This window comes from Triturus cristatus, chromosome 10, assembly GCF_964204655.1.
Source record: "Triturus cristatus chromosome 10, aTriCri1.1, whole genome shotgun sequence".
NCBI classification, from domain to species: Eukaryota; Metazoa; Chordata; class Amphibia; order Caudata; family Salamandridae; genus Triturus; species Triturus cristatus.
In genome coordinates, this window is record NC_140593.1 from 1047102132 (window position 1) to 1047174220 (window position 72089).

General features: G+C 44.5%; 1 protein-coding gene and 1 long non-coding RNA gene across 2 annotated transcripts; one reads left to right on the forward strand and one right to left on the reverse strand.

The window, feature by feature from the left end:
- Nucleotides 1-14482: 14482 nt before the first annotated feature.
- On the reverse strand, nt 14483-47929 carry LOC146796523 (uncharacterized). The gene is made up of 3 exons (XR_014969625.1): nt 47192-47929; nt 29666-29764; nt 14483-18157 (listed from the first exon to the last, which is right to left on the reverse strand). It is a non-coding gene; the product is annotated as an uncharacterized LOC146796523 (long non-coding RNA).
- LOC146796524 (E3 ubiquitin-protein ligase RNF113A-like) lies at nt 47791-52755 on the forward strand. Its single transcript, XM_085629143.1, has 2 exons — nt 47791-47847; nt 48279-52755. Exon 2 carries the CDS (start codon nt 48431-48433, stop codon nt 49409-49411), a length of 981 nt encoding a protein of 326 aa, XP_085485269.1. The 5' UTR covers nt 47791-47847; nt 48279-48430; the 3' UTR covers nt 49412-52755.
- Nucleotides 52756-72089: the final 19334 nt, after the last annotated feature.

Below are 72089 nucleotides of genomic sequence, written 5' to 3' on the forward strand. Positions count from 1 at the left end.
CCCCGGCCTCCACTCCACGAGTGCTCTGTGAGCTGGTGCTTTGTGAATCCGCTCGAGGTCTCCTCGCGATCCCTGGTCCGTTGGCCTGTGGGTCCTGGCGAGGGTCACTTTGATTTTCCTTGGGCTTCCTTATTGCTCCAGATGTGCCCTGACTCCCCATTGCTTGGAGAGTCTCCTGGGCCTTGCTGGTCCATACCTTCACCTGTTTCCTCTGCCCGTGTGGGTTGCCTTGGCCAAGGCTTGTTGGTGTTCAATCCGGACACTGACCCCTCAGCATTCGACATCCTTCGTGGGACAGCACACCTCTAGACTTTGGTCATCGCCGATGTCTCCTGGTCCCCTTGGCTGCAGAGTCAAGCGTCCTATCTTCACACCTGAAGCACCCGACATTGGTGGGCATTCTTCTACCGAGCCCCTGGTCACCCTGAAGTGACCCAGACTCTGTCCCCTCTGCTTTCAGGTTCTTCTCACCTCGGATCCAGGTGTTGATGCCACTGGACACTTTTCATCTTTCCGGCAGCAGCACTTCTTCGCATCACGCCATTGAAAACGACGAGGGTTTCCAACACCATTTGACCCCTATGCACCCGGCTCCTCTGGGATAGGTAACACAGGTACCTCAGTACTCACAAGGGTGCTGGCCTTAGAACCTTCTATGTTCCAAAGGGTTTGCTTGAAGTCCTCTCCAAAGTGTCCTTAAACTGTAATTTTCCAACCGTGACTTTCCCATAGAGTTGCACGGAGCACGCGCCTGTGTTCCCACACTGCACCCGTCCTCCGTGGGCTCCCTGAGTCACTCATTTGGGTGGTTCCTTGGGGTCCCAGCGATTCTAGGTGCTCTAGGCACTGTGTCTATTGAAGTCGTTGTTGTTATACCATTTTTTTAGAATATGGTGCGGTCTCCCCCTGAAGCCCACTGTGTATTGTGCTAATTACTGAAGTTCTATTGATTAAAGTATTGTGTGCTTTATGTTCTAATCGCGTATAGAGATTAGTAGAGAGTGTTTAGTAATAAATGCATATTTTTTATATAACACTTGTGTGGTTCTCCTTTCATTCGATCACTCAGGAGGTTCTGTTCTGGTAAAAGTAGCTGCTTTACATTCCTTCAAGACTTAGCCTGAAGGCTGCTCTCCATAGCTACCACTAGGATAGCTTTCTATAAAGGTTATCTTTGACCTAATCACCATAAGGGTCATTTGGACTGGTTCAAGGTGCCCACTTTAACCAGTGGACAGCATATACCAGGCCAGCGTCTCACACCAACACAATCACTTAGGTCTTGCAAGTGGTGCTTGCTCTCAGTATGACACACAAGATGATGGACGGAATGTTGCACATTGGCAAAACATTCACCCCCAGTCACAGATCTGGGTTTAATCCATCGTTATTTTGCTCACCACGCCACCCCAGTTCAGACATGGCCATATGCAAATCAGTCTTGACCCTGTACCTCATGGGAACAGTCCAGCCCGAACTGCCAAGCCATGTCTTCCCTGGACCGAAATCAAGCATCCTAGGACCGGTTTCGGGGTTTCACCCCTCTTCAGCCAGGATAGCTTGACTCCAGTGGCGTAGTGAGCACAGGACCCATGTCTGGGCATACCCTTCCCACATAGGGCGAACAGCAAAACACACAAGATGATGGACGGAATATTGCACATTGGCAAAACATTCACCTCCAGTCACAGGCTGGCTTGGCAGTTCGGGCTGGACTGTTCCCACGAGGCACAGGGTCAAGACTGATTTGCATAAGGCCATGTCTGAACTGGGGTGGCGTGGTGAGCAAAATAACGATGGATTAAACCCAGATCTGTGACTGGGGGGGGTGAATGTTTTGCCAATGTGCAACATTCCGTCCATCATCTTGTGTGTTTTGCTGTTCGCCCTATGTGGGTCCCGTGCTCACTACGCCACTGGAGTCAAGCTATCCTGGCTGAAGAGGGGTGAAATGACAGAGTTGCAATGTTTATATACTGTACAAAACTCACTGTGTCCACTCCTCAGAACCATATTTAAAGAACTTGGTAGATTATTAACTTCATTTGTATGGGCGGGAAAAAGGAGCAGAGTGCAGCTGGTACATTTGAAGAACGATAATTTGGAGGTACGGCTGGGCCTCCCTGATATGGAGTTATATTATGTATCCAGGCTGCTTCAACATGCCGCTTATTGGTGTATTGAAGACGGGAATTGGAAGGAAGACCTCCTATGTGGCACCATAGAAGCAGATTTGCTCCTGTGCTACCTGATGAAGGGGACAAACCAAACCATATACTCACCTGTGATTGCCATGTGGCAGCAGCAAGGGACGTCACAGTTAAGAGAGTATCTAAACGACCCCCATTATCGAGATTAATGGTGATCTAGTGGCTTAAGCCATTTTGAAAAATTGCCAGAGATATGTCTATGTCACAATGGAAGGAGGGTGATGGGAGGTGTCCGGCTGATACCTTCATAACGTTTGAAGATGTATGTGAAATATTTGCAGTTGGCCTGGGGCAATTCCTGGAATTTGCTAAACTAACAGACACTATCAGGGAAATATGAACAGTAGCGGCTGGCATCAGGGAACTGTGGTGAGGCAGCGCAGGGGGCCTGTAACAAAACAAACAATAAAAAAACATGCCTGCCGGCCGTTCTTTTGCTCGATGCTCCTCTGGGCACAGGCTGAAACTCCCAGGCTCCCCTACGGCCAATCCAGATGCTGCTCTTATACCCATGAGAGCAGTGTCGGGATTGGGTGGAGCTGACTTGTTTTGTGCTCCATCTGGAGCTAGGAGCCTCTGCCTGCTGGTCTCTCCACCCAGCAATGCAGCTGGGTTGGAGAGATGTCACTATGCATGATGGTTTGGCCATCCTAAGACGGACGGTCAAACCGTCATGCCACTGACAGCAGTGCCCACCACTCCTCTTCCCCCTGCTGCAGTGCTGTGGCCCCGCCCCCTAAGACTTGGCAACAGGGCAAAAAATAAAATGATCATCATTTTATTTTTCGTGTGCCTCTGTGGGCAGGGGGGCGATGCTCCTCTGCCATAGCAGAGGGGCAGCCACTGGATATGGACCGAGTTTCCTCTGTGCCAACAGTGTAGACATTGGAGGTGCTGTTAGAGAGTGGAACTGGCCGTGAACCGATTTCTTAAATATACAAAGCCCTTAAGAGGGATGAAGTGAAAGTCCCCATGAATGATAGGCAAAAATGGGAGAACGATTTACAGGAGCCCCTCTCACTTATCTTACCCCATTGCGACTTCATAGAATATTTATAGATAGATCCTCCATTTGTCCCAGATGTGGAGATAATAATGCTATGTTTCTCCATGTGCTCTGGGACTTTGATCCTGTCAGGAAATACTAGGCACAGGTAATTACGATTCTGAAAAGAGTGACATTAACTAAAATAACATACACATTGAAGCATTCTGGGTGTACACATAAAATATCGAGAAAAAAAATGTAGTGTGGACAAAATAGTGTGTCAAGAATATTGACACAAATATCATTAAAGTAAGTTTCTATAGATAAGCAAAGTTTTACTTTTTATTTTATTTTTATAGTTTTTTTTATATACATACAAACATTTGTCTATCAGGTTTGCCGCCTTTGGGCTACAAGGTATAGGAGATAGTATAAAAGTACCTTTGGTCGGGTCCCCCATTGCTGGCTATATTCTTATGAAGAAAAGAAAGGTCTTAAAGTGGGAATGTAAAGGACAGATTGGAATAAGTCGAGGAGGAGGATAGGACAGAAGCACAACTGTATATACTCTCCTGGGCAGGTCGTCGTTTTGTTCTAGTTCTTGACAGGACTCTTGATCGGAGCTGTTTCTTATGGTGGCATATAACGGACTAGCACCTTGTCCAGAGCTTCCCATAGGCCCCTGGATGTCGCCTTCCACGGGGAGTATTGCATTGCCAGGTTATCTGCTCACCTAAGGTGGATGTCCCAGTTGAGCCAGCTCTTGTAGGATGTTTTCGAGGAATCTTTCCAGTTCGTTAGCACCAGTTTGATTGCTGCTGTCAGAAGTAGGTCCACAAGGACATCTCTCCCTCTGTGGGGAGGTCAGTTCGAATGAACGCTGTGGTGAGTGAGGCAAAGTTCCTTGTAATCTTGCACTTAAAAACATTGTCTATGAAGTCCATCACCCTATCCCAAAAGATCTTAAGCGCTGGGCATTGGAAGACCAGGTGTTCCAGCTCCCCCCTCCCCATGTTGCAGTTCCAGCAGAGTGGGCTATCCCTGAGGCCTATTGTGTGTAGACGGGCTGGGGTCCAGAATGTTTTGTGTAACAGCCATAGTTTGGTTTGGGCAAGAACTGGGGTGATTTTATTTCGGGTGGCTGAGGCCCATATCTTTTCCCACTCCTGTTCATTTAGCGGGGGTTGTATAAGTGTGTCCCAGTATCCCTTTGTTTTATTGCTGAGTTTGGGCTTGATGGGTCGTAGTATTTTGTATAATTTCAATGCTTGGTGGCCTAGTTTATTTATGTTTGCGATGTATTGGAAGATCGAGGGAAGGTGTCTGCTATTTTTGATTTTGTTATGGCTGTCTTTATCTTTATAAAACTGTACAGATCTAGGTCTTCTAGTTGGTAGGTTGTCTTCAGTTCAGAGAATGTGATTGGTCTCCCTTTCCTTTCTAGTTGGTGCGGATGCGAGATGCCCTTCTCTATCCATGTGTCAAATCTAAGGGGTTTCCCCTTGTATTTGAAATTGTTATTCCACCATAATGCTTCTGATTTTGAGCCTTTGATACTGACCTCCATTTTTATGTCAAGTTTTAAAAGTGCTATTTTGGTATTTCTCAGTATAGGGTAGTTCGCGTGTGGGTATGCGTTTGTTGTTAGTAGGGCTAGTGGGTTCAGGTTGTTCAGAATGGCCTTTTCTACCTGAAACCACACCGGAGTATATTCTTGTGTCTGGTCTACCCACTGTGTGCCCTGTTTAGCGAGGAAAGCAAGTTGGAAGAGCTTGAAATCCGCTAGGTTTACCCCCCTTGCATTTTTGGTAATCTTAATTTTTTTATACTAATCCTCGCCTTCTTATCTCTCCAAAGAAATTTGGTGCACATTTTACCTATCTTTGGTTGAAATACTCTGTTAGGAAGATGGGGAGCTTCTCAGATAGATAATTTACCAGGGGTGTGATCATCATTTTTAGTGTTTCGGTTCGTCCCCACCATGTCATAAATTTTGGTGACCAGTCTTCCAGTTGTTTCTTTATCTTTATCAAAAGAAGTTTCTCATTGTGCCGTATTGTAATTATTAGGTCGCTGCCGAATAGTATACCCAAGTATTTGATGTGATTTGTCTGCCACTCCAGTCCTGAGTCTCCAAGCACTTCTCTAGAACAGTAAATATTTAATGGCTTGCACTCAGACTTTTCATTATTAAGCTTGTATCCTGAGAGTTCTGAGTATTCTTTTATCGTGGACATTAGCGCTTTCATTGATGCCTTGGGCTGTTCTGTCAGTATCAGGATGTCGGCTGCGTAGGCTGCCAGTTTTATGGTCACTCCCTTAAAGTTAATCCCCTTTATGTTTTCATTTAATTTTATGTCTCTAATTAGAGGTTCCAGAGCCAGTAGGAAGAGTGACGGTGAGAGTTGGCAACCTTGTCTGGTCCCTTGTTGGAGCACGACCGTGTCAGAAAGTGAACCATTTATCGTGATGCGGGCCGTGGGGGTCTGGAATAGGGCCATTGTCATTCTGACGAAGTCATCTCCTAAGTTAAAGCTGTACATGCATTGTTCAACGGAAAGCCCACGACACATTATCAAAGGCCTTCTCTGAAATTTGCTCTAGTACATGACAGAATAACCGTGTGTTGTCGCTCGCCAGTCGGTTCTGCATGAAGCCGACTTGGGTGTTGCTTACTATTTTGGGTAGGAACTTGTTCAGTCTGGCTGCTAGGATTTTGGCGTATATTTTACAGTCCACATTGATAAGTGATATGGGTCTATAGCTCCCCGGATGTTGGTGGTCTTTACCTTCTTTTAGTATAACTATTATTGTCGCCTCTGTCATAGACAGTGAGACAACCCCTGACGTTGCTGTTTGGTTAAATACCTTTTTCAAGGTAGATGTTAGCTGGGGTAGGAAGGCTTTGTAGAAGATGGCTGTGAAGCCATCCTGGCCTGGGTCCTTGTTTTTTTAAAGTGATTTAACTGCCAATTCTAGCTTTGTGCGGTTGATTTCTTGTCCTAGTTTTGCAGTTTTTAAGGAAAGTGCGACGACAAGATCGCCTTTACGCCTCCCGGAGCTAATTGTCTCTTATATTCCATTGCTATACTCTTTTTGTTTGAGCACTTCATTGTCCTTAGTGTTACCCAGACCTCCAGCCAGAGGAAAGGATACTTGTAGATCCAAAGTTTTCCAGTTTTCCAATTTCCTGGTTCCTTGTTCTTTGTTCCCCCGACTCCTTTCCTGGGGACATGAGGTAGCAGTTGGTGGTTATTTGAGGTAGTTGTGTTGCGCATATTCTTTGTTTTCTAGCTTTTCTTTTTTTTTTTACCCAGTACCTCCTTCATTATTGAGCTCTGGCGACGGGCCTCTTTTTGTTGTACCATGGAGCGTGGTGTCCAAGGGTTGTGACAGTGGTCCCTCTAGAAATATGTGCACTTCTCGAGGGTCTGTGAAGAAGTGATTTTCCCCTTTATCTATTATTTTGAATCTCGTGGGGGCCACAAACGAGAATTGTATGTTCCTGTGTTTGAGTTTCTGGCGCAGAGCGAGGAATCCTTTCCTTGTGTCCACGGTGGGCTTCGAGTAGTCTTGAGTTAAAATAATTTTGTGTCCCTTCCAGTTGATCTGGTGGTTCCTCATAGCCTAGTTAAAAATCTCTTCCGCGTGTTGTGATCTCAAGGGTTTGCATATGATGGGTCGTGCATATTGGGAAGTCGATAACTTGACAGCCGGCACTCTGAACGCCTTATCTAGTTCAAATTGTCGGTTGAATTTTAGATTGGTGAGTTTTGGTATTAGGTCCTCAAGGAATGCGGAGCAAGACCCCGCTGCATCCTCTGCCCCTTCTGGGATCCCGAGTATTCTTATGTTACCACTTCGGTTCTTATCTTCCATCTCCGCTGCTTGTTTTTGTAGGGCGTTCGTGATTTCTGTTAGTGACTTTACTTCTTTTCTCACGCCTTGACCAACGTCCTCTGTGTCACTGATCCTCTGTTCTGCCGCTGTTAGCCTGTTATTCACAGAGTTCAAATCCGCTCTAACCGCAGCAATCTCTAGTTCAGTTGTTTCTGTGGTGAGCTTTGTTGATTTTGACAAATCATGCACCTCTGCTAGTTTCTTTAGAATCGTTTCTAGCGTACTATTTATGTCCGGCCTCTGTTTGATTGGCTAATCATATGTCAGTGGCTCTCCCTTACTTTTCTTTTGCTGCTGGTGCAGCCTGTTCTCCCTGTCGGTCATATTCCCTGACGTTTGCTCTCCATGTTACCCCCAAGCGTTGCTTTTTGAGTCCTTGTCTCGTGTCTTGGTTTCCTTAGTTCTTTGGTTCTGCCCTTTTCCTTTTCAAATCGTTTTTTTACCTCTGCTTGGAGCACCTGTCTCACTATCTTGTCTTGTTCTTGTTCATCTGCCCGTGATCATCTCCTTTGCTCTACCTGCTGTCTATCTCGCTCTGTCTCAAGTCTCCTTCATTTGTTCCCCCATCTAGCGTTGTTCTTTGTTGTCACGTCCTGTGTTGGTCCCACAGATTCTGTATAGCTTTCTTTTTATTTTGAGCGGTGGTTTGCCCTTGGTAGTTTTAGCTTGTGCGCTGTGTCCCCCTTTCCTGTGTATTTCTGTGGCTGTTTGTCCTCAGGGCAATCGTGTGAGGGAACAGGGGTCTCGGGGACACGCTAGTTATGCTCCTTTCCTGGTGCACATACAAGCTTATGAGCTTTGTTAGTTGTTTGTTTTGCTTGTTTTACTTGTTGTTTTCCTTTCCTCCTCTTTATCTCTTTTCTTATTATCCTCCTTTTTTCTCGTCCCTCTCTTCACGTGTTGTGTCTTTAATTCTGCCCTACCCCCGCTCTCTGCGCTGATTTATTCTTCGTGCATGCTGTTATGGCATTATGAGCTCCGCCCCCCCGTTTTCTGTGCTTACGGTTCTTCTTTCGTCTTATTTTCTTTGTAGTGGTTTGTTACCGTTACCCTCAGCTCTGCTGGCCTTGGGTCTCCCGTATTCACTGTTTACTCTCCGTTTATTCACTGTTTGCGGTAAGTCCTGGGTTTTTCTCCCCTGTCTCCTCCTTTGTTTGCTATCGCTTGCATTCGTTTCGCTTTCCTTTCCTCTTGTTGTTTCCACCCGCTGCCATTTTGTCTCTCCCTCCGCCTCGCCGTTCACCGTTCACCCCCCCCCTTGATTTTGCTGTACTCGGCTTTGTCCTGCCGTCTTGCCTTCTCAGGGCAGTGTACGTTAGGAGGGGGTAGGCCCGGTATGCGCGCTCCTTGTGGACAGGGGGGGCTTTCAGATCCGTACCGCTCACACTGTGTTTTTAACCGTGCGTTTGCTCCCCCCGCTTGCCCCCGCTCACCTCCGATATTGCGAGCAGTCTTGTTTCTATCTGCTGAAGATGCCGTCCTCTCCTGAGGTGTTTTGGCAGGTTCCGCTCCTCGTTGTCGCGTTGAGTGCGTTGCTAGGATCAGTTTCTTCCATTGCTTCCCATGGGTGCCATCTTGGTCGTCTCAGTCTTACGCAAAGAGGTTCCGCATTCTTATCTTTCCTCGTCTTCGCGAGCTCTCATGCCTCTCAGCGGTGGTATCATTCTTCGGCGTAGACGTTCCGACGGCCCAGGATGTATTCTTTTTCTTGTGTGCCTTGCTATTACCGAAGTATTCTCCCCCCGCTAGCTCCGTTACGGTGCATTGGCAAGACCAGGCAGCCATTAGCTCTGCCGTCCAAGCCACGCCCCAACGTCCCAGCCACGCTATAACTCCACATATATGTACCTTGATTGTTTTTATATCTTCAAGATACGTGGATTTAAGAATAGGAAATCTATACTTATTTATTTGCACTTACCTTCTCGATATTTTGGTCCTCAATATTTTTGACACGATATTCTGTCCACACGATATTTGTGTTTCCGATATTCTGTCAATGATCTAGCTTTGTATTTTAGGGCTTATCCCAAAGCCTACCCAGTGTAAAATACCATATAAATCTGATGTGCTGGGCTCGGTATTGGGTAAACGGCATATAGCAATACATTGAGGGGCATATGAGTGAAAATAGTGGCGCAGGGCAGCGCAACAAGTCACCTTGCTGCGCTGCCCTGCGTCCATGAGAAAGGGCAGGAATGGACAGTTTTCAAGTAAAAAGGTGCATTCCTGTCCTTTTCCCCCTGTGCTAGCGCCATTTTGGCAGCCTAGCACCAACACATGCACCCTTGCACCATGGTGCAAGGGTGTCTGTGTTGTAGGCAGGATTGTTTTTGTACAGGAAGGGGCATCTTCCTGCACAAAAACAAACTATACAGGTGTTTTCCTCTTTCTATGTGTGCTGCAGAATGTAACACACATAGAAGGGGTAAAGAAACAAGGAGAAATAAAGATATTTCTCCTTGTTGTGCCTCACCTAGGGAGGCGTATCTTTTTGGCGCATTCCCTGGTTTACCAGCTTTGGTAAATCTGGAAATGCGCCTGAAACCATGGGACTTGCATGGGAACACCCACTGCAATGCCCAGGGAACGCCTGCCTTGCGCAGAGTAAGGCAACGTATCGATTTGCACTGCGTTGCCTTACTCCAGATTTATCAAGCCATCAAAGCCAAACAAAGTGGCTGTGCATGGCTTCATAAATCTGACTTAGAGGCTTATATCATGCATGTACCACTTTGAGTGGTGCAAACGTGACGCAAGCTTCTCATAAATATGCCCCTGAATCTCACAGAGAGCACTCACAACATCTGCATAGTTAAAAGATATGTCTGATGAGGAAAGGAGAGTAAAAGAGGTCAGGTCGGATGGAAAAGTGTTTGAAGATACCAGAAATTAGATATTCACTCTCCACGTCGACAGATTCAGATGAAAGCGGTGAGGAAGAGGACTCTGATAACTCCTGAGGATCGTTGGGTCACATAAGAGCATCTTAAATTTCCATTGCAGGATTGAACTGATGAGCCATGTTTTGAATACCACCAAAGCAATATGTGTGTCTGATCAGTATCAGATAGCAATAGAAGTACCAGAGGGGACAAACAGCAAGCAGTTGCTGCTTTTTCCTGGCTTTTTAGGTCTGGCATTAGCCAAGACCTTTTGATTTTACTAAAATTAGATGTATGATGTACTTATACTGACTTTCAGCTTGCCCTCTTCCTCGATTGGTCTGTTATTGTGTCATTCATGTGTTTCTTTCAGCAACTACTGCATTCATTGTGGGACAGTGGGTCAACCCCCTTCAGCCATTGGCTAACATCACTGTGCGTGAGGTCCTTCTGCCCTTTCACAAGGAGCACATCCACACAAAGATGTTCCAGTATATACCAGGAGCTGCAATGATAATGTGTGCTTTTTGAGACAAAAATGCTTGCTTTTAGTCAATGTTATTTAGGTTGGTGAGGGCCCAGCAGCTTCACCAACAATACATTTTTGGAAATACCATGACAAAACAAAAGAAGCATTGACAAATGGCAAAAGGCTGCTGGGCACTGCATGACTTATTGGCTACCCCAATGCTTGTTCTTATTGATGTTCATGCATCCAATAGCTTTCAGTCCTCCAAGGATCTCCCAAGCTTCTCACACTGGATCCTGCTTTAATTCTTTCCAAGTGACCTTCCACCATTCCACAACAACACCAAAGACAACAATAGAATGGCACCACTCAACAGTCAAGTTATCAAAGCTAGCTGTGCCCATACCCAGCCGTGCCCACGCTGTAGCCCACACTTCAAGCACTGGAAGGAAAGATGACCCCGTTGTTTGACTACTATTCCACAAATCTGCGGTGAAAGGGAATTTCCTCCGCTCCCGAAAGCTGAATGTAGGTGAACGTAGGTGCAGGAAGTATGATTGATGTCACTTTTTCGACCTAGATACAATAGATTTGCTTGTAATGGATGATTTGTGATGCAGTTCATGCTTTATCGTGAATACGAAATGGGTATAGCACTCCTGAACCTGTCTTAGATACACTCGGTCTGGGGACTTCATGACTAGAATAATGAATTGCTTAAAGAAGGTCTCGTACACCATCTGGCAACGTATCTGCAACAGCTATTTTGGTTGCCTTGAAGTTCTTACACGCTTGTTCTTTAGCAAAGGTGGCTCCAAATATTATCTGTTGCTCGGTATCATGTTTTATGTGCTATTTCTCAGATTGTTCAATTGCTTCTGAGAACCTTAGGTGGCCCATTAGTGCACTGACCATGTGCCTATTGCTAGTCAAATCTGTGCTTTTAGACCTGAATTTTGTTTGACCCCCGGGACTTCCTAGAATTCATGAATGGCCACTGACCAGTTGTAGTAGCTACGTCACAGGAGCTGCTGTAGTTGTTTTTTCTAACCCTCCTCAATGTGTGACTTGATATTGACTATCAGAAATGAGGTACACATGATCGCCCCAGACTTCTCATTGCCTGCACATTGAATGAACACAGTACCGGTGGTGAAATGCTTCTCCCGACAACCCTATGAGTGGAAATTTCACACAAAAGATTTGATTTGAGGAGTTTTATTCACCACTTTCACTGGGCAGGCAGGTGAGAAGCTTGCATCCATTATCATTGTGCACAAGTTACAATAGCGTACTTTGATCATAGTGATGGGTGGTGGCTTCGGTTGTGGTGTTAATACCAAATGTTTCCCGTATTAACATTATTGGCCGGTGACAAAATGTATACACAAGCACTGTGCAGCAGTTAGGTCTTTAACTTAAATTTCCTCGTCCATTACTTCTTGCTTGCTTTCTCCAGGGCTCAAATTATTGTTGTCAGAACAGTCGATGGAGACTTGCAGGTGGTTCCAAGGTGAGGAGTAGGCTGTACATTTCATAGGCATAATCCGTGTCATCCAACATCCTTTTGCTGGATCTGGGGGTATGAAATAAAGTTTTTGGCATGTGAATCATTGAGATAATCTGCTCCTTTTCACTATATGGCGACTAACCATGATCTACTAGTAGGTCGTCCTTCGATGCCGCAAGGACCTCCACTGATGCCTAAAATCTAATCACATGATTCTACACTTTCGCTTCTTTAGACATTAACATTTGAGCATGTGCTGTTACAGGACCAAGCACAGACTAGTGGCCTAAATATGTATGTGTGCCATGATGTAATGACCTTGTGATTGGTGGGCTTTGAGCTGTCTGAAATCAAATGGCTGTCAGTTTCAGTGTCCTAGCCTCTCAGTGTAGAAGCGGCCACAAGCTGCATCACTGCTCGATGTTGTTTACGGATATCCAACTTACGTCTTGGGGCCACTCGTCGCGGAGTACCTCTCAAAATATTGCAAAGCTCAGCACAATTCTGGCTTCGTCACATCATGCAGGAGTCTAAATGGGCACTCTAAACCACCCACCAGTTCCATTCTGCCCCCTTACCCCTGCCCTTTTGGCTAATTTAGGTAACATTATAGTCTTGAAGTCACTGTTTTGAGTATTGCAGATATACAATTGTCACCCCACGCTGGTCTGCCTGTTATGCAAACACCTCATTCTTGTTTTGAATTGAATTGGAGTTTCAAATCTCCCATACGTAATGCTTCGCTTTTGTTACCTGGAACTGAAGTTTCAAATGGATCTTTCATCTTCACACAGCCCCACCCTTCCTATCTAGCAAACGTAGCATTATTTTTTATTAATCAAATGAACTGTATTATGTTATGCAGATTTGTATAGCGCACTATCACACGGGAGGGTATCCCGGTGCTGAGCATGTGCGAGCCTAGCCACACCTAGGGCCTTATGGTACTACTCAGACAGCCAGGTTTTCAGCTTCTTGCGAAACTCAAGAAGTGAAGAGGATGTCCTGATGTGTATCGGCATGGCATTCAATGACAGATCTGGTTTTCTGTATGTGTGGGATCTGTGCAAGTAGGAGACCAGCTGAGCAGAGGTCTCTGGACGGTTTGCGAAAGCAGATGCGATTGTTGGAGTATGCTGGGCCTGGGTTATGCAGTACCTTGAAAGTGTGGGTGAGGAGTTTGAATTGTGCTCATTTGAGAATGGGGAGCCAGTGGAGCTCCTTCAGGTGTGGTGTGATGTGAGTGCGGCGTGGGAGGTTGAGAGTAATTCTGACTGCAGAGTTTTGAATGGTCTGCAGACATCTGGTGAGTTTTTTTTTGTTGATCCCGACATATAGGACATTCCTATTGTCTAGCTTGCTTGTGACCAGGGCGTGCATGATGGTTTTCAGGGTACTGATTAGGAGCCATTTGAAAATCTTACTCAGCATCTTCAAGGTACGGTGGCATGATGCGGTGATGGCATTTACTTGGGCGGACATGTCAAGTTTGCTGTTGATGATGATACAAAGGTTCTTGGAGTGGGTAGTGGGGTTGGGTGTTGGCCCTAGTTCTGTTGTCCCCCTGTGGAGCCCCAGGGTGATGTGCTCCTCCCGAAGATCATGATTTCGGTCTTGTAGGTGTTTACCTTTAGAAAGTGGGTCTTCATCCAGTGTGTGATTTCAGTCATGCAGGCATTAAACTTAATCCTGGTACAGGGTGTCTTGTTTGTGAGGGAGAGAATGAGTTGTGTCTCATTGGCGTAGGAGAGGACGTTGATATTGTGAGAGCAAATGATGCTGGCTAGAGGGATCAAGAATGCTTTTTTTTATTTTTATTTTTTATTTTGTAGTTGGTCAAGATACATAGCAGTCGCAAGGATCACCTTTCCACATTCCTCGCAGGAGACCCACTATACAATACAAAATCAATTAGTGGCAAGTTCAACCCTTATAAAAGCAGGGATAAAATCAGCTTCCCCTCCCTTTTACCTCCCTCCCAGAGTTCCAGTCTCCCCTCCCACCCCCATCTCTAGTGGATTAATTATTCCCCGGTATTGCATCCAGTGGCCCCATATTTTCTCAAACTTCTGCACTGCCCCCTGGCCTTATAAATTTTCTGCTCAGCCTGCTGGCACCAGTCCAGATCTTTCTTCCAATCCTTTATCTTTGGGGGCCTATTTGCTCCCCACATTCTCGCTAGGTTAAGCTTTGCCACCACTGCCGCCACCCCCAGCCAGGTGCCTATTTTCCCTGTCCATTTTTCCTCAACAGATATCCCCAGCAGCAGCCACTTAGCGTCCAGTGATACTGGTACGCCTGCCACTTCTGTCAACACTGCTATTAGTTTGGACAAATAGATCTGTATTTCTGGGCAAGACCATAGCATGTGAAAGAACGTGCCCAGCTCTCCACACCAAGAAAAAGAATATTTCTCTACCTGTATGTTTCAATATGTACACAGTATCATCTATTGAGACATTGACACTCTGATTAGACCAACAAACAAAATTTTATTTTTCATGTTATATTGCGGTCAGACTTGATCAGTTCCAAAATAATGATATGGAAACATTAATAATAATGCATAAAAGTAACAAAGCGTTATATGTGCAACAACATGAATCAAAATACAAAGAAAGGTCCCATATAAAGTCATTCACAACACACTCTCAAACTCACACCAAAGTCATACAACACCATCAATTCATACATCTCACTTATACCGACAATAGCTCAAATGAACATAGAGGTCCCACATGCAAAAGGTTAAAAAATCAATATATAGATATTCAGTACAGTGTGTAATCGTACATAGATTTTTAAAAAATATATATATATGATATATATAATTTCAAATACAATTTCAATTTTTATAGAACAAACAGAAGAAATTGTAGGGGGAGAGCCTCATTAGATGCGCCAACGTGCGTTTCGGTGACCACACCCTAATTCGGGTACCACCTTCCTCAGGGCGTACAAAGACCGTAAAGAGCGGTGAAGTACTCATACAAAATCCCAAGGGCCACACTTACCAGTGGCCCGCAATATATATATTATGAATAAGTCAGTCGGCAACGGAGAAGGTTCAGAAGCTTTATTGGCCAAAGCAGAACTCTACGCAGAGGAGCCTCATCGATCCTCACCCATCAGGTGCGCCGAGGAAGACTGAAGTCTCCTTGACAAAACCACACTTATATACATAACAGATTCAGCATACAAAGCCATACAAGTGGAAAAGTACCAGTTAGTCCATGGGCTCCTGGATGAGCTCATACAGTGTTGGGTTTCTGCCTTACACAAAAGGTTGCTATCTATACAGAGGAGGTCGGCAGGGTTACTCCCTTTTCGTCCCAGGGCCTGAAGGAATTTGCTTGATACTCCCTACAGCAGATGTGACCTTGGGCCTCAGCTGTAAATACCGCTAACCTGTCTCTGGGCTGGTACGAGCTAAATCATGAAGATGGTTGCTAAAGGAAACCACGTGATCTGACACATGGTCTATCGCAAACCAAGATGGCTACAGTATGGTTTTCGGCCCTTTTTGTCGTGTAAGAAGGAACAACAGAACGCGTTTCTTCTAGGACATATCAATAGACGTTTATGGGATCAGAACACCGTCATAGATACATTATGCTAACTTTACATGGTGCTAATAAACGGAATAAATGATTTTTATCCTTCAGATCGGCCCTTTTTAGCATGATGTAGCTAACATACTACCTTAATCTTCAAAGATGCCCTCATCTATTTGCATCATGTCATATATCTCCTTCTGTACTAGCTGAGTGCCTATCTTAGCTGAACGTGGTTTAGATTCGGGAAGGGCAAGAAGGAGTCGATTTGTGCAATAGGAACAGCAGGCAGGTCCACATTGTATGCAGACACAACAGGTGAAAAGGAAACCGGATATACCCAAAAGGATCATGATCAATTTCCATCCCCAAGTAGCAAAGAGGCCCCAGAACCAGCTAGAAAGAGACCAGGTACCGGTATCTGTATGAATTTCAGATGCTAAACGGTGCAGTTTTTGGATGGCTAAATGCATAGAGGGGGCGGAGTCAGGTATATACACACAGCAAGAACTGCCAATCACTCTGCATGCTCCTCCCCGATCAGCTAAGATAACGTCTAAAACCATGCGATTTTGAAGCGTTACGAGCCGGGTCGCCTGAAGCTCAACAGTTATGTTGGTTAATATTCCGGCAGTGATATTCACTACTCCCTCTACTACCCTAGATAATCTTCGAATTTCTTTACTGGTCAAAATGGGCCCCCATATTGGCAAGACTCCTTTCATTATGTCCACAAAGTGTTGCGCGGGAGGATCGGTCTGATCAGTGGCATCCCCCGTGGTAGCTCGTTTTCCTAAGCTTCGCCGGTTCAGTGAATGAGTCTTATGATAGTCAGAAGGGGCTATATAGACTGGGGGGTATAGGAAGGACAAGTAACATCTACCTGACCATCCTCTGGGGAGCCACGTGTATGCATTTTCCCCACATACAAAGTATACATTCGGAGGAGTGAGCATCGGCGGGCTACTGAATGTTCATAGTCTGTACGTATAATTGCATTTACTAAATCCAACTGCTAAATGACCAGTGCCATGTATACAAAAGGAAGATGACGCATTCAATACCGGGACCGGAATAACCTTATCATTTGATACATTTCGTTCCTGAAAATATTTAAAATACTCAGTGAAATTAAAAGACATAAAATCCAATACTTCATCCTTTAACCAAGTGTCATTTGCGTATGCAGTATACTCATTCATGCAAGCAGTGGGGTCTAGAGTACCATCTGTACCAGCTTCATTCGGAGTGAATCCCTGATGTACTTCTATATATGTTAGAATCATTTTGTAGTCCTTTTCAGAAAATCGGTGCTCATCAACAGTATAGTGCGTATATATCATCGACAGCAATTTAAACCATGCTACACAACTGCCTAGATATGACAAGAGCATTGAAATGAAAAGATCATGCTTGTGCATAACTGAGGGGAGGAGGTCACAGACCCAGCAGTCTGTAGTATTAGTCGAACTATGGGTCTGGTGCAACATTTCAATAAAAGCATTCTTTACATATGCCTGACGATGTCTTTCCTTATGCGGGGCGAATGTATGAAAAAGATGTTCTTCAGGGGCAGGAGTAGAAGGCACCAGGGTGTGTAGAGGGTGACGACATTCCAAATAAATGAATACTCCTAAACATGCTACTAGTGATACAGGTATTATAACTATGAATACTATCTTAATACGCAAGCTCCAAGTAGAAAACATAGGCATATAGGGGTGCAGGGGGCGTGGAGCTATAGGTTGCTCCTCCTCAGGAACAAAACGAGCACAGGGATCCTTCTCGCTAAAAGTCCAAATATAGAGGAATAGGCCTACTTGCAGTGCAACCTGCCAGAGGGTGCTTCTTTCCTGTGTCCGTTTAGAGCCTCACAGGCAGACTCCTATCGTTCATCAAAAAAGAAAATATCAAAACAGAAAAATTGCAAAACCTTCTCGCGTTGGAGCTGCACTTGACGCAGCTCTTTACTGAAAACAAACTGCACCTGGGCCCCACTTAATCAATCTATGTCTCTATTTTCTTTCTGAACAGAGCTTTACCGAAAGTTCAGAGCTCTCAACTAGTTCAGTCCAGTGTTCTCTTAGAATATACCAGGATTTATTCAAGTCTCTCTGCACTTTCTCGAGACTGAACCTGGTATCTTTGCTCTCTGTCAGGGCCGCAGGTTATAGCGGACATGACCAGGTGTTCGGGGATCAGGGAAGAGAGTGGGCACAGCGGGATCAACTGTAATACGGGAAGTATGATCTCTTGGGTCGGATACAACATTACCGGGAGCAGAGCCGGTCGTAGGTGTTTTTGGACTCACTGTACCTCCCTCCAGCCCGTTCACTTCTTCTCGGGCTTCAGAGAGACAGGAATTTTCAATGTGCTGCTCACAGTCATGCGCTGACCCTTCACTATTATCCTGCAGGTCGTCTGGCAACGGGAGAGGAACTCTTTTCAAATGTGACACGTGAATCCAGTGCCGCTTCCCTTCAACTTTGACAGCCGTTCTTGTGGAAAGGAGGATCTGATGAGGTCTGGTCCATCGCGGATCCAGACTCGATTTTCGCTGGTAGTTCCGGATCAAGACCCACTGTCCAGGTTCAAGACGATGTCCAGGACCCTCCGGCAGGGGCTGCAATACCGCTGATATCTGTTGATGAATGGAACGAAGATCTTTGGTTAATGCATAAAGATAATCTGTCAACATTGGGTACTCAATGTCCCTAAAGGATTTTGGTCTCGGTACACCCCATATATTAGCGGGCCTACCAAATATCACCTCATATGGTGATATTCCAGAACGAGAGTGGGGAGTGGTTCTTACAGACAATAATTCTAGGGGTAGGAGGTCAGGCCATTTCAACCCCGTGGTGTCTTGCAGTTTAGCCAATTTCAACTTTAAAATCCCGTTATACTTTTCCACCAACCCTGCTGATTGGGGGCGACGTGCAGCATGAAACTTTTGCCTAATGGATAAACCACTACAAATGTGCTCTATAAGGTTGGCATTGAAATGTTTCCCATTGTCACTCCAAATTACACGTGGCAACCCATAGCGAGGGAAAAATTCCTTTACTAGAGCTTTAGCTGTGGCCAGAGCGGTATTCTCCTTGGTGGGGTATGCTTCTACCCATTTACTAAATGCGCAAACCACTACTAGAACATATTTGAGATTATTTACCCGTTCTAATTGAATAAAATCCATTTGTAACACCTCAAAGGGTAAGGTGGGGGGCGCAAAATTCCCTTTCAGTACAGGAACCCTACCTCCTGGATTATGCTGTAAACAGATCATACAATTCTGAACCAAATGTGTTGCAGTTTTATTAATATTGGTGTTGTACCACACGGAATCTAGCACTGCACAAATGCCCTTAACGCCTATATGCGCAGGACCGTGTGCCATGGATACTATCACATTCACAAATGCATTTGGCAGTAACCACCTACACTTGTCTGACAGGTCGATCCCACAGCAATTTCCTTTGGCAAGGTCAGGGCAGTCAACAGTCTCAAAACCAACGGGCCGTTCCTTATCTTCTGGCCATGCGAAGTAAGGAAACCCCTTTCTGCTTATAACCTTCCAAAGTTATGTGCTACACCGAAAGCGTATTGGCTATCGGTGTGGACATTCACTCTCAAACCTTCACAAGCTCGAAGCAAGGCTACTAACTCGGCAGCCTGGGCAGATTGATAAGGAACCTTGGCCGTTTCAACTACAGTTTGAAGAGTGGTAATCGCATAGGCAGATGTGGTAGTGCCATTCGGTAACTTAAAACATGAGCCATCGACATACAACTCCCCTTGTGGATCAGATAAGGGAGTGTCTGTCAGGTCTATCCGTCCCTTCGTTTCTTCCTCTGTCCGAAACATACAGTCATGTATGTCCTGGTCTTGCTCTTCCGTAGGGAGGGGTAGTAACGTGGCGGGGTTCAGAGTGGCACATCTCTTGATTGTGATATGGGGGGCAAATAGGGTCAACTCATATCCTGTAAGACGCGCACTAGCTAAGTGCTGCGTATTGGTTCTGTTTAGTAATACATCCACAGCGTGAGGCACCATCACCGTGAGGGAAGCGCTCTGGCAACATTATCCAATACCGCCGAAAAGTATGCACAAGGTTTTTGCTTACCACCAAAACCCTGTGTTAACACAGAAAGCGAGCAACCGTCCACCTCATGCACGTAGAGTGTAAAAGGCTTCCGGTAATCAGGAGTGCCAAGCACAGGAGCAGAACACAAAGCAGATTTCAGAGAGACAAAAGCCTCCTGACATTCAACAGTCCAATGTAAAGGTTCATGCACATCCTTAGTTGTCAGGTATAGCAAGGGTTTAGTCAAAAGGGAAAAGTTAGGAATCCACTGGCGACAGTAAGAGGTTATGCCAAGGAAAACGCGGACATCACGTTGCGTGCAAGGGACAGACATGTTAGATATAGCTGTTATACGATCAGGAGTTAGACGCCTTCCCTCCTTTGACAGGAGATGACCTAAATAGGTCACCTCCGGTCGACAATATTGAAATTTGGACAAAGATACCTTATTGCCATGGTCAGCCAAATGCCGCAACAATCGAACAGTAGCATCTCGGCAACCCTGCTCAGTATCCAAAGCCACCAATAGATCGTCTACATATTGCAACAATACATTACCATCAGGCAAGATTAGAGTATCCAACAGGGTTTTGAGTGCTTGACTATAAATACTAGGGCTTCCTGTATAGCCCTGAGGAGCGCGACACAATCTGAAGCTGCGACCAGCTAATGAGAAGCCGCAAAGATATCGGCTATCGGGATGAATGGGGATGCTGAAGAAAGCGTTTTTCAAATCAATAACCGAGAAATATCGAGCTGTAGGAGGAATCATGGTCAATATGGTGGTTATATCAGGTACCACGGGATACTGAGGTACCACGATCTTGTTTATTTCTCGCAAATCAATCACAAAACGATATGTGTCTACATAATCAGGGTTGCCATCTATAGGGGCCCGCTTAAGAATAGGAAGAATGGGGCTATTACATATGTTGGAGGTTGTCTCTTCCACCACCCCAGATCGGATTAGATCCTGAATAATGGACAACAAAGCTCCTTCACCAGCAGGGGCAATTTTGTACTGCGGAATTTTCGGTAACTGAGCATTCTCCTTCAAGGTAATTGATATTGGGTGTATTCGTAACAGACCCATATCAGTGTTCCCGGTGGCCCAAAGGGTTTTTAGAATCTCTGTAAATTCAGGGGGCAAAGTGTCCGTCTTAGAAAAGTACTGCACCGAAGGGGCTCGGACAGTCAAATAGACACCGTCGGGGGAACAATATATGCGAGCATACAACCTTTTCAGTAAATCTATGCCTAACAAATTCTCCCCACATTGCGAGGTGAGAAGGAATGGTGACTCAATAGAAATAGGACCCAAAGCGAAAGAAAGAGGTTGGGAAATGGGGCTCACCACCGGAGTTCCAGAGAAACCTACGGACACATTATCTTGGCCAGACAGAGCAGCCCCAGGGACAAGGGCATGTGAAACAGAACTGTTCATAGCTCCGGTGTCAACTAGAAACTTACCCGATGCGCCCATTAAATGTGCATTAACATAAGGTCCGTTCTGATCTATAGGAATTTATCAGCGTGTGGCGCTATTAGGAGAACTGTGTGTGGAGTGCCAGCTCGCGTGTTTTTAAGCTCCCGTTTTGTATTTCTTTTTATTGTACTTAGGACATTTATTCCTTGTTTTAAAACTGCCTGGCCCACATACCCCCACCTCTGCCATCTTAGCTTGCACCCTAATTGGTCAACTCACCGCTCTTTGCGGGTCCTTCGCCCTCTCTCGAGGCGGCCATCTTTGTTGAGGGGAAGCAGCGCGCAGTCAGTCCTTTCTCTACCTTGCTGGTTCAGTATATAGGTAGGCAACTCTGCTCAGTGCGTCCTTTATCAGCGTGTGGCGCTATTAGGAGAACTGTGTGTGGAGTGCCAGCTCGCGTGTTTTTAAGCTCCCGTTTTGTATTTCTTTTTATTGTACTTAGGACATTTATTCCTTGTTTTAAAACTGCCTGGCCCACATACCCCCACCTCTGCCATCTTAGCTTGCACCCTAATTGGTCAACTCACCGCTCTTTGCAGGTCCTTCGCCCTCTCTCGAGGCGGCCATCTTTGTTGAGGGGAAGCAGCGCGCAGTCAGTCCTTTCTCTACCTTGCTGGTTCAGTATATAGGTAGCCATGCCAACGTGCCGCGGTCACGCGCTGCGGGGACGCCGAATTGACGCCGGAGTTACGCCAGAGTTGAGCCCGTCTGTGCCCGTCCGGGCCCGGACGGGCCTAGGGCCTGCCACCATGCCCGACTCTGTGGCGCCATTTACTACTAGGTTTCGATATGGGAGGGACGCCCTATTTACTTTGCGTCCGCCCCACCCTATTAGTTGTAGCTTTGCACAGATGGGAACTATTCCGTTTTTACCGTGTAGAGCCTGCCCCTCCGGCCACAATTCAGTGGCTGTGAAATCTGTTCTTTCCATGGCTTTATTAAATTGCCGGTCCTTGCCGAGCCATGCCATTGAAATTAACTCACTTATCCTAGACCACGAGTTTGATGTGTTGTATCTTACTGAGACCTGGCTCTCCCCCAGCTCTGGTCCTGACATGGTCAGAGCACTCCCCCCGGGCTTTCACATGGTCCATCTTGATAGACCTAAAGGGAGGGGAGGAGGAATTGCAGTTCTCTATAGAGACACGCTCGCTTGTAAGATTCAGAATGGAGGGGTGACTGATTGTGAGAGCTTACAGTTCTCCCTTCGGTTGTCACCTACAGTGTCTTTGGTAGGTTTGTTGATTTACCGCCCTCCTGGACCCTTGGGTAGCTTCCCTAACTCTCTCCTTGAAACTATTGCACTCCTTGCCTCTTCAACTGCCAACTTTGTTGTCCTCGGGGATTTTAATATCCATCTTGAGGACCCCACCAATACCGCGGGAGTCGATTTGCTCGATGATCTTAAATCTTTCGGAATTAATTTGGCCAACTCGGGCATGACCCATGAGAAGGGCCACCTGCTTGATCCCATACTTTCCAACCTGGACCATCTTATTCCATCTCCGGCTCTTGCCCTGCCTTGGACAGACCACTTTTTGGTGTCCGCGACATGGCAATTCGATAGCCCAACTGCGGTGGTCCCACGGGTTCACACCCTGGAGAGAGCCTGGTCGAGGCTCCCAGTTGACACCTGGGTGGCACACCTGGAGGCCACGCAGCCCCCTCTGGGAGCTAACCCAATAGTTGCTGATGCGAATCTTCATACCTGGCTCGTGGATTCTTTGGACACTCTCCTACCCAAAAAGAAACAACTTACGAGGGGGAAGAGAATGGGCTCTGCACCTTGGTATTCGTCAGAACTGAGAACCCTGAGGAAGGGATGCAAGAGGCTAGAGCGGTCCTGGAGGAGAGACTGGAGTGAGGCGAGTCGTAAAGAATATCGTGCGGCCCTGAGCAGGTATAAATCCGCTATTCGGGTGGCAAAATCAGGATTCTTTGAAGAGCGTATAGGCTTGGCGGCCAACTCTTCTAAAGAGTCATTCAGGGTTATTAAGGAGCTACTGAATGTTTCCGATCCTCAGGTTTTCCACGAGGACCCTCGCAAAAAATGTATAGAACTGGCCTCGTTTTTTAAAAGCAAAATTGACAATATATTGGCTTCCCTTCCCCGGCTAGGTGAGGTCTCTTCCTTGGAGGATAATTCCACCTCCCAACTTAAGTTGCAATCGGTGGAGCTGGCCTCCCTTGGTCCGGTCACTAAGGAGGAAGTTTTAGCGGTTCTGAGGTTTATGAAGAGCGGCTCCCCGAAAGACCCAGTACCTATTAAATATCTCAAACAGGTGTCATCTACAATCGGTGGCCCTGTGACGGACCTGATAAACCTGTCTCTCGTCCAGGGGGTAGTCCCCCCCAGTTGGAAAGGGGCGGTGGTTAAGGCCCTTTTGAAAAAACCCAACCTCGATCCCGCCGATCTCGCTAACTTTCGGCCTATCTCCTTGCTGCCGGGTATCAGTAAGGTGGCTGAGAAGCTGGTGAACAGCCGCCTTTCGGACTTCTTGGAAACCAATTCCCTCCTGGGCGACTCCCAAACGGGTTTTCGCCCCGGTCAGGGGACTGACACCGCCCTGCTGGCGGTCGTGGAGAATGCGAGGAGCATGCTGGATTCGGGGGGTTCAGTGGCAGTGATCCTCCTGGATCTCAGCGCTGCTTTTGACACCGTGGACCATCAGGTGCTTCTCCAACGGCTGTCGGGGGTGGGGATCACGGGTCTGGCCCTCAAATGGTTTGCTTCCTTCCTGGAAGGTCGCTCATTTGAGGTATGGGAAGGCCAGGAAAAATCATCTTCATCCCCTCTCCAGTGTGGTGTGCCACAGGGCTCTTCATTGAGCCCTACCTTATTTAACGTTTACATGGCCCCCCTGGAGAGTGTGGTACTGCCGCTGGGTATTAAAATCATCAGTTATGCTGATGATACTCAGCTGGTGGTAGGCCTCTCCCAGTCGGCGCACCATCCCGACCGGCTGCACACGTGTCTTGAAAAGATCTACACGTGGATGTGCAGCTCAGCCCTAAAGTTAAATGGCTCCAAGACGGAATTGATGCTGCTGGGGAACTCTTCTCCATCTCTGTCCCCCAGCAGCTGGCCAGACTGTCTGGGACCGGTACCCCCCCCCAAGCTGGAGATCAAGAGCCTGGGGGTATGGCTGGAGCAGGACCTATCTTTTAAAACCCATGCCAAAAAGACTGCTGGCGTGTGCTTTGGCCTGCTCCGCTCAGCCCAGAAGATTCTGCCTCTGCTCCCAGTGGCCACTCGAAGGCTTCTCATCCAGGGACTTATCATCTCGCGGCTGGATTTCAGCAATGCGCTTTTCCTGGGTGCTCCCGAATCTACCCTGAATAAACTGCAGCAAGTGCAGAACGCGGCTGCTAGGCTTCTGACGGGTCTCCCTAGGCGTCAATCTGCTCGCCCGGCGTTGAGGGCACTGCACTGGCTCCCGGTGAGGGACAGGGTGAAATTCAAGTCACTTTGCATCGCCCACAAAGTTCTGCATGGGGTAGGTCCACCTATTATGGAGGAGATGGTCCAGCCTTACAAGGCCCCTCGTTCTCTCCGCTCTGACCATCAACATCTCCTTCAGGTTGGCAGGGTGAAAAAGGCAAGAACCGGTGGCAGAAGGTTTTCAATAAATGTGGCCTCTTTGTGGAATTCATTGCCCCTACAACTGCGCTCGGAAGCTAGTCTTCTTCGGTTTCGTAAACTTTTAAAAACTTTTCTGTTTCTCGTGTAATCCCTGCATTCTTGTAGTAGTGTTATGTACTGGTAAGCGCTGGGATGCCTATTGGTAACCAGGCGCTATATAAAACTCAGAATAATAATAATAATAGGAATTGACACACGTCCCCCACTCTGCCTTTGGCTGTCCTATGCACGAGGATAGCCTGCCCCTGCATCGCTGCCACATTCTTCATGGAAATACTGCTTTCCTTGACCATGATCAAAATAATTCTGGCTATTCCCACCTGATCCAGACTCCTCCTGTCGCGTATGCCCACCTCGACTACCACCACCGCGTCCTCTCCCTTGGCCTCGCGTATTGTTGTTTTGCGCATATAGCAACGGACACTGGGCACGCAAATGCCCTTCCTGTTTACAAAATGCGCATTGGTTTATTCCCAAATCAGTTCGTCCTCCACTCAGTACTTGGCCCGCCCCTCGTGGGGCAGAGCTCGTCCCTCCTCGACCCCTTCCGCGGCCTCTCTCAACCTGCTGTAACAGGACCCGCGTTTTTAAATCCTTTGCTTTCTTTTCCGTCTTATCCTTACTTTCATTCTCTCGGTGCTCATAATATTGAGCCATACGTAATATTATCGAAGGAGTGGACGTTGTCCAAGTACTTTCTGCAGCCTGGAGTCGGGTCGAGATCTCTGGCAGTAAATTGGTCACAAACCTATTGACAAACAGGCGTATACCACCTTCCTTGGATAGGTCCTGGCCACTGAAGTCAATAAAAACACCCTCAAATCTAGTGAAGAAATCCGACACACTCTCATCTTTCTTCTGTCGGCATGCAGTCAATTTATCCCAGTCCACCTTCCTAGGCGGGATGAGTGAATGCATGTATGTGATTATTTTGTCAGGTAACGTTAATATTTCAGCCCTGGGCTTATCCCCGGGTTTTCGATCCTTATCCCAATCTTTCAATTGATCCCATGTTCCCCCGAATTCAGTCACATGATCTTGATCATGCACCTGACGCCAGATATCCACTGGTACTAATAGGGCAAAGAACAATTCTATATCGGCCAATGTCATTACCGCCGAAGACTCGGCTTCAGTAAGTTCTTTGTAATATGCTGTAGGATTTTTCCTAGGGTCCGGCAAATGAGCCTTCAATGACAGCACTTCACTACGTTTCCACGGGGTGTACACCCACTGCTCCTGAAAACGAGCATCCACCTGCGGGTGGGTAACCACCCCTGCAGCATCCCTTATTTCGGTAATTTCTGGATGATAGATGGTGTGAACCTCACGCATTGGAAAATGCGCGGAATCCGTCAGACCAGCAGTTTCAAGTCGGGTTCTATAACTAACCAATGTACTAATATTTTTGAACACCTCATCAGGGGTCAATTGGAATTTGTGTGCATGATCATGAATGGTATACAATATTGCCAGAGCCTTCCCCCTAGTATGAACTTGTTCCCATAACGATATCAGGCATGCGGCCATATGGTCTAACGCATGCTGTTGCATCACGGGCTCAAAATCTCTCATAGTGCTCCATACGTCGGACACAGTGTAAATAGGGTGTCGCATCCATTGTGACGCTTGTAACGCAACAACCTCCCTTTCCTCCAGTGTCATGGCTGATCGGGTAAATAGTTTCTTTCCTTCGAGAAGGCTGGGGAAACGTATCGGAGTGGAGACAGCTGGTAAGGGAGTTGCGGTTGCTGAGGAAGAGGTCAACACAGGGGAAGAATGGGCTGACCCGGGCGACAGCTGAAGATTCCCAGCTGTCGCGGATGACAACAAATTGGGCAATAAAGTCATAATCTCTGTAACAGACGAGGACAACCGGGACAAATTGGTTTGGGGTGTAGGAAGGGAAGAAACTGGAGGTGCCGACGCCGCCGGAGCTACGGTCGTCACAGCTGAGACTTGCGCCGGGGCCGCTAGATCTCCAACGGTTGATACCGAGGCAACTGGTACTGCCGGGTATAATCGTTGCGGGACATATGGGGGTGGTGGGCGCAAGTCCAATAAATCTCCAATTTCAACTTCGGCGTCAGGCCGAGTCATGTAACTTTTATCGGCCTGTAATCTGAACTCACGATTCACACATTCAATCCCTTCTTCTGTTCGGGCTCTGTCATAGGCAATAGCCTTCTGAGTAACTGTTTGCCCTGCCTTAACTCTAGCTAGTTTCTCTTCTCTCATTCGCCTCTGCTTGGATTCCTTCTGCCAGGTGTTTAAGGCATCAAACATAGATTGTCTACTACGTCTCGAAAATAACTGGTCCTGTAGAAAAGCAATTTTCTTTTCATCGAAGGAACCCGTTTGTGGCCATTGCGATTCCTCATTACCCCGGGTATACTTATGCCACAGAGTGTTGAACAATAAAGGAGTGATTCCATGTTTTATATACATGAAATGGTTGAGACTGCCCTCCGGTGGGGCAGGCTGGTTTTCAGCCAGACGGGAGCCACCAGCCCCACAACAACAACCCAAACAATTCAATTTACTGAAACACGGCATTGTTAGTTAACAGACAAACATCAACAATATACAAACGAATTCTCGTATCACATATAACACGTATCGATGGTTCACGTTTCCTGCAGTTCAATCGCAACCTATTTATTCAAACTTGCCAAACAAACGAACCGAGCCCGTCGACTCCCGTTCGTGGAGAATTATTCAAAATATCGGACCGACAGAATCACAACGAGAAGTCTTCCGAAAGAGATTGGCGAGAGGCAGTCAGACAGGTGTGACCACGGACTGGACTACAGACCATCCTATGACCTACTTGGTTCACCACTGAGACCGTTCTGATGTGGTGCAAGCATCCATCACCTCAGGTATGTCTCATGGCTACCCAATTACAGTCACAGGCTTTCCCGAGTACAGTCCGGCCGTGTGTTACGCACAGGTAACAACTAGGCATCTGATCAGCGTCTCCAAATCACAAAAAGATCCGTGGAGTCTCTACAGTCAGTCCCTACCGGACCACCCTGCAAGACCTCCGTAATTCTCCTGGGGTACTCATGACCCCCAAATCCCAACACAGTTAACTGTTCCAAAATGCACCGCTCGCCGGCGGGCGTCAAACAACCAAACTACTCACCGGGTGCACCCAGGTACAGACGTTCGTTCTCCGCTGCCAACTTCTTGAGACCAACACAGTCAGCTCCTGGGTTAAGACCGTAGGACCCCGGTGAAGGGCTACTAGCAGCGGAGGACACCCTGATCGAGTACGCGGAGTGGAAGTACAAAATCCCTCCTCTCCATCAACCCGACCACAGCGCCCTCAATCCTACCACCCGAATACGGGGGAGGGAAAAGACCCTATCACGGGGTCCCACCAGAGTCGCCAACTGAAGTACTCATACAAAATCCCAAGGGCCACACTTACCAGTGGCCCGCAATATATATATTATGAATAAGTCACTCGGCAACGGAGAAGGTTCAGAAGCTTTATTGGCCAAAGCAGAACTCTACGCAGAGGAGCCTCATCGATCCTCACCCATCAGGTGCGCCGAGGAAGACTGAAGACTTCTTGACAAAACCACACTTATATATATAACAGATTCAGCATACAAAGCCATACAAGTGGAAAAGTACCAGTTAGTCCATGGGCTCCTGGATAAGCTCATACAGTGTTGGGTTTCTGCCTTACACAAAAGGTTGCTATCTATACTGAGGAGGTCGGCAGGGTTACTCCCTTTTTGTCCCAGGGCCTGAAGGAATTTGCTTGATACTCCCTACAGCAGATGTGACCTTGGGTCTCAGCCGTAAATACCGCTAACCTGTCTCTGGGCTGGTACGAGCTAAATCATGAAGATGGTTGCTAAAGGAAACCACGTGATCTGACACATGGTCTATCGCAAACCAAGATGGCTACAGTATGGTTTTCGTCCCTTTTTGTCGTGTAAGAAGGAACAACAGAACGCGTTTCTTCTAGGACATATCAATAGACGTTTATGGGATCAGAACACCGTCATAGATACATTATGCTAACTTTACATGGTGCTAATAAACGGAATAAATGATTTTTATCGTTCAGCGGGCTCACGATGTAATGGGACCTAACGGCTCACTGGTTAGAGCAGGCAGACCCCGAAGCAGAGGTCAGACCCGGGACCAGGGTTCAATTCCCGACGCGGCAGGGTCTTGAGCTCAAATGTCCATGGACTCGATAATTCTCGCTTCGGTGCCTGACCTAATCATGGGTTCACACTCTGCAACTCTGGGCATTAAGCTTGCTTAATCTCCACAACGGCCCCCCGCGGCGGGATGCCTGGCTTTCACCTTGGGGCTATCTCACAGGGAAAAGCCAGGACGGGTTCCCAAGGCAAGCGCGGAGATACCCCTTCGGGGGTCGATTCAGGCGCTATATAAGAAACATAATAATAATAATGATAATAGAATACCTCATTAGTTTCATTACTCTAAAATTACTCATATCATACGTTGGTCTTCAGTCACGGGTGTCAAAGCCAAACAGTTTTTTTCAAAATTAGAACAATACTAGAAAAGCGCATGATAAAGAAAGCACCAATTCAAAAAGACGGAGAAATTGAAATGCGACAGAAATATAAGAAAAAATAAATAAATAAAATAAAAACAGTCTGAAAAGAAGCGTACAATGAAATACATGTGCCAGAAAGACTATGAAAGGATGGGGGGAGAAAAAAGAAGAATATTCAAAAAAGGATAAAAAAAAGAGAGAAAAGGAGAATCAAGAAAGTCTTGCGATTAAGAACCAAAGTTAAAATTAAAGAAAATCTCAAAGCATTATAAAGAAGCAAGAAAGTGAAAAATGGAATGAAATAAAAGGTGAAAGTGTCAACAACATAGGTAAAGTCTAGTGGTACATTCATTAAAATAAACTAAGGCTCATTGTCGTGCTCACCTGTATAGAAAGGGAGAAACTGATCAGGCTGTAATTAGCTAAAGAAAGGCGGATCTGATCAACACCAGGCCGTCGATAGTTCTTAATGGATCAAAGGCGCTGAATAAACAAATACGTTCTCCATTAGATAAATATAGCAAAGATCTTTCAGTGTCACAGTTTAAGAACGCAAAACAAAGCAAAACAAAACAGCAGTCTGACAGGGAAACTATCTTACCTCATCTATAAAGACGTATGAATAAAATAAATATTGAAGGATAGAAAAATGCTCGGGTTCCGTCGAGATGAATAAGTGGAAACACTCAAGATGATTCGAAGAAATTCTGTGAACAAGAAAGGGGAGTGGCTTTCTACTAGGGACACATGCTACAAGACAAACAAGCATTTACAATGCAATGGTCTCGGCATTGGTAAAGTTAGAGCTATTGGCATTGCTCATGACATTATTTTTGTTTATGTTTTTGTTTTTAAAACATTTAACCCCTTCAGTGCCCATGACGAGCTGGACTCGTCATGGGCCGCGGTTGCGCTGTGCCCATGACGAGTCCAGCTCGTCATAGACCCCGCCCGCTAATGAAAGCGCCGGCACTGGGCGGGGAAAGGGGCGGGCACTGAAGGGGTTAAAGAAATGGCATTGTTATTTACAATGTCAATAGCTTAATCACTCTCAAATGCAAGACCTATTGCATTTGCACCCACACACAGAGCCACCTACACACACACTGATTAAGCTATTGACATTGTAAACAACAATGCCGTTTCTCTACATGTTTTAAAAACAAAAACATAAACAAAAATAATGTCATGAGCAATGCCAATAGCTCTAACTTTACCAATGCCGAGACCATTGCATTGTAAATGCTTGTTTAAGTGAGTGAGGGAAGCACACGGAGGGTTGATTGTTGGAGCGGAAGCAACATGGAAGGTGCGCGTGGGAGGAAATGACAAAGAGGGTGGGGGTGGGGAGGACCTATACAGAGGGCGTAGGGAACCGACACAGAGGGCAGGGGAAGCAACAAGGAGTGTGGTGGAATAAGTATCCAGAGGGGGAGGGGAGGAGAAAAGCACATGGGCGAGAGAGAGAGAAACATGGAGTGGGGCAGAAGGGTCCTGGGGGAGAAATACACGAGGGAGAGAGCTGGAAAAAGCACATGCACTCATGGAGTGCTTAACCAAAAAGAAAGCGCTAGCGCTTGGAAAGTAAGCAGTGGAAGGACACAAGTAATGTGCCCTTTCTCCAGGGGTGGGATAAACACAACAGGGAGGAGGAGGAAAGCCCACAAAAGTTAACAAATAAAAAGCAAGTGAGTGAGAGGGACAATAAGTCCAACCAATGGTAAGAAGTGGGCAGGCTTCTAGGCTCAATGTAAGCTGGCAATAGATCTTGCGCTGTCTGGTAGGCAAGACCTACAAAAGGGTACTGAAATTAAGCTCACACTCTAAATGTAAAGCAAGCGGGCAAAATAATATAGAAGGATTTTACAAAAGGCATTTCTACACAACTCTTTTACTAGCAAACTTTAGTCGAGGTGTTTTTTTATTGTTAAAGGCTGTTCAAATAGCCTATAAATGCATAGTGTGCTTGGCGCTAGATACAGACATGCTTCACAGATAACTGAGTGATTAACCCAAATGTGCTCCTGGTGGACAATGCTCCCAAGTAAAACCAGAAGAGGCTGGTACAAAATGATGGCGTGTTGTGCTAACCTGTGCTGCTTCAGTTATTTTGGAGGAATAAGGCACACTATTACTACTTTCACTCCTGAAGCCTTTCCACAAAATGTCTTATGAGCTGCCAATCCATTGTGGTTCCGCAAACAATAAGCAATATGCTCAATGGCTGTTCACAAACAGCCTACGTACGGCACTGCCAGAGCATTCATGCATGTAATCCATGTTCACGTAGGTGTGCCCACTCCAAGACGGCCTTCCTCAACGTATGATCTTAGAAGGCACAAGGAAAGGAGTAAATTGTAAGCCAGAGAAGGCAGTTTCTGCTCGTCCAGTCTAGGCGCACCCAATATACCTTTGCTCTTACCGTGCTTGAATGTTGCTATGCACATTTCAAATTTCACCCATTTGTTAGAGGTGGAAACGAAAAAGAAAGAATTTAGAGAAAGGGACCTCATGTTGGTGGAGAGCCAGGAGCCTGCTAATGTCCGTAGATCCATGTTCCTTCATTCACATGGACGATGGGAACCAAAGAAGAACTAATCATTTGGTGGCACTGTTATTCACAGAGAACCTTGGTAGTGCTGCTGCTGCATTCACCCTCTTGCCCATCCCACAACAGATGGGCTCATTTTGTGAGAACGGGGATCCACATTTTGTGCAATATGGGCCCAGCACTTCTTTAGAGAATTGGACTTGATATCTCCTGAAATTGGTGATCTCGTGTTGCGTATGGCATTGCAAGTAAATGTATGTGTTCCATTTTTACAAAAATATACACATGCAGAGGTATTCACCCCAAGATTTCCTGTCTGCCCACCCCTTATCGGCACTTTCCAATAAGCGCACTGCGGATGTCTCCCAGTTAATTTGCCTTGCAAACAAGCAAGTCTTAATAGCCATTTCTTCCACAGTAAGGATTTTGCATTACACTAGGATCAGAGGCGCTAAAAGCAAAGCACTAAAATGGACAAATCAATTAAGCCAGTCTTAGGGGCTACATGAGATTTTGTGCACTTTTATTTTAATTTCTCATCCACAGCAGAAACAAAAGCATAAATATGTATCTAGGGAGGAATTGTGGCTTACAGTACATAGCTGCCGACTTCAGAGCTGGGGAACCAGTTTCGAATCCCGGCTTTGGCTCATCATTATTGGACTCTGGGCAGAGAACTTTATCTCCGCATGCCTTAAAAACGTGAAACTACTCAGATTCTCTAGTAAAGCAAAGTGCTCTAATGTCATTAGGCCAAGTCGGTGCGATGTAAAACAGCAACAACAAAAAAATAATAATAATTAATTGTCCAGTATACATTAGTGTTCATGATCAAAGAATAATGTACTTTTTGCTAAAACGAATCTAAGTTTTATTTGTGGCCATTCCCGTTGAGCAGCAACAAAGGGTTTGCCCTGTATACTGCTGCAGAACAGCATTTTTCGATGTTACACTATCTCCGAAGAAAAAAACGGATGTCGATTGGATCCAAAAATACAATCAAATACCAGTAACCGATTAAAAACTAAAACTGGTATTAATATAATTTTCTTCACGGGAGTTCGTTAAATTGCCAAACACCTCTATGCTTCCATTAAATTCAGGAAAAATAATTTGAAACTGTCAACTGAACGGTCCACTAGGGTTATGCGAGAACACCTCATGTTTACAAATAAAGAATGGAAAAGGGCAGTCAAAAAGCATAACATGTAGTTTCGTTTTTAAATGTAATGTTATAGCCCTCAAAGCAGAAACAAACCCTTTATATTTCTTTACAACCAGGAACATTTTCAGTCTTTTTTCTAAGTTTGTGTTCAAATTTTAGAAGATGCCAAACGCAGAAAGACGACTAACACAACTGTTGCGGATTTCCTGCATATTCTACAGAATGCACAATGGCACTTTTCAGGGAACACTAATAAAAGGAGCACCAAAAAGCACAGAAATACTGCAAATCTAAATAACCAGAGCTCCAAATCAAATGTTTCGTACGGTAATGAGGAGGGACCTAGAGGGAAAAAGAATGGGGCTCATACTTAAAACAATGACACACCTAGTAGCTCAGCATAATTTGGCAGTGTTTGATCTCAAGATTATTCCTTGGTACAATATATTCGAAATCAGGTTGGTGGTCTCAGCGCGGCTACTGGAGCATGTGCCATGTATATTTAGATGTTGTGCGCTCCTCAAAGAAAACCTCTGGAGGCCCAACTATTTCTCTAACTTTTAAGTAAATAAGCTATGGCAAAAGTGGTGCACGCACACCAAAGCACCAGGCCAGACACACTGAGAAGGCTCACCTTGTTTAGGGGGTGGTGGTGATAGGCTGGGGGTACCTGTGGATTCCTAACCCTCCACCACTCACGCGACTCTTTGGCCTCTGCTCCCTGCTCTTCTCTCTTGCCAGAGGGTTGACCAGCCCCCATGAGGGCAGGAGAGCAGGACTGGGCCGGCACTGCGGGAGGTGAGGGATAATTTAATCTTGGGCATTCCTCCCCGGAACTGCAGGCTGGACAGGACGATATAGACATTGCTGAACTGACAACGTGGACTTTGCAGAGGACCAGCTCCGCGGCCAACTGCTGCTTCCGTTTGTGCACGCACCTTTCCTCCTGCCTCGAGCCCGAGAGTCGGACCTCCCTGGGTGCCACGTAGTGCGGCCCCTACACATGATGGCAGCGGGGTTCCAGGCGGGCACCTGTTCACCCCAAGAGGCACTCGAGTTTCTGTGCCCTCCCAGTCTGGTTCCCGTGATCTTACGTGCAAGGGCCCCAGGAGGGGCAACAGCTACTGAAACTTGTGAGGTGTCAGGTGGGCCGGTGCAGGGAGCAGGCAGAAAAGGAACAAGTAAATCCTCAGCATCAGCACCAACGAGCTCTAGATACAAGTCCTTTGCTCCGTCGTGACAGTGAGGCAGCTTTCAAACTTTGAGCAGCTGCCTTTCTCAGAGTTGACCCAATGTCTGAAAACCCGCCATGCCTAAAGGAGGCAGCCGTCGGGCCTTGTAATCAGCGTCAGCCATACTGGCCCATATTGGGCATTTGTTCCGGTGCAGTAGCATGACGTGGTGTTTGTAAGCAGTGTCGGACATGTTGACACACACAGGGCATTACTGCACAGTAATGCAGCCCATCCGCGCACAACACAGAGCAGGGGAGCGTTATTTCTCCTTTAAACTCCGGGGCAGCAGACGTAGAGGGTCAGTAGGGTTGGGGCACTGCTGGATGTTTACTGGAGCCGAGCGTCTGCAGAATGTGTATGGACCTAAGGGCACGAGCAGGCAGGAAGGTGAGATGTTAGCTGGCAGCAATGAAGCGTGACTGCAAGCATGAGTGACCTCCCAGCACAGAGGAAGACAATCCGTGAGAGCACAGAAGGACCCGAAAACAGCAACAGGACGAGACACGGAAGCAAAGAACAAGCCGAGGGCATCGGAAGACACCACCGCCTTTCACCGAGGCACAGCAAAAATGCCTCGGAGAAAGGGAGCCTCATTTTCGGATTTGCTGTTGTCTCCTCCCTGAGACTTCTCGCAAAAAACACGCCCCCGATCCGAAAAAGACGGGGCTTCAACGGAGTGACTGACCTCTTCTCCAGTGGCTGGCCAGCATTTAAGAGGCCAGCCAATGGAGAACAGGAGAGAAGAGGGGCGGGTGCAAGCCCCTCTTCTCAAAGACATTAAATCTCCGGACTTCCGGTCTGCCGACCGGATGGTCCCGAGACCTAAAAACGAGTGCATATGCGCCAGGTCTTATAAGCTAGAGAACCCTCACTGGAACAAGGAATGACTCACCGTTCTGAAATGTTAACAGGGCGAAGTCTGTAATAAACAAGGTTCAGCGGCGATAGCTGTTCTTGTCAATATTAACAAAACGAGGTCTGTAATAAACAAGGTTCAGCGGCGATAGCTGATCTTGTCACAGGAGGCTGCACATGAAGGAAAACAAAATACGGAAAGGTATAAGTTCAATTGCTATCCTATTATATATGGAATAGCCGGTCGATATAAGATAAAAATTTCCAAATATACCTAGCTCAAAGTGTCAAGAAAGAAACGATAAAAGGCACAGGCTAAAAACAAGATTACGTATATAATTGCCTTGTAGAAAAGAGCTGTTAATATACAAACAGGCAAGTTTTAAATGTAAAATTCAAAAGTGTGGGGAAAAAAAATGCAAGCAACACGACAATAATCGGGAAAACATAAATAAGGAAAAGGAAAGCAAAGTGCACCTAGTTAATAGTACCTGATTTGCACGGATAATATATAGCGGCCAATGCGGGAGATCTCTGGCTATGACATCCTTCCAAATGGTAAACCGGAAAAAGGTCCGATAAGCATACGTAAAACGTATACGGGCGTTTAAATAGGCCAAAAGGAAGGACCCGTGGTCAAAGGAGGCGTGCCTATACTCAAGCGTCAATGTAAGTAGAACATTTTTTAAAGGGGCAAGCTCACAAAAAGATAAATATAAAAAGGACTCGATATAGAGTTAATAGAAGAAGGCCTATAACAAAATCATGACAGTCTAAACCAGAGGTTGCATCAACAGACCAATTAGATGTAAAGGCAGAAATGAGATAAAATCAATGGAGACAGTATCACATGTGTGTATCCAAAACGCGAAAAATGAAAACAAGGGGACAGGCCCATGGAACCTTATGCAGCGTTGGAACACAATCGAGTCAATCGAGAAGGCATCAGGCTTGGCAAATACGAGTGGCAGGATCAGGATATCGGGAAAATGAGTAGCAACACTAATGTCAAAATAAAATTATGTAGACAACTACATTTTTAGTGTCAAAGAGCGAAGAGCCAATGAAAAATAGAGGTCTTATAGGATAGCATTTTCCCATGGCAGGGATTCGTTCAACCCTTTGTCCTTAGTATTAAGGACAAAGATCCAATATACTTCGCGCATCCTGCGTATATTGTTGCTATCCAGTCCTTTTTGATTGCAAATTTTTTCCAGAATCGTCCAGCGGAGATCCTCCTCAGAATGTCTCTTTGTTGTCCAATGGTCTACAAGTGGAGCAGCATGCTTAGATCGTCTAATATTGGACTTATGTTCCCCGATGTGTATTCTAACCTCTCTGGCAGTTTCGCCTCCATAGGTGAGCAAGCAGGGGCATTGGATGGCATATACACAGTTTGAAGTCCTACAACTCGTCATCTCTTTCATACTTACATTGAAATCGTTAACGCAAATCTGATTGCCAACAATGGCGTTGGCAAATGCATTACAGGTGGCGCATTTGTGGTTGCCATTGATGGGAGAAGATCCCTCAATGAACCTTTGTATCCAATTCCTTTGTTCCGGTTATTTGGCCCTGACTAGCCAGTTCCTCAGATTCTTGTTTCTGCAGAAGGCAAACAATGGTTCCGGCAGATAGGTGTCTAAATTTAGAAGGTGCCATTGTGAGTTGACAATCTGTCTGATCTTATTATCCATAGGCGAATGCTTAGTTGCACAGACTAACTTGTCTGTCTGATCTTGTTTCTTAGGTTGGAACATGGAGTCACAATTGTAGAAACGGGCTCTCTTGAGAGCATTCCTAACCATTCTGGGGGGGATACCCTCTTTGAATAAATTTCTCCTTCATGATTTCAGCATTGCAGAGATAGTCATTGATGGTAGTGCAGTTTCTACACAAGCGTATAAACTGACTGAACGGAATTCCATCCTTCTGACTTCTCGGATGAAAGCTTTCAAAATGGAGAAGTGTATTCCTGGCTGTGGGTTTGGTATATAACGATACAGACAGTTTGCATTCCTGATGTTCTACCCAAACGTCAAGGAACTCTAGTTTGATGGTACTCATATGGGCTGTGAACCTAAGGATGACATCTGCTTTATTTATCCATTCGATGAATTCATTCAAGCAAACCTGGTCACCGGTCCAGATGAAAAAAATATCATCGATGTACCGGGACCAGTGCCGGACATTTTCAAAGAAGGGTGCAACTTCATTGTAGATATTGCGATGTTCAAACTCACCCATATAGACAGGCAACACTGGGGGCACAGGCTGCTCCCATGCTAACTCCCTGTACCTGTTGATAGAAATTTCCATCAAATTCAAAAAAATTCTCTTGTAGCACTATCTCCAAGCATCGAATCAAGAATCTGCCATTATTTATAGTTTGATCCATATCAATGATGTTACTCAGGGCCTTACATGCGTCTGTTTGAGGGATATTTGAATATAGAGATTCAACATCGAGAGTCACAAGAATTTCCTGGTGTGGACTGTATTCAAGTCCTTCTATCTTAGAGATGAAGTGCCTTGTGTCCTTAACATAGGAGCGTAAAGTTACCACCATTGGTTGAAGGAACTTATCAATGTACTTGGATAGGGGTTCCATAGCGGAACCAATGGTGAAAACAATAGGCCTCAAGGGTGGGTCAATCTGGTCTTTGTGCGTTTTAGGTATCCCGTATATGATCGGGATGCGGGTATGAGTTGGAGTGAGAAAATGAGCTTCTTGAGGGCAAATTTCTCCTCTGTCGATTGCTTGTTCCACTTCACATAAGATTCTACGTTTGACCCTAGGTTCCGGATTAGACAGGATTTTAAGATAATGTCTAGGTGACCCAAGGAGATCCAACATTTTCTCTTTGTAACGGTCACTGTTGAAAATGACAATGCCGCCTCCCTTATCACAGGGCTTGACCGTAAGGTCGCTGTTGTTTCTAAGGGATTTAAAGGCAGCATTTTCCTCTTTAGAGATATTGTTGCTCGGAATTGGAACAAATTTAGTCGCCCTCTGTACCTTATTAAGGAAAGCTTTTTCAAATAAACTAACCTCAATACCCAAGGAGTCTAGACCTGGAGTAAAGCAAGAAGGGGGTTTCAGTCCTGATTGATTATTGGTGTCTATGTTTGGAGTCTTATTCTGGAAATACTTCTTTAGTCTCACTTTGCAGAAAAAGGCATGCAAATCTTTGAAGAGTTCGAATGTATTCATTCGGGTAGATGGTACAAAGGATAAACCTTTTGTAAGCAATGCCACAGTGGGACAATCCATTTGTTTAGATTACAAATTGAAGATGGGAATCCTATTTACGTCCTCCAATATTGGCGTTGACGAGTCTGAATGTATCTCTGGGGTTGTGATCCTGGTATTGGCCCCTGTATTGTGGATTCTAAACTTGATCCTGGTAATGTCCTCTGAATAGTGAATTCTGAGCTTGGTTTTGAAAGTGATTCTGATATCTGGAGCGAATATTGCCCCGACGACTGCATAAAAAACGAGTTTTTGATGTTGATCGATCAGATGTCTGCCTGTATTGCGGATTGCTATATGATGGGCCCTCGCTGTCTGAATCTGTTGTGTCAGAAAAAGTGACAACTCGTTTGTTGCTCCAGTTAGAAAAGGTATTGCTCGTGGCGTTATCTCCGTTGTTAGCATAAAAATTCTCCGCTAGAAATGGATAAACCCGTTCCTGGGAAAAATTCCTAATGTCCTTTCTTAGTTTTTCGGTTTTTCTTTTAAGAAGATATTCGCTAAAGGAGTCGAGCTCGATCAAAATTTCTTCCAATTTCTTTTTGCTTTCTTCGACACTATGTGTCTGTTTAAGTTTCTCCTCAAGTTCAAGTATCTCCTTATTCAGGAGTTCAATAACCTCTCTGGCTGTTTCAATAATTAAAATCATCCAGTCTCTGGAACATCTATTGGAAATGAGGGCCCATTTTCCAAAAACTGTCTGATTTTATTAAACAAACCAGGAATATTTCTAACACGTAGGCCGATGGGAATGGTGCCAGCCTTCAAGTATTCGAGCATGAAATTAGCATGCGACTCTGTGCGTTTAGTTTTTTTCTTAAGGTTAAAGAGTTTGGTCCATTCTTCATTAGGGCCCTTGGATAGAGTGAATGGCCGATCGCCCTCAATGGTCTGGCCTAGGAGACGGGCAAAATCCTCATCCGTAAAACCAAAGGACTTAATACTATCCATAGGGGTAGATCAATAAAAGACAAAAGTATATTGCTAAGGTGAGCGGAACAAAAAAACTAGAAAGAAGAATGTCTAGTTATAGTGTCTCCAAAAAGACTTCTAGATGTTAGTATATGGCAGAATAAATTATTTCTTTACGTAAGAAAGATAGAAAAGGAGAAGGAATAAGAAAAAAAGGAGAATGGTGCAAAAAGGAGAAAGATTTCTAGTGTAGGCGTAAATTAATAGGTTTCAAATAACAGCTCTCCACACCGTCTAGGGCAGCCCATTTTAAATATCCATGTCCTGGGACCATGTATGCTTTGAAGAGAGTTGGGCTCAGGGCGGATTCTTGCAGAACTCTGCCCATGAGGTCGGGGCATCCTGAGGTGTACGGTGCCTGGCTGACTGACTTGGTACTTCCAGTCATGAACAAGCAGATCCATCGGAATGGGTGCCCTTGGATTCCAATGTTGTGTTGGGTTTTCTAAATCACTTTCTCAAGTTTGGGGTCATTCATACAAACCTTGCTTCATTATCTAACATATTGCACTCTCAGTTAAATAGCTAACTTAATTATATTTTCTCTCTATTTCCATACTAATTCTCTGACTGAAATATTTTCTTTTTAGGTTTTGCCTACTGCAGCATGCATGTGCTGTTGTCAAAATCTTTTGTTAACAAAACAATCTTAAAACAGGCTTAGAGCCCGTCCATTACTTACCAATACTTAGCAGTGGTTGCATACCAGTCACTCTTGTTTTACTTCTTTCTTATTGGCCACGCCTTCTCCTGACTGATCACCTCCTGCTTCCTCCCGGGGCTTCTGTCCCTGCTGAGGAGCATGGACCTAGCACAGCCTGCTGATTGCGGTCAGTGTCTTTTTTTAACTTTTTCCATGCATTCTATACAAGTGTATGGCACTCAACGGTCCCCCACCACCCACTGTCCTTTGTTGCTTCTCCCTCCCTCCTACCCTGCAGCTCCCTCGTGTTATGCTGCTGTGCAATATTGACAGAGTCAAATAGAACTTGCATAGGGGAAGCCTATTGGCTTTGCCAGTGTTGGTCTCTTCAGTACCTTCTCCCCCTAACAACAAGCCACCGCCTTCCTCTACACCTTTCCAACTACTACTGAGACTGTACCCTATGCTTTTTATACTATAGTTAACCTCCGCCATAATTTATGAAAAATGCTGAAAATTCTAAGTTTGTTTTGAATAGATTATCCTGTACTATACAAAAGCAAGGAGAGTAGACAGGCAGCAGATGACTGTTGAGATAATTTACAGTATGGAGACCCCCCACCTCTGCCCTCCAAGAAGAGAACCTACCACCATACTTAAAGATCTTCACCATGTTAGAAGGGATGAAGCGGGGATGCTGAAACTGCATTGTGGAAATGGCAGAAGCATTTTCAGCAAAACTGGAATTCAAGCCATCACCTATTCCTTGGCAGCCAGCAGGCATTGTTTCTTGTTTTCCAGAAATAAACCGTCAAAGAGGGATTTATTTCTGAGAAACAAAAAGTCATTGGGCCGGACGCATAGGGACATTTTTCCATGCTTTTGGAGACTGATGATTTGCCCTGCCAGTGTCCACAGCGCAGTGCTTGTTTGGGCATCAGCATGGAAAGTGTGCATCGGGCAACCCCAACCTAAACTGGCCTGGTGGTTCAAAACTGTAAAGGTGTTGACCCTGTGGCAGATGGGCCGACAATGATGGTCTGCCGGTGGGGCTTGCCGAAGGCCCAGCAGCTGTAAAATCAGTGGCTCCCACCTCTAAGACCTTTAAAACGGCTGGAGGACCCATAGGTTAGTTTATGGTTATTTATGTTTCTCATTGACATCTATATGTACAAGGACTAAAAACCATAAGCCATTAAGCTCCATGTAGGTCCATACTACAAGGTGCAAATCCCCAAGTTCATTCCTTAATTGTAACAGCTATTACCATTACACAAATCTAATCAAAGCTTTGTGATGGGGCAGTAATCTCTAGTACTCTCTTTGAAAGTTGACATCACATTTATTTTTAATAAAGACTGTCTGTGTTTTTCATAGCAGGGCCTAATCTTTGTTTCAAAAGATGTAGGCCAATGTCAATGTACTATTATCCATCTCTGATAGTCGAACTTTCCTCAACACAACTGAGCAATCTGTATACAGAAGGCCCTATGGAGGTCACTCAGACCCTGGCGTATGGTCCACCGGTCTGACTATGGAAATGTTGAGGGCATGGCTGCCTCCATCCTGGAGGAAGCCCGTCGGCCCTATTAAGAGATCCCTACTGCCTTGGGATCTCTGTGCTGAGAGTGGAGACGCTGCAGTGACAGTTCCCCTCACAGCACTGCAGGTTTGAAGAGTGGGCAGTCAAGCTTAAAGCACCTGCTTAGTAATTTACTCTCAATCCTGGAGTTTTTTTGTGTCATCAAAAAACAAATGGCCTGACTCGGAGGGAGTTGTCTCCCTATGGAGCATTCTACATTTTTCATGCCTGAGTTCAAAATGTCTTGGGGAAATCAGCGGTGGTTCCTAAATGGGGCATTTGGCCATCACTATGACCATATGGTCCTATGGTGGACAGCCCACTGTGTCTGGAGTTAATGTGGGCAGAGCCACTAGAGGGTTCGTCTTTGGTAACCCTGTGGTATCTGCACCTCTAAATGGGGTTACAGACCTGTGGGTTGGGTACGATGGAAGAAAGGCTGCTTTACAATGATCCTCCTGCTCCACCAGTTGCGTAACGAAACTTGAGGGGGCCCCCCTGCAAGGTAAGTGGAGGGGCCCCCTCCGAGCTCAATCAGGAACTCTCTGGACGGAGTACTGTGCTGTGGGGGCCCCCTGGAGCTTGGGGGCCCCCCGCACCGTGGGGGATGCGGGGGCCTGTGTTACGCCCCTGTGCTCCTCCAAATCCTAAATGAGGCCCCACTATCATCATTAATGGCTTGACGGTAACAGGACATTAGCCAATACATGACAGATGCCTTGCTGCCCAGCCCCCGCATTCTCCAATTCGTTTAGGGGTCAAGAGAGTCCCTGCAGTTGGGAAATTTATCCCAGCTGCATTGTCATCATCAACTACATTTTTAGGAAAACACTCATGGTGGGACTTGTCAGCCATTTTGTTTCCCTATCAAGGCCGTACCACAGAAGAAGAATGCAACACTGTATCTCATGGTGGCTGGAAAAGATTGAGCAAAATAAAAAATCCTAACGCAGCAGGTAACGCAAAGCATGGGGTGCCAGGTGGACATATGCTGGCGGAGGTGGTGCCCTGGCCACTCGAGCCTTAAGGCGGTCAGACTCCAATGGCTAAATAAAGCTCACACTTGGAAACATAAGTTTTTCTCATAGGTTATGCTTCTCTATATTTGGTACATCTTTTGTACAATCTGCAGACGTGTTCTATCATGTGATTATTATTTCACATACAATTAAATATTGAAAAACACTGACAATAAAGCCTACAAATTATACACGTGTGTGACACAGTTTATGCCTACAATTCCCAGCGTGATGGTCTATATCCCCATTGCTATTCACAAATTCTTCATCTAGAAGAACTCCTTGAAATTATGGATTAGGGCAAAAGGTTCACATAGCGTGACCCATGTACTTCTATCAGAGCCCCTGGGTGGCACTCACTGTGGTGGGGGATGAAGTATTTAGCAAGGTCCAGTGCATTAGAGGAGTATGGATCTGTGCCCACCAGCAAAGGAATGCTAACATCTCCACATTGAATACAATCTTCGTCCTTTCACCACTTCACTGATTCATTTTTATTGATTCCATGAATAAAGAATGAATATCATAAACTGAAACTTGATTTTTAAACTTCCTAAAACGTATTGTCTTATGTCACTCCATCAGCCTATACTGGCTTCTCATGTGCCGCTCTGCTGCATTTTGGGGCCTTAGATGTGTTTGGACCTTGTAAGTGGGACTGGAAATCCTGAACGTGAGAAGTGTAGAATAATAGAACATGACTATTGAGAGAGTGTGTGGAGGGGCAGCAGCAGAATGGAAAAGGATTGTGAGTGACAATGTGTGTATGTGAGTGAGTTAGAGTCTGTAGGAGTGTGTGTGAGTGACAGTGTGTGTGCAGGAGAAGCAGCAGATTGTAAAAATGGGTGTGACTAACAGTGTGTATGTGTGTCTATGTAGGTATCTGTGTATCGCAGGGCCAGCTTTAGCACTGGTGGCACCCAGAGCAACCATCATTTTTGTCGCCCCCACACCCCATGACCGCCTTCTCGGATTCTCTCACTACCACTGGGCAAAACCGCCCCTCATCTCTCCAATCATAAGTTATTACTTACTTACCCCCTGAGGTCAGCGCCCCCCTCCACATGTCCGTACCCAGTGCGGCCGCACCGGTGGCATTGCAATAAAGCCGGCCATGCAGCCGCAGCAGGTAAGTGTGGTGAGGCCAGCTGTGGGGGGTGGGGGGGGGGGTGAGGGATTTCAAGAGACGACCACGAGTGAGAATTAAATAAATAATTTTCCCTCGTGGTCGTCTCTCGAAATCCCCCCCCAGCCGGCCCCACCGCCCCACTGCTTTTACCTGCAGCCGCTGCGGCCCTGTGTGTATGTGTCTGAGTGTGTGATGTTTGTGAGGGTAATGCAGGCCCTGGCATACTAGAGGTAATTCCGGGACTAAGAAGGCATCTATGACAGATTACCAGTGCAGGGATATTAGAAGTGTTTCTTGGCAACAGATAGGACAACGTTGGAATGGACACACCCATGGCAAAATGCTGGTCATTGCATACCAGAGGCAACTTTTGACATCTAGGGCAGCCATGGGATGTAGACACGTCCATGACAAAATTCTGCCACTGCCACATTGTAAATAATTCTTGACATAAGTGGAATATCCTTGGCAATTGCGGGGAGCACGACAGAAATACTGACCGTTACTGGCACAATTTTTCATAAAAATGACGCATCAGCGCGGTCAAAGTTCATGTAATTTTACTTTCTGTATTGGCTCTCGTTAGAGAACGTGTGATGTCACGTTGTGTTATTGATTAGTGAAATGTGACCTGTGACCAAAGACAAACATGAGTCTACAAAGTAATAACAGAATGCAAAAAGACAAAGTGGCACCTAAGAAACAAGTCATTTACTGCTGGCACACCATGGGGAGAGGATGTGGTCCGTTGGCTTGAACTGCCGACTTTGGTGCAAGAAACGAGGGTTCGAGCCTCGAGGTCGCATCCACAGACATGCCAACCCTCCTGATTCAGGCGGGAGACTACCGATTTCAAGGCTAGTCTCCCGCCTCCCGATTCCTGCAGTGGCGTCACTAGGGTTGGTGTCACCCGGTGCGGGTAACTCATGGTGTCACCCCCTCACGACTTACCGCATGGACCTCCTCCGCTCCGAGTCCGCCAGTGGACACAGTTGGCAAATAACGGGACCATACAGAATCCTTAGTAACGTTTGTAAATGTAGGTCCTATAGTTACAAAATGTGCCTGTTAACAACAGTGTGATAATGACTCATTAATCAGGTTGTACAGTGGGCTACCTGCTAGTCAACAGTTTATTGGAATTTATAATATCATAGGTATGGTACTTTGTTCTGGCGTGGTGTTCCCACTATCCAGCAACACGATATATCAGTGGTCGAAGTGGGGAGAAAAAAGTAGGGGAACTGTGGGCCGAAAATCAGAGGACGGGAATCACCCAAGGATTGGATCAGTGGGCGGAGAATGTGCAAACATCCCAATTTTTTGTATTTGTTTGGTTTCACTGCCCAGTTTTATCAACCAATGGATACACATGATTATTTAAGGTTATAAGGAGTTATTGACAGTAAAATGTATTCACAAAGTGGGATATGCTTCTAATCACAGAATGTCCCCAAATACGATAAAACGTGGAAGCACAAGCCATTTGTCTCCGAGAAATGGAGTTTCTGTCATCAGCACTTCTCCCTTTTCCAAAACAGCAGTTCAAACATGAATGGCTAACAATCCTAGTTTGCAAATGTTTTCTAAATAATAATGGCTCTGCCATATTTGCCTCATAATGCAAGATCTGCAGCATGATCTGACCATTTAAACGAATAAATTGTTTGTAGCTCAAACGTGTCAAAAGTTAATAAAAAATGTGACTTGTGTTGCTGCGGAGTAGATGACAGTTAATAGCTCACTGTTCTATGTTAGGATTTTAACTTATAAACTGCAAGTAACAAAAGGATCTCTCTGACAAAAGCAGTAGCCCACTGGCCTATTTACATTATGTGCACTTTGTGATCTGCATGGTACATGTTCTTTGAAGCAGGTACATTAACCCTCTGAGCTACCTTTCCATGAGTCAAATCTTTATTAGACAAAATTCCGATCTCTCTCTAGGAATAACATTAATCACCAGAGTCGTCATGACATTTTTATTGTTACTGAAAATTACTGGAGGCCAGGAAGGAGTCAGCAAGAGCTTTTAAAACCATAATATATTTGCAAAAATGATCCCTCCACCTAAAGTCAGCACCTTGTGCGGTCACACCAGTTGCACCGCCCTAGAGCTGGCCCTTCTCAAGGGTCCTGTGACCTCAGTGACGGAGTCACTGTTGTTCTAGGGTGTGCTACTTCATAGGCCTGCCCTCAAGACTGGAGGTGAACTTCAATATGAATAGTGGTGGACAAACCTTGAAGGTTAACCTACACTTGTCATGCTAGGGTCCACCTGCTGGTGCTACGACACCGGGGCTTCTAATGTCTTGCGAAGCCTTCTAAGGTCTAGCATGAGATAGTGCTCTCTCAGGAGAGTGGTCTGTTCTGTTGGACTGGTTATTAAGGCTGAACCTGGTTCCCCAGTTCCAAATTCAGCAGCTCTGGCCATAGTGCCACATCCTCTCCCCCACTGAAAACCATACTGCCCCACTGAGGAAAAACTCAGACTGCCTTCAACTACAACCCAATTGTTGCCAGCTATAAACACCTGGATGCGGCTCAATTTAAATTACGCACTGGGCAACAGCAATATGTGGCCTACAAGAAAAAAGTGACAGCATCCTGGAAAAAGCAAACAATCATAGGGAATGCAACATTTTGCAAACCATGTGAAATGTAAGCAGGAACAACATGGTTACCTTAACGCTTTTACACTCACTGTTCAGAAATCAGTGAGTGCTTTTGCCTGAAAAGTTAAGGACATGACAACAGGGCCCTGAATGGACCTATTTCAATGGCCATTGCTTATATCCTTACAAAACGTAAGCAGTATGGTAAAAAAAAAAAGACAACATCCCTAGATGCAGAGCAGCAGTACAAATTTTGTTTTTCAGTCCTCACATTGCAGTACCTCCAGGATTGGTGAACTAGTTCCAAGCCCGGGGAAAACAAAGCCAAGACAACAAAAATAACGCTTCACTGGCAAACTCTGTAAAAGTGGCGCTAATGTGTTTGGGTGTGACTAAAATCAATCTGGCCAGTTTGCTACCACTCTGTCTTACTTTATTTAGTTATTTCTTTTTCATATTTTTAAACTTTTATTCCCGATGCTGCACTTTGGAATTAAATGTCAGAAGAATACGTCATTGATTTCCCAGCAAAAGTGATTTTCTTTTTTGGATCCATTTCACAGGGAAGCAAATAAAAGAAATGAGAGGAAAGAGAGTGAGAACCCCGTGTTGCAGCCACTGTTTTCAGTAAGAGAAGGACTGCCGGGCTAGCAGGCGAGAGGCCTCAGCATGTACACAGAGCTGCTGTGCCTGAAAGTCGTCTTCGTAGGCCTCCTGACAGCTCAAAAGATGGGCCCACAACTCGGTGATCAGAGGCAGGCAACCTCGCTCCGCACTGCCTCCACCCTCCGCCCTGCTCAAGATGTCACTCACTCACAACTCGCACAGCACAGGCAGCATAACCGCTTGACCACCCACGATCATTAATCAATTGATGCGGGAGAGACTCACCTGCTGTGTTGGTGACAGACAGGGGGGGCTACATTGGCGGGCGGCCCAGAAACCGGTGGTCAAGACAGTGCCTCTGCTCCTTGTCACTCATGATGCTGCTGCAGGCCATTCACGCGCACTTTCAGGGCCCAATGCGCATGCGGGAATGATGCCTGCACTTGAGCCTAGAGAGGCGCAGACACGGTGGAGGAGGAGACAGTGCGCACTGCGCACAGGCACCTCCTCCTCCTGAAAGATTAGGTTGCTCTGCACACACCGGCCCTGTTGGTGTTACCCCATGTGAGGGTGCCACCCGGTGCGGTCCGCACTCCCCGCACCCCCATAGTGACGCCGCAGGATTCCTGCAAGCAAAAACCCGATTCCTCGGGGTTTCAGCAGACAGGGCTTGGTATTGTGTAAGTGTTAATTCTTCCAGCAATAGTCAGAGTGGCGATGCAGGGTCTCTAGAAGGGTTGAAAAACCAACAAAGCACCATTAACAAGCGAATGGTCTTTTAAAGACCTGTGAAGTACTCGGGCGGCTGTGTGTGTGCCTGGGCTGCCACACGGGTGGGGCGGGGTTGGTATATGCACTGCCAGCAACCTGCCAGGCCAGTGAGTGCAGAACACTTGCATCACCCTCTCTCTGCCTGCCATTGCGCTCCGTGCTTCTGAAAGGTAAGAAAAAAACGCGCATTTGCGTTTCAAATGTCCGATGCAGTAACCCGATTCAAGGCCCCATTCTCCCGATTTTTTTAAAAGAATCTCCCACTTTGCTCTTCTGAAATGTTGGCATGCATGCGTCCACATCCTGTGATTCTGGGCAAATCACTTAATCTCCCGGTGCCTGAATGTGTAATGTAAATACGGTGCTCATGTAAAGCGCTCCAATACCTTCGGGTCGAATTTGCGCTATATAAATATGCATTAAAAAAAAGCGAGATTTTACAAGGTGTGCTGGCGAAAAAAATCTAATTTTGGTGGATAATGAAAGATTTATTTCTGATTGCTAATATCGTCGGTATACTTTGATAAGCAGTGGCATAACATTATTTCTTGGTTGAGGTCTAGAACCTTTAAAACGTTTACTTCCTTTTCACGTTTTGCAGTGCAACACGGCGCAGGGAGACCTATTTGGGTGGCGCAGCAGATGTGCGTCACTTCCTTTTCATGACTACGCAGGAACTGTAGCTTTAATAAACCTTAGAAACTTCCGCTCCTCCCGCCCCCAACAATTCATTTAAAGGCACCAGCACGCAAGATGGCGACAGGGGAGAAACCCGTGTGCAGCTTTATGTTCAAGAAAAGTAAAAAGAAATTCTCGGGAAGGAAACGCAGTGCGAAGGAGCGAGAAGGAAGCAGCAGTAATGACAGCGACGAAGAGGCAAGTGCAGTTATACGAAAAGAGAGAAAGCAGGGGGGAGCGAACCCCATGATACAAAGGACCAACCGGAGTATGAAGGAGAAAACTCAGTACAGTGATATCCCGAGCAGTGACGAAGACGGAGCCCCAAAAGGAATTGCTGTATCCTACAAGTCATCACACTCTGCAAAACCTGTCGGACCTGACGATATGGGAGCAACAGCTGTTTATGAGATGGACACTGAGAAAGACAAAGATGCCCAGGCTATCTTCGAACGTAGCCAAAAAGTCCTAGAGGAGCTGAGAGGAAAGGATGATGACAAGATTTACAGAGGAATCCACAATTATCAGAAGTTTGTGAAGCCCAAAGACACGTCCCTGGGCAATGCCTCCTCTGGGATGGTCCGGAAAGGACCAATCCGTGCACCAGAGCACTTGAGGTCAACAGTGCGGTGGGATTATCAGCCAGATATCTGCAAGGATTATAAAGAGACTGGTTTCTGTGGCTTTGGAGATAGCTGTAAATTTCTGCATGACAGATCGGATTACAAACATGGCTGGCAGATTGAGCGCGAACTGGATGAAGGTCGATACGGGGCTAACGACGATGAAAACTATGAGGTGAGCAGTGGTGAGGAGGATCTTCCTTTCAAGTGCTTCATTTGCAGAGAGTCCTTCAAGAACCCAGTTATCACAAAATGCAAGCACTACTTCTGTGAGACTTGTGCCCTGCAACACTACAAAAAATCCCAGCGCTGCTATGTGTGCGACCAGCAAACAAGTGGAGTGTTTAACCCTGCAAAAGAACTGATGGCAAAGATAGAAAAGCACAAGGTGGCCCACCCTCATTCGGATGATCAGGAGGAGGAAGACGATTAGAAACATTAAAAACAGTTGGACATTTGTTTGTTTTTATAAAATAAATAAAACCTTAATAAAAAAAATACAAAAAGAACCAGCACATCCAGTTTCTCGATGACGGCCACGATGGACCATGAGTGACCTGTACCTTGATACATTAATGCGACTCTCGACACTCTCTTACAGTTCATTGCCATTCCGCTCAGCGCAGTCATCTGGCCTGGGCTCCACCTTATCGCGCCTTCCAGATGGATGGCTCCTTTGTGCTGAGTGAAAGATAGCCCATGTATCACCACAAGGGACAGGGCCTTTCACATAGTCACCCCCTCCCGCCCACAGCCTGCCTGTCGTCCATGCCCCCGCGCCCACTGATGGCTTCCAGCGGCTGGGCTCGCGCTCACCTTTTGTTGGTCTCTCCCAGGCCTTTGTATGTATCTCTCTTTTTATTACTGAAGGGGTGCAGGAGGGCCTCATGACTGGAGATTGGTTAGACTGGCCACTGAAATGGATATTATTGTGTTTTTGGAATCGTTTCTTATGAAGTTTTCTTGATCTCAATAGGCGTCAAATCGTATGGGTCCAGACATAGCAATATTCTTTGCTTAGTGACTTAATTTACCGCTGCGTCTCTCTGCCATCCCTCCTCGGGAATGGAACAGGAAGCAGGGAGCCAGGCTCCCCTGGCCAATCACAACGCTGCAAGGCAGCATTGTGATTGGTCTGAACATTGTGGTTTGGCGCTCAGCCAGGTACTGGGGTCTTAGGCATGTTCTCCACGCAGGCTGTAATGCAATCTGCATGGCAAACATGGGAAGTGCATAAAGCTGTTTGGTCGGCCCGAGAGGGCCGGCCAAACAGTCATTGCGCACTTAGGAGGGTGTTACCACTCCTCCCTTGCCCATTGAGCAGAGAAGCCCTGCCCTGCCCCGTCACGCATACCTGCCGCAGCAGAACAAAATAAAATGATAATAAAATTACAATATTAGCATTTTATTTTTCCTTTCCCTGCTTCAACGCAGTGAGGAGACGCTCCTCTGCCTTAGCGGAGGAGCCACCACTGCCTGCCACCCAACCTCGAAAAACAGGATTCCTACCTCTAAACAGTTGTAACTTAGCCTGCTGGGATCCGCTCCTTCACCTTGAGCGAGGATTGCCTACATGCAAGGGAGACCCCAGGCATGTTTGCCTCAGATGCACTCTATGATACTTGTACCTTGGAGTATAAGCCTATTTCTTGTTTAAGTTTCGTTCTTGCAGCTCAGTCTCACACACTAGGTATGATTTTCGCTCATTGTAGCTCTGTCTCAATGACTCTCCCACTCACTGAAGCTAAGTTTCGCACAATGGGTATGCATTTTAGTCCTTGTACCACAGTCTTACATACTTAGTGCTCAAAGTTTGGCGGACAGGGTACTCCATCACAAATATAACAGAATACCCTGCCCGGCAAACCCTTGGTTCGCCCGCCTCATTTATATCTAGACAGACCTTAGTTTTTTGACTCGGCTGCCGAAGGCTCCGTGGATGGAATATTTTCTCCGATGGCCAGATGGAGTAGGGGCTGTTAGAGAAAGGATATTACACTGCCCGCTCTATCTAGGATGGACGGTGTAATGTATTTCTTTCTGTTACTGCCAGGAGAAGTCTTTTGGTGAGGGACAGGAAAAAAACACAATAATGACCCCCACAAACTGAGAGAAAATTCTCAGTGTGTTCAGGTTATTCGTTTTTTGTTTTTCAGAAGCAAACATTCACTTAGGAAGTTTGTTTCTAAAAAAACAAAAAAAATTAAATGGTTTGGGGGTCAGCCATCAATCAGCTGTCCACCAAATCTTTAATAACTTGTACGGAACTGCTGTTGTCATTTCCTTTCAATGTACAGAGGTGACTGCTGGGCAGGAGGTTATCTCGAAATTTGGTAGACGGAGAATCATCCTGATGGTGCTGGTAATGTCCCCCGCCATCCTGATAGACGCTATTCTGTTCCAAGTGAAATTTGCCATGTCACTGCACATTAAAAAAATTTAAGCTATTTATGGGATTTTCTTATAAGTAATAACAAATTAGTAAGAGTATCAATAAATTGTCTGCTGCAAATGATTTAAAGACAAGTTGTATTTAGAAGATAATATCTGCCAGGCAAAGACATACTCTGCATAATTATTAGCATGGGTTACCCAAAGGCCCAGGTATAAAACACAAATACCTTAAAGCTCACATAGTAAAGAACAACTTACTAAGCATTGTAAGAAAATTGTCAACTGAACATTTTATTCTGAAATATAATGCGACCAAATAAAAACACATAGCAAAGTTAGCAAGCAACATAGCAAGTGACAGGTCAGCTCATTCTATCATAATAACTATGAAGAGATTTCTGGGTGATATATTGATAATTTGTAAATCCGATATTACTGGAATTTTGGAATATAATGATGTTGAATGATATGTTGTAAAGCACAACATACACACATATGGGGGTGTCCTGGCACTCACTGCAAAATAAAGCCTGATTTTACATTTAATGAAATAACCATATTTATATTGTCTTCCTGAAGACCAAAAAATGTGATTCGTCTTTTATATTAAGAGGAAGTTCATTCCAGAATTTGGAGGCGTGACAGAAGAAATATCTTCCTCCAATTTAGGCTTTTACAATCCTGGGGATAGTGTGTAGCAATCCAGAACAAGAAAGGAGGGTCTGGGGAGAACCGTGAGGTGTACTATGTGTCCTGCTAGCCTTAAGATCTTAATCAGAAAACACTTTGTGACAAATACACAGTGCTTTGAAAATATCCCTTCTTTGCACTGGAAGCCAATGTAAACCACATGAATTATTGGAAATGGGTTCCTGTCAAGGTATAGCTAAAATCAGTCAAGTTGCATTATTACCAATAGGTGGAAATATATTCATAAGAATCACAAGTTTTAAAGAATTCCAGTGGTCCAAGTGGGACATAATTACTGCCTGGGCTACATTCTTATATTGGTCCAAAGTCAAAATCTTATGCAAAAAATGTGGGTTATAGATGCAGATTAAGATCACTTTGTTTATTTGAGTCACAATATCAAGTCACCCATGGCCTTTTTGCTGATTCAACAGGATAAGAAGGTGCCCAGCTTCGCAAGCTATCAAAAAGAAATCCCTAAGGAGTTGGAGCCATCAATTTTAGAGAGTTGGCCGACATCCTCAAAGCGACCTTAGACATGCAGGGCTTGAAACTTATCTACCACAGATCGAGCCACCTCATTGTATGATGAGACAAGGCCTTGCAGCTTACACAGAGTAGCAAATGTATCCTTTGTAGCTATCGTTCTTTGAAATTTCAGGGAGTCTCCACTGGTGCATTGAATGTGAAAAGTTGAGGATCAGCATTAGAGGTTCCTCTGGGATGGAGGGGGTGGAAAGATCTGATCTAATGGCTATATAGCAGACATTCTCACTAACATATCTGGATTTAAATACCAGCTTTGCAACTAGGTCAAATTGTATGGTCCTAGGCCAATTGTTTTATTAACAATTAAACACTCACCAGAATTCATGCCGTGCTCTCGCTTCAAAGCACTACATGGTGCCGGGCCTCAATTTTTGAGGACTCATTTCAATTGGTATGTCCTGATGAGAAGTTTAGGATCTGCATATAGTAAACTCCTACAAAAACCTAGTTTCAAGAAAGCGTGCTGGGGTGGAAGAAGCTTTCTGTTAGGGACTGTCAAGGCATGGAACCTACTACTGGTCGCTGTAAAGAATAGCCCTACGCTGCTATCCTCCAGGAAGGCGCTAAAAACTTGGCTCTTCACCAACTAACATGTTCTGTACAACCACATCGTCAACCTTATCTGGTCCACCTGACCTCAGCGCCTAGACGCCCCCGGGCATTTGTGGGCTTTATAAATGCATAAATCAAATCAAATCCTCGCTGCAGTTGAGCAAGGGTTGGGATTGGGTGTAGCGAGAGGGGGTGGGTGGAAGGCAGATGGAAAAGCAAAGGCAGTAAAGATATACTTTAAACATAAAGGTCAAATAAGAAGTGACTGATGAATAAAAAGTGAAGAGTAGGAGGGAAGGAGAGAAAGCTAAAGAAAGACTTTAAGATTTACAATTAAAGAACAGAAATGGAGGAGAACAAGGACGGAAGCAGACAAAGCGCAAGGATCATCTACAAGGGATTACCCTCAGTGGTTGGTTGTATCGGCCTGTATCACAGTGGTCCATGCTTCGCACAGACGAGCAGTCTGTGTAAAGCATGCAGCTGGTGTAGTGGCTCTTTTGCCCAGGAGTGTGCCCGCCCGCCTGCTCATTGAACCAAACTGGTGGTTGTTTTTCATTACCAAACCATTGAGGAGGCAATGCCCTAGCTTGCATTAGTCGGCGTGTCATTGCTTCATCCCTGGAACTGAATGGGGCCCCGAAGTACCCTCTTCTAAGACCAGAACCCCTCAAGGGGTTTTAATTCTATTTACTTATTTTCTGTCTCCCAATCTCTCTCTCTCTCTTTCCCTCTCTCTCTATCTCTCTCTTTCGCTCCTTGTCTTTTTTTCTTGCTTCCTTTCCCTCCCTCTGTCTCTCTTTTGCTTTCTCTCTCAACATGTATCGCTCTCGCCCTCTTCTTCTCCTCCAGCTCTTCCTGTTTCATTGCATGACTCTTAATCAATCTTCCTTTATGTTTCTGCTTCTCTCTTCACCTTTTTCTGCTTCGATACCTGATCTCGCCACTTATTTTCCTAAAGTGTCTTCCTAAGTCTCTGTAGTATGTGTCTTCCAGCAGTAAAGATCATAAAGGACTCCAGGAACACAGGAAGACGTAAAAATGTTAAGAGGTTTAATCCAAGTACAGCAGACCCACGACGTGCTCTATTCGCAACCAAGTCTTCATCTGGATGTCACACACCGACATTCCAGAATCATACTAAGTCACACAGAACACTCACATGAATTCCACATCTTAAAGCAACAACAACCATTATAAATGAATTACATTAAATACACACTTACTACACATCCTCCCCTTTAACAAAATAGAAACCGATATCAACTAAAAGAACATAACCATAAAAGATAATCCATACAGAGAACAAAAATAACAAAATAAATAAGCTAAGTGTTGAATACAGGACAATGTATGAAGTTGGAAACGTGGTTTATTGCTCAAGTAAAACACCCACGACCGGAGCCATCCAACCATGGAGAAACCAACGTCCAGAGTGACGTTTATCGGAATCTCCACGAGTGAAAGACATCGATCTAGAATGCAGACAAACACAATACATGAGTCGCGTGAACTCACGCGACTCTAATACAGATAGCATAGAACACTGTATGGATGACAGTAAAACATCTCTATAACACCTTCCCCTCTTTGAGGAACAAGAAAAATAAATATACATAACATTATTCCAAAACATAGTCTTTCAATTTGCATGAAATCCTTCTAAAACGTGAAGATCTTTTTGCCGTTGCAACAGAAAATTCACCAGTACCCACGGCACAGTGCTGAATTTCAGGAGACAAAGGCAAAGGTTCAGGGGCAACAGATTGAATGAGTTGACTCCCAAATGGTTCCAAAACACAAGTTGAAAGAGGTGTAGACAATGCACCACTGTCATTAACAACAGGTTGATCAATTGGTGCAGCAGATGATACAGAAACACCAACAGAAGAAGGTTTCTCATAGGTCAAATCAAACCAATCACAATGTTCAGAGTCTGACTCTGAACAAGTATGTTGTCTAATAACATCAGCTTGAAGGGGAGACACCTTAACAAGAGCCCTCTTGTTCCACCATCCTTTGTTATCAAGGAGAGCAGAACCTCTACTAACATGAATAACTAATGTAGGAGAAGAAAATTTTGATTGCCCCTTTGGAATTTTTTTTGGATTTTTGATAAGCACCCAGTCTCCCCTTACCAAAGGTTGATCTACAAAATGTTTGCCAGAATCAAAACGTGCCTTCATAGCATTTTGCTTTATTCTAACGTGCTCCTGGATGGAAGCAGGCTTAAGTGAAACACTATCATCTTTGTGAAGCCAAGTGGGATTAAGATGAGTATGCACTCTCCTTTTCCTAAGCAACGTAAAAGGTGCAATGCCAGTGGTGGAATGCGGCGTGGTGTTATAAGCCCAGACCTTATCATGTACAAAGGACAAAGGGTCTAATCTAGAAGAAATTGCAGTCTGAATGCCCTCCTTAATTATGCGATTGCACCTCTCCACCAAACCATTAGAGGAAGGCGAGTATAAAGCAACCTTAAAGTGAGCAATGTCATGAATCTTGAGGAAAGAACACATCTTTTGAGACACAAAATGTGTACCATTATCAGTGACAATGGTTTTAGGGAAACCTTCAACATCAAACACTGATTGTAAAAATGTCATGGCATTATCAGTTGACGCTGCATTACAAAAGGAATAGTATAACCATTTAGTATAGTAATCAATCAAGACAATGAGAAACTTGTTTGCATTAGGTAAAATATCATAAGGTCCAGAAAAATCTAAACCAACTTTATCCCATGGGCCTACAGGAAGAGGAACAGGATGTAACGGAGTGGAAAGAGTCTTCCAGTGTTTGTCAGAAAGAAGACATTGAGTGCAATTGTCAATAATTCTCTTAACCTGTGCATCCATGGAAGGCCACCAATAAAATTGTTTGATGCGTTGACATGTCTTGACAACACCAAGATGTCCTTGATGGGCCGAACGAATGATTGAATTACGTAAGGATTCAGGTGGAACAAACAACTCATGACGCATAACCATATTGTTAACTAAGGAAAGTTCTTCCGAAATATTTGCAAAAGCTCTTAAATCTGGAGATAAATTTCTGCGTTCAGGCCATTTGCTCATGATAAAACTCTTAACTTTTGAGAGTGTGACGTCATCATTATAGGCCAAATTCCACTCAGACTCAGAAATAGGTGGACATTCCGCAATAGCATCAATTGCAGCTACAACACATTCAACATCATCATTAACAACAGAATTTTCCTCCAAAGACATTCTTGACAGACAATCCGCTCTGAAATTTTTTCCACCAGAAATGTGTTTTATAACAAAGTGAAATTCATGAAGTTTTGATAGAAGTCGAACAAGCCTGGCAGAGGCTCTGTTCGAAGTGCTGCTTGAAAGCATGTGCATGAGCGGTTTATGATCCGTGAAGATTTCAAACTCACGACCCCAAATGTATGGTTTAAATTTCTGTATGGCCCAAACGCAGGCTAAAGCCTCTCTTTCAATCGTACTGTATCTAGTCTCGGCTGGCAAAAGAGTTCTAGAAGCAAAGGCAACAGTGTGTTCAACACCATCTACCCATTGTCCCAAGACAGCCCCTAAACCAGTAAGACTAGCATCTACAGTAATAAAACATTTTGAACCATCAGAAAAGGGACGTAGAGCTGGTGAATCCTCAATAAGTTTCTTAACATGCTCAAAAACTATTTGTAGGTCATGTGACCAAACAAATTTCACGCCCTTTCTCAAAAGATTCCTTAAAGGTTCAACAATTTGGGCATAGCCATGAACGAATCTGGCATAGTACTCTGCCAGACCAAGGAATGAACGAAGTGCATCCCTATCTTTGGGAGGGGCGGCATCCCTAATAGCTTTTATCAAGGAAAACTTGGGTTTAATACCATTAGGGGAAAGTGTATGACCCAAATAGTCCAATTCTTGAACAGCAAATTTGCATTTATCATGCCTAACTGTCATCCCAGTTTTCTCCAAAACTTCTAACACTCTAGAGAGAATCATGTCATGTTCCGAAATATTGTTGGCAAAAATCAAAATGTCATCCTGATAAGCTTGTACCCCAGGAATGTCACAAAAAAGATTATCCATTAATTTCTGAAAAATGCTAGCAGCTGAGGCTAGGCCAAAGGGAAGCCTCAAATATTTGTAGGCCCCAAATGGTGTGACAAAAGTTGTTAATTCTTGAGACTTTGGAGACAAGGGAATTTGATGGTAAGCTGACTTAAGATCCAAAAGAGAAAAGAACTTAGACCCACCCAGATTAGCGAGTAGATCGTGGATCTTGGGTAAGGGATGACAGTCGACGATGATATTGTTGTTTAATGAGCGCAAGTCAGCACATAATCTGATCTCGCCAGACTTTTTGCGGACTAAAACTATGGGAGAAACCCATTCAGATGAATTACAAGGTGTAATAACCCCCTCATCACACAAATTTTTCAACATTTTTTTTAAATCATCCCTCGCACTCAAAGGGAGTGAACGGACTTTATGAACGACTGGTTGGGCATTGGGTTTGAGACGGATTTCATGCTTGAAACCCAAAACTGTACCAATTTTATTTTGAAAAACGTTTGGGAAACGATCAAGTATATGATCAACTTTATGAGTAGAGACAGATAATTCAGAAACCTGAATGTTTTCAGCTTCAAGATTAAAGTAATAATCATCCGGGATATCACCCAAGGTGATGGGTTGATCTGACCCGGGTTTGAGCATTAGACCCATTTTTGCTTGATCCAACCAACCCAAGATATTTCTGCCTTTGAGGGCGACATACACCTTAGTAAAAGTTTTTCTACCAAGGCATTCAATCTTAGAATGGAAGTACCCTAACATGTCAATATCTTTTTCGCCGTAAGCTTTGGGATTGACGTCAGATACAAAAAGAGACACACTACTACCCCAATTTGAATGAAAAGTAATATCTGACAAAATAGTGATAGGTGAACCAGAGTCAGCTTTGACCTGCAAAGGAATAGCACCAACAATTAATTCACACAATGGACCCTTAATTTTAGAACAATCAATAGAATCACATTCAATAGACAGTGAAACATCGTTGAGTCTATTGGAACACCACTCCAGATTCTCATCAAGTTCAAGGTTATTCACTCTGGTGAACCTTTTTCCGCCTCTACAAACAGATGGAAAATGACCAATTTTTTTGCACAAGGAACATTTTTTTCCAGATGCAGGACAACTAGGAGAGTTTCCCAGATGATTTCTTGACCCACACCTATAACAAATGGTGATTTTCCTGAATGATTGTCTAAAAGGCTTACTGACGAGATTCACAGAGCATGAAGCAGATGGAGCCTCTCCATCAACCGTGTGTACGCTAACTTGAGCAGCTTGACTCTCTTGTAAAATTCTTGAAGATATTGTTGCACGTTCAATACCTTTAGCAATAACCACTATTTCAGCAAGAGTGGGGTTTTTGCAACTTAATAAACGTTCTTGTATTTTTTTAGACGAACAAGAAAAAATGAATTGGTCTCTAATTGAAGTATCTGTACTTTGACCAAAATCACAAGTGGAAGCGAGAATTCTGAGTTGAGCAATATAGTCTTCCACACTTTCATCAATACTCTGCTTACGCTTGAAGAAATTATGCCGCTCCAAAACAATACTTGGTTCATCATCATATTGCTTAGTTAAGCGACACAGGGCTTCTTGGTATGTGTCCCAACCATCACCTGAATCTGAAGGAGGAGGAATAACTGGAAGATTCTCAAAAACCTGTTGAGCAGCGACTCCAAGACAACCATATAGGATGGCAACCTTGCGGGCAGGAGGATATTTGACCGCATCAATGGCCACCAAATAGTTTTCAAAACCCTTAAGCCAATTGCGCCATGCCAAAGATGGTTTTCCAGGAGTTTGTAAAAATGGAGCTGGTGTTTGGAATTGTTGGGATGAAGCCATGACAGAGAAAAAGGAAAAAAAAAAATAAAAAAAAAAATAAATAAAAAAAAACAAAAATACAAATTAATACTGAGCAAATTGCAAAAATAATTGCAATAAAGATTCAAAAATCAAAGAGCGTGCAGAACGGTGAATGCGAAATGCAAAGTTTTACATGCATATGAGAATGTACATATTGTAGAGATAGGCGATGAAGAAAGTGTGCCTATCACTGCAAAATTACACTTTAAAAAAAAATGAAGGCTGAAAACGTCGTGAGAGACTTAATGATGTGGTGATAGAAACGTGCACAATACAGAAGACAGGAAACAGCTGTTATTGTGACAGCGTGCCTATCGCTGTGGAAAGACAGCCTCGTTTGTAGAAGCGTGTCCAAAGCTGAAAGCACTTCCCTTGGTTAAACACATTTCAATTGAGAAAGCGTGCCTATCGCTGTGGAAAGACAGCCTCGTTTGTAGAAGCGTGTCCAACGCGGTAGGCAGGAGAAAAGGCGTTTGAGAAAGAGGCTGTCTCCAAGGTTACGGCTGTATGTGATCTCTAGAGGCAGTTGGCCTTGTTTCGTTGCGTAACGAAAGGCGTGCCAGGAGGCGGGGTTAACAGCCACAGCGCGAGGAGTCAGTTGAAATCAAACCGCAGAGTAATAATTTTAGAAAGTCAAAGAAATACGACCTTTTTGGAAGTTTGAGGACATGAAGGACGAAGTAGAGCAGAGTCGCTTGAACAGAAGAGTTGAATGAGGTGAGTGGAAGAAGCGGTCAACTGCTATGATGCGGTGAAATTCATTGGAAATGGCTCTGGATGGCGGTGGGTGCCGGAAGAAATCCCGCTCGTCGCCAAGTTGTTGAATACAGGACAATGTATGAAGTTGGAAACGTGGTTTATTGCTCAAGTAAAACACCCACGACCGGAGCCATCCAACCATGGAGAAACCAACGTCCAGAGTGACGTTTATCGGAATCTCCACGAGTGAAAGACATCGATCTAGAATGCAGACAAACACAATACATGAGTCGCGTGAACTCACGCGACTCTAATACAGATAGCATAGAACACTGTATGGATGACAGTAAAACATCTCTATAACACTAAGTCATAACATAATCACGGAAACGAAGAGGAGCTGACCTAACCCTTGAACTAACAGAAAAGCCAGGAACTGACCTTACACCACTACCATCACCTTCTCCTTTTTGAGGTGAAGAAGAAGGAGAGATTTGATGAGATAAAGTGAAATTAGAATCACCTCTATCCGATGGACCTGAATCTCCAGGAGATGAAAGAGCCCGTGAACGAGTACCAATATCGTCACAAACACCAAACCAATCAGAATTCAAATTTTCAGTCACCTGAGTGTTAAGCTTATTACTACGAATAATGTCAGCTTGTTTACAGGTTATTTTAATCAGAGCATTTCTATTCCACCAGCCCCGATCTTGCAAAAGAACACACATACGAGAAACTTTTAGAACCTGCACAGGAGATGAAAATTTAGAATTGCCTTTAGAAACTCTAATTGGTTTCCGAATCAAGACCCAATCACCAGGATATAAAGGTTGATCAGTAACATGCATACGTTTATCATAATCATGCTTATAGTTCTCTTGTTTCTTAATTACATTCTCTCTGATTTTGTTTACATCAAGTGGAACATTAGAAGTTTTCTCCAATAACCATGACGGATTAAGTTTAGAGGTAGGTATGCGACCTCTCAACAACATGAATGGTGAAACACCAGTGGTAGTGTGTGGTGTGGTATTATAGTTCCATACTCTCTGAAACAAGAAAGAAGGAATGTTTAAACCATTACTAGCAGCTGTTTGTACAGCATCTTTCAAGACCCTGTTAGCACGCTCAACCAGACCATTAGTAGCTGGGCTGTACAAAGGAGCTAATGTATGCTTAACATCAAAGTTTTTTAAGAACAAGTTAAAATCATTAGCAGTAAAATGAGAACCATTATCCGTAACCACATCATCAGGTGTTCCTTCAGTGTAAAACAATCGTTGCAAAAATAAAATGGCCGTACCAGAATCCGCATTTTTAACAAAAGAAAAATAAATCCACTTCGAAAAATAATCAACAGCGACAATAAGATACTTTTTATCTGAATTGAAAATAGAAAATGGACCAGAATAATCTAACCCAATTTTCTTCCACGCTGCAGAAGGCCATTGAACAGGACACAGGGGAGAATTTGCAGACTTCCAATGTTTGTCAGAACAAAGACATTGAGGACATTGATTAATATGAGTTTTTACTTGATTTCAATACCAGGCCACCAGTACATTTGCTTAATTTTGTTAACTGTAGCAGTGATACCAGGATGTCCCTCATGTGCAAGCAGAATAATCTTGTCCCGAATACCCCTAGGAGAAACAAATTTATCTTGTCGTAACAAAATATCACTAGAAAAGGACAATTCAGAAGCAATTTGTGAAAAATGTCTTTCCTCCACAGAAAGACTCCTGTCCGAAGGCCAACCCTTAACTAAAAACTTTTTAACATTCTGCAAGCAATCATCACACTCAAAACTTTTTATCCAATCCTCCTGTGTGATTTTGTAACTTTGAATAACATCTTCAACTAAAAAGACACATTCAAGCTCATCCTCAGAATCAATGTTTGTTTGACAGTGAGGAAGAGGAATGCGTGAGAGACAATCGGCCCTAACATTTTTGCCCCCAGGAATATATTTGATCTCAAAGTTAAACTCCTGAAGTTTAGCTAACAACCTCACCAACCGTGAAGATGCTTTGTTGGAAGAACTGTCACCAAGCATGTACATTAACGGTTTATGATCAGTAAAAAGCTGAAACCTAGTTCCCCAAATGTACATGCGAAACTTTTCCACTGACCAAGTACAAGCCAATGCCTCACGCTCAATGGTGCTATAGTTGAGTTCAGCAGAGGTCAACGTACGCGAAGCAAAAGCTATCGTGGACTCTTGACCATTCACAATCTGACTCAAAACAGCTCCAAGACCTTTTGCACTAGCATCAACAGTTATGATACTTTGAACTCCATATGTGAATGGTTTAATAGCAGGTGCATTGAGAATTAATCTTTTAACTGATGTGAAGGCTTCATCAACATCTGAAGACCAGTCAAACTTTGCATGTTTTTTTAACAAACTCCTAAGGGGTTGCACAACGAGAGCATACCCTTGTACAAAACGAGCATAATACTCACTTAACCCAAGAAATGCTCGTAAGGAATCCTTATCAGCAGGAGCTGGTGCATTTTTTATAGCATCTAATAATTAATTTTTAGGCTTGATACCCTCACTAGATAGATTGTGACCCAAGTAATCCACATTTTGAGCAAGAAAATTACACTTCTTCATGTTGACAGTCATGCCATGTGTTTGTAACCCCTTAAACACCTTTTCAATTAAAATGTAATGTTGCTCTAAAGACTCAGAATGCACTAATATATCATCCTGGAACGCCTGAATACCAGGACAGTTACCAAAAATTGTATCCATCAACCTCTGGAATATACTAGCAGCTGAAGCTAACCCAAATGGAAGTCTCTTATACATATAAACCCCAAAAGGAGTAACAAAAGTAGTTAAAGGCTGAGATTTAACTGACAACGGAATCTGGTGATACGCGGAGCGCAAATCAATAGTAGAAAAAAATTTACTGCGACCCAACTTTGCAAGCATGTCATGAATTTTAGGTAAAGGATGCGCATCAACCACAATGTTGCGATTGAGAACCCTCAAATCCGCACACAGACGAATATCGCCAGAGGGCTTACGTGCCACAACCGCAGCCGAAACCCACTCAGACGACTCCACAGGACAAATAATATCTTGGGAACACAGCTCATCAAGATGTTTCTTGAGATCATCTCTAACCGAGAGTGGGACAGGACGTACCTTTTGAATGACGGGACAGACCTGCTCCTTCAATTTTATGGTGTGTTCAAACGATCGAAAAGTATGACGTGGCTCCAATGCTTTCCAATACAAACTATCCCAATCCAACAAAATGGCCGCCCAAACGTGATGATGTAATCACGCGTTGCCGTGTCACTGACGTTCGACGTGAAGCAGGAAAGCAGGCTTTCGAACAATCAGCTGGAATTAGAATACCAGCGCAGACCACGCAGCAGCATGCGCACAGAATCCAGGGAGCAATTCAAATCATGCCCAATCAACCAACCGGCACGAAGTAAGCCGTTGAATTGAAAAGACGGGTGAGTGAAATAATCGTACTCACAAGTGCCAAGTTGCATTAAATGCCAAAACACACAGGATGCATCGGTCGGTGGGTCTCTTTTCCTCTTCTTTGTCAATTTGGGTGTGAAAATCGGTTAAACGCTTCCTTAAATCGACAGCGTTCTTGCCAAATGAATCCCATCCTCGTCGCCAAAATATGTAGTATGTGTCTTCCAGCAGTAAAGATCATAAAGGACTCCAGGAACACAGGAAGACGTAAAAATGTTAAGAGGTTTAATCCAAGTACAGCAGACCCACGACGTGCTCTATTCGCAACCAAGTCTTCATCTGGATGTCACACACCGACATTCCAGAATCATACTAAGTCACACAGAACACTCACATGAATTCCACATCTTAAAGCAACAACAACCATTATAAATGAATTACATTAAATACACACTTACTACAGTCTCCTCTCTTGTTTTCTTTAGGTTGATATCTGTCTTTTACTCTGTTTTTCTCACTCAGGACACTCATTCTGCCTTGGTCTTCCTTTTTTTCTATGGCTAAAACTCCCTTCCTGATGTTTGTGTATGTCTTGTTCCATCTCTCCCTCTGTATCTATCATTCTCTTGCTACCTCTGTCTTGTTCGCCCTCCTCTCTCTTTCATTACGTCTGTTTGCCGCTTCATATTATTTCCACGTCTGTTCCTCTCTGTCCTTCTCTCCATTCGTTTGTATCTCGCTCGGTCTCCTCTCTTCTATGCCGTCCTTTACTTCGACTCTCTTCACCTGTGTTTCTCACTGGGCCTCTCTCTCACTTTTACTCTAGTATTCTCTCTCAGAGCTGTGGCTTTGGTTGGAAGCTTCCTCAAGTGATATCACAGTTTGACCTCGTGGGCATACGCAGAGGCAGGAAGTGACGCTATGTCAGTAAGCCCATCGCGAGTTTCTCTGAATGTGGATGTTCGGCACGTACATTGTTTAAATAGGAGAAGCAAACAATTTTTTTTTATTTCAAACTTAATTCTTTCTCATCGTCCTAAATGTATGGGGTTGCATGCTATGCATCCAACATGAGTGAGTTTCTGCCTTGTGAGGGATATGACATACTACATAAATACAACTGGAAGTTAATACGCAGGAGGAGAAATAAAGAAAATACTAAAATCAGTGTGAAATATACAATAATATATAAGTGCAAGAAACTTTGGGCTGTACGTTTTCTCAATAGTCATTTAGTTAAACTGGATTTAAACATCATGGGGCATATTTACAAGAAACTGGCGGAGCGCAGTGTTACTCCAATATTGGTGATGCCAGGCTCCGTCAGTTTCAAAATGCAGGGATGAACCGTATTTACAAGAATGTGGCACACCCCTGCGTTTCTCCTAGCGCTGGGGCTAAATTGGCTGCCTGGCGCCAGAGCAGGCAAGCTTGCACCATGTTGCAAGGGTGCCTGTGCTGCAGGGGGTGATTGTTTATGTGCAGTAAGGGACACCTTCCTGCACATAAACAATCTTTACAGGCGATTTGCTGTTTTGGAAAGAGCAAAATACGAGAAGAAATAAAAGATTTTCCCTCGTATCTCCTGCTTAAGACCAGGAATTCCCTGGCAATATTTTTGGCGCTGCCCCATTCCTTGTAAATATGGGGCTACGTCAAAAAGCAATGGGTGTTGCTGCGGAACTCCCACTGCAACACACTTTGCACCCCCCTTTCATGCTAAATCCTGTATGAATAGGGGCATTATTTACAAGGCGGCGTTAAGCCACATTAAGTGGCTTAACGCCACCTTGTAAATAAGGTGAAGGACTCAACGCCACCAGAACGTCAGAAAAAGTGTCGCTCCGGTGGTGTTAACTCCTAGTAAATATGCCCCCATTGTGCAGGAAGTATACATATAAAGCACTGAGGGGAGATTTACGAAGCTTTTGCGCTGTGTTTGTGTTCACAAAAGTTTTCTAATTTACTTTTCAGCGCTAAAGTTTAGAGCTAGAAATAACGTAAAAGTAATGTGAAGCAGTGCATAGCACTGCTTAACATTACTTTGCGTTATGGGGGCACGCCAAGGGTGGCGCATGGGCGTTCCCATGCAACCATCCAAGGTTTGTCATGCTAAACCCAATTTACTAAACACAGTAAGTTGGGTTTAGCGTGAGAAAACGGCGCCCTTTTAAACTAGGCGCAAAGAATGAGAAATGCTTTCATTTCTCCTTCCTTTTCTGACTTTGCCTGTGTGCTGCACTGTGCAGCACACATACAAAGTGGGAAAAGCTTTCCCTCGTGCCTATGTTATGTTATATTTAATTTGTACAGCGCATGGCTACTCAAAAGTGTCCCGGCGCTAGCTTAGGAGAAAAGAAAGAAGAAGTGCACTCCAATCCAGACTAAAAAAGCAGTGTTTTTAGTTTTTTCTTAAACAAAAGAGGGTCCTGGGTAGCCCGAAGAGCCAAGGGCAATAAATTCCAGGCAAGGCCAGCTTTGCGCACAAAGGAGTTCCCCCCAAGTCTTTGGCGATTAAACCTGGGGGTCTGAACCAACAGCTGAGCAGACGAACGCAGCTGTCTTCCTGGTGTGTAAAAGGCAAACCTCTTCTGCAGATATATTCTAACTAGGTACTACCCCGGCACTCTTAGTCACAGTATCTATAAACGTAATGAGAGATATGACATGATTACATAGTGTTACAACAAGAAGTCTTGACTGTCCCCCAAAAAGTGAAGAGTAATACACTTTTTTTTTTTGATGAATCAGAGAAAGCAATAATGTCCCAACATGTGTTCTTCGTAATGAATCATGGAATTTAATGTATATCTGATAAAAAAAATCTATACAATTCAAAAAAGGACCTATTCTCCTGGTTGCATTGTTGTATTCAAACAGTTCATTATGTACACAAAATTGTTATGTTTCACTGCAAAGTTCCACCAACTGTTATAAGTAACACAATATTATGGTTACGGTACACACAATCAGTCCCTTTACAATGCGCCAATTCCCCACAAAGTAAGAAGAATCAGATGTCGAAGTTTCATCAAAACGGTGATCCAGAACAGCCGACACGTGTTTCGTTACGAGATGTAACTTTTTCAAGGCTGTGAATGTAATCATTACAAGAAAACTTTATGTTGACCGGTAAGTAAAAACAAAAACAAAGTTGTTCTCCGAATAAACATATGTTCATTATTCATTTTGTTATGCAATATGTGAAGAGAAAATATCCCAACAAGAGATTCGGTCCAAGAACGTTTGTGTGTGCAATCACTCGTTAGCTCATTTATTATCCTTATACATAACCCCAATGGTAAGGAACCAAAAGCAGGAAGATAGCCCAAAATAGTGCTGCATGCCAGTTGTGAAAAAGTAAATATTAGTCATGGTGATACGGAAAAAGAATAAAGATCTATCATTAAGAATAGAAAAGTGCAACAGTCATGTTTCATCGTGCAAAAATCCAACCCAAATGTCCTAGATAGACAGTAGGTGAATCCAACCTCTGTTGGCGTTACCTTTGAAAATAGTTGAATTGTAAAAATGTTTACAATGTTTTCCTAGTCCCAAGGTATGTTCCTCTGACGAATGATAATAAGCGCCGATAACGTTTTCTGTTAACTCGATATCGCCATTCCGTGGTCTATAACAGACACGCAAAAGTAAACATAAAAGGAGCAAGTTGTGTCTACACTTAACACGTCCCAGGGGACTATCCCACATAAGAAACATCTGTCTACGGGGAGCAATGTCATGATATGGATATATGACCTGCTTCAAAAAAGGGAGGAACCAAGAGCTTTTTAATGAGGTCCTGCACCGTGCTCCAAGGAATAGAGAACAAAACCAAGGGATGCAGTTCCTCTGGGGGAAGGGGGGGTTAAGAAAAAGGGGGGAGAGCGATTAGTCTCTATAGAATGCCCTCACACACCTAGCAAGGTGTCATGCTTCATCATAGGGCTGTGCTCCTCGTCGGGCCGGCGCTGCAATGCCCGACGGGCTCCCGCGAAGGGGCTCTTTTTCGGAGATCTTTTATAGAGACAGCCGTATTGGTGCGTGGGGGTAGGTGCAACAAGTGTAGTGAGTGATTGTGTAGTGAGTTAAAATAGGTATGGTATTGCCAGACAATGAACCATTTTATTCTGATGGTATACCAGCCTAGGTAAAAACAAGTGACCCCAAGGGATTATAATGATCCCTAGGGAAATCAGAAGGTCGACATGTTTCTTGCTCTATGCCCTTACGAGTCGGTGGCAATTCATCAGGACCAAGTGAGAAAGTGCTCCAAAAAATATAATAAACTCTACTACATAATTGGTGATTCAAAAATTATAAGTACATCACCAGACAAAGCCATTGGGTCCCTAAGAGGAGTGGACCCGCTGTTGCGGTACCTAGAAGAAAAAGAGAGGACAACACAGACACATAAAACTTTACAGCATTTAAAAATTAGGTGCTGGTGCGCTCCTGTAGGGAACCGTGCATCTATTGTGATAGCCAAATCAATGTGCTCACATAGGAGATCTCAGAAGAGGATCGTGCCTAATACTATAAGGGTTACCACAATACGTGATAATGTGCTCACACCATGAATGCCAATTGCTATAATGTGATTCACAAAGTGCTCAACTGGCAAGGATGGATTACCAAAGCGGAACGTGTCGACCTTCTGATTTCCCTAGGGATCATTATAATCCCTTGGGGTCACTTGTTTTTACCTAGGCTGGTATACCATCAGAATAAAATGGTTCATTGTCTGGCAATACCATACCTATTTTAACTCACTACACCATCACTCACTACACTTGTTGCACCTACCCCCACGCACCAATACGGCTGTCTCTATAAAAGATCTCCGAAAAAGAGCCCCTTCGCGGGAGCCCGTCGGGCATTGCAGCGCCGGCCCGACGAGGAGCACAGCCCTATGATGAAGCATGACACCTTGCTAGGTGTGTGAGGGCATTCTATAGAGACTAATCGCTCTCCCCCCCTTTTTCTTAACCCCCCCTTCCCCCAGAGGAACTGCATCCCTTGGTTTTGTTATGGATATATGACCACCTATCGAACAGAGCTCAGAAGCCAAGTCATGTATTATCACTTAATGTCAGAGCAAAGTATCAAAACATGGAGAGTCAGTAAATCATTACCTTTCATGTGAAATAGTTGTTGAAACAGGTACGAATATTTTCTAGCCCAGGAGTATCGGAGTCTGACGAACGGGAGTAATGACCCTAGGCTTTTCTATTTCCTGGGTTCTGTAGTCTAGGACAGACACCTAGAAGTAACAATGAAAAAGAACAGTCCATGCCTGTGGCTGATAAATCCCAGTAGACAGAACAAGTGCTCGGCAATTCTAAATGCCACCACCAGTATGTGGGTATAGGAGGTTGTGCCAAGAATACATGAAACCACAACCTCTAGTCAAAGCTCATTTCGCAAAGTATAGATGTGTGAGTCAACTTACTAATGGCTGCTGTAATCCAGCATCAAATGCCTAATGCAGTCAATAGGAGCTGTTACCGTGGAACATTCGACGATGTTTTACAGGCCCTTGCAACCGGTTGTCTGAAACGGAAGTGTAATATGCTAGCACTGAGCCTTCCAAATCTATCGAAACATCCAACCCATTAATCAAAGAAGTATTTATCCAAAGAAAAATCGGGAAATCTCTGCTAGAGAATCTCGCACAATAGCGTCTTGAGCTCACGCTTATTCCCATGGTTAATTTCCCGTCGTAAACCATAATAAAATTTCTGGGACGGTAAATCCAGAAAAGTTTTTTGACCTAATGAGAAGGGGGCCAATTTATCGCCATTCCCCCAGATTGTCTAACTGTCCATTCCTCAATAGTAAAACTTACTTTCCGATGTTTAGAGGTAGTAGCCAGCCATCCGAACAGCCCCAGTCAATCGCTGCTTCTTTCTCAGTAAATTTAAGTAGCCAGATGAGGAATAAACATTGGCATTCACCTACATGTTCTTCCTACATGAAAACGGTATACCAAAGGTCACAAAGTATTGTGGACATGCGAGTCTAGCAGAAAAGAAGTAGAAAGCAAGGTAGTCTCACTGTATAGAGTGCTCAGAGTCTGCATTAGAGGTTCTAACCTCACTGATTCCAGTCATAATTTTTCAAAAACCGTACAGTCATACAGGGGAACATGAGAGTCTGACACAATGACATACTTAACTTGGCCCAGTGGCAGATAGTTCTAGCGGGAAGCACTGTGGTAGGTGCCTGTATAAAGAAAATAGTATCACACACCCAAAAGTTATGGCGGCATTGTAGTGAGAGCAGAAATCAATCAGTTATTGTCACGTTATCGAAGAAGTCCGCCGACCCTCAAAAGTTCACTTACTTCCAAATCCAAAAAGTTTTAGCGAGTCGTGTGAGCGTCGTCCATCAGAGCGGTCTCCATAGAGTGCTGCAACCTTTATTTAGTGCAGAATCAGACAGAGTAGAAGGACTCCGTGCCTAGGTGGACTTCCTGTGTTAGACATGGAAAATAGGACTGCGTGTAAACAAAGCCGCCATATTGGAGTAGGGTAAATAGCACCGTTGGGGCACACGCATACTATTCCCAATTCCGGCTGCAATGATCCGAGCCTACTGTAAGCGGATGGAGGTGGTGGGCTGTATAGCGCACCAAATGTAATAAAGCATATACTAGATTTTTATCACAAGAAAGTATGTTTCGGACACACTGTGATTCGGTTATGCTGTAGTAATCATGTCCTAGAAAGGCAATATTTCTCCATGAAAAAATGTAAGTATAATCAGAGAGAGAGTGCATATTAGCCTTGAGAGAGATGAGACGGGAGATGAGAGAAAAACTGTGAGGGTCAGAAGTACCATACATCATATAGCTTTTCAATACCTATGACAAATGCGTACGCGGTTACAGTTGCAACAACCATAGTACAGCATTTAATCTTTTAGGAAAACTTGTAACTCCCTATCAAAAGTGATACCCTGTTCTACGGCCCGCAGGCGAATAATCCATTGCGCCTCTAATTTTCTGAGGGCAGATGTCCGATCCCCCCCTCCGGGGTGATTGTATGCCTGAGTTATCCCATGAAATTTGACATTTAGAAGGGAACTTCCCGGATGAGAAGTATTGAAATGTACTGCTAATGGGTAACTATGGTCGTTTTTGCGGATGGCCCTAATGTGTTCCTGGATTCTCTCTTTGAGGGCACGAATAGTGCTACCAATGTAAATTAGATTACATGAACATTGTACACAATAGACTGTATATTTGGAATCACAATTCATAAAGTACTTAATTGTATGTACGGTGGAGGTGTTGTAGCTAAATTCCTTAATACCGTTTTTCGCCAAGGGGCACATATTGCAATGTGTGCATTTGTAGAATCCTTTGGGTTTTGGTGGTAACCAGGAAAGCGTCATGGGTTTTGGTGGGAGATAACTCTTACACAGTATGTCCCTCAATGTTTTGTTCCTCCTATGTAAAATCTTTGGTTTGGTAGTTATGTGTTGTTTCAAAGATTTGTCTAGTAATAAGAGATGCCAATGCTTGGACATGATCTTGTAAATTGCCTTGCTTTCTACATGAAAGTCTGTAATGAAACCTATTTCCTTCGCGTTCTTATGTTTCTTATTCTCCACATTTTCACTCTTTTTTAAGAGTGTGTGTCTGGGTGTGCGTAGGACTCGCTTCTTCGCAGTTTCGAAAACCTCTGAGGAATAGCCCCTATGTTTGAAGCGTTCCTGTAGATAATGTAATTCCTTTGTGAAGACCTCTTCCTCACTACAATTCCTGCGTAGGCGAAACATTTCACCGAGAGGAATGGCATTGATTTGTGCCAAGGGGTGTGCACTATTGGCATGTAGAATTGAATTGCATGCCGTTTCCTTTCTATAGAGCTTGGACATGATTTTGTTTTCTTTTGCATACATTGTGATATCTAAAAATGCAATGTGTGTGGTATTAAAGTTGGAAGTGAATTTTAAGTTGAAATTGTTGTTGTTCAAGTGTTCTGTTAAAGAAATGAATTGCGATTGACTCCCCGTCCAAATAATAAAGATATCATCAATGTATCGTCCCCAATACATTATGTGTGTGGTGAGATCTGGTGGGCCATTCGTCCAAAGATGTTGTTTTTCAAACATGCCCATATATATGTTAGCTATAGATGGTGAAAATTTACACCCCATGGCCACTCCCATTGCTTGTTGGTACCATTCCCCTTTGTGCAGAAACACATTTTTTTCTAAGACTAGTTTAGTCATCTCCAAAATCATAGTTGTGTGACCAAAAAGTGTGGCATCTCTCTGGTAGAGAGTATCCTTCAAGGCCTGTAAGCCTTCTTCCCAGGGAATGCTCGTGTATAATGCACACACATCTAGGGTAGCAAAAGACATGTCTGGCATCCATTCGATGTCCTCCGGTTTGTTAAGCAGATCCCCAGTGTCCCTAAGGTAAGATGGAAGGTTTAGGACAAAGGGTTGCAGAAAGGAATCAATGTATTCAGATATGTGTTCTGTGGGGGAGCCTAAGCCTGATACTATTGGTCTGCCCGGGGGAAACATTGAGAGCTTGTGTACTTTGGGGAGTGTGTAAAAGCAAGGAGCTTTGGGTGTAGGGTTGAAGAGGTATCTAGCCTCTCCATCGGTGATAAGACCCTGTCCCTGCCATGTCATAAGTTTAGATTCAATCAGGGTATTAATTGCTTTCAGTGGATTTGATGGCAATTTCATGTACGCTTGTTTATCTGAAAGCTGTCTCATGATTTCCTTGTCGTAGTCGTCCTGTTGTATCATAACAATATTACCACCCTTGTCTGCTTCTTTCACTATTATCTCTGTGTTAGCCGATAGTTTTTTAAGGGACAAGT

Coding starts and splice junctions, on each gene's coding strand:
- LOC146796524 (XM_085629143.1), top strand. CDS start 48,431: ATGGCGACAGGGGAGAAACCCGTGTGCAGCTTTATGTTCAAGAAAAGT.